Genomic DNA, 72,089 nt, shown 5'->3' with positions numbered 1-72,089 from the left:
AATGATAAGTATATGATATGATAAGTGTATGATATGATAAGTGGTGAATGATAAGTGGTGAATGATATGTGGTGAATGATAAGTGGTGAATGTGATAGGAGCATATTTAGGCGACTTACTTAGCTTGTTTTCGTGCATTTATATTGTTAATTCATAGTTGTTTTAGTAGTTTAAGCCATTTTCGTGTGTTTTTAGGTTCATATGGCTAAGGAAGCAAACAGATGCATTTTGGAGCATTTTGGAGCAAATTAGAGATTGAAATGGATATCATATGCTTGGAGCCAAGAGGATGGACGAAATTGAAGGATTCCTAATCCATTGCAGCCACATGCACATTCAATCATTCACACCAAAACCTTGCACATGCTTTCCCATTTCATTATTCATTCACTTTGCAGCCACCATTCACTCTTTAATCCACATGCATTCATCATCATTCACCACACCTTGCAGCCACATGCATTCCCCTTTTATATTTCCAACCCACATGCACTTCCCCCTTTATCATTTCAGCACATGCACTTCCCACTTCATCATTTCAGCCACCAAACATTCACATGCATTTCATTCATCATTTCCACCCCCACATGTCCCTTTAATCATTCAAACATGCACTCCCTTTAATCACATGCATAAATCAGCCACATGCATCTCCCATCACCATTTCAGAATTCTAGCATTTGCACATGCAACCTAGCTGTCATGTTCCCTCTCCCATCCATCCATCTCCCTATAAAAACCATACACACTTCATTCATTCTCATTCATTCTTCCACATTTCAGAAAATCACCCATTCCCACATCAAAACTGCCATTTGGCCGTGAGTTCCCTACTAATCCAAACACCACCAGAAATTCAGCCATTCCACCACTCCCCAAACCATTCACACCATCAAACTATCCTTAGACCTTGTGCTACAACGAAGAGGAAGATAAGAGGGCCTAAACGTTCATACAATTCAAGTTTGAGTTGTTGGAATGTTTAGGTGTTTCTTTGATTTCAATGTTTAATTTCAATACTCTTTGTTTTGTACGAATGAGGAATGGAAGAGAAGAGGGCCTAAACGTTCATACAATTCAAGTTTGAGTTGTTGGAATGTTTAGGTGTTTCTTTGATTCTCTTTGTTTTGTACGTATGAGGAACTAAACCCCCCCCCCCCTTTGGCTAGGGGGGGATTCGAAATATATGTTTATGCTTGCATTTTGATTTGATTACTTCTAATTGCGTTTCATAAGTTGTGGATTCAATTTGTTTAACCGTTTGATTGATAACTTATTTATGTATGTTTATTGAGAATGCGCGCTTAATTTTCATGCATGAATATGACGCTAGAATATAAGTGAGTTTCACCTAATAGTTACGAACTTATATTCGCAAGTAGTGGAGGTTGCTTATAAACAATCGCGTTAAACGAATTCTTGGCATAAGTTTCATGCGTATTCCATAGTAACGAATGCCTCGTCAACACTTATAATTTTCATAGAGCGTAATGATTCTTGCTTGTATCTCTATTATGCAATCATGTAGGGGACTTGTGGGGAATGTTTTGGGTTGTCGTATGCAATCATCCAATCCAATAACGTTAGGAAGATTTGAAAGTTAATTTAAGCGGACCTAATTAACTTGGAGCGTTGAGAATTCATGGTTTATTGAAATGCAATTGGAAATCGTTTTATTATGCAAGTGTAACATATATGGAGATGAACCCCTTAGCTATTCTATCATCCATTCATTCCATTTCATCAATTTCATATTTACAATCTGTTTTAATTAGAATCTGTGCATTTAGTTTAAATTCGTCCAAAACTCAATCCCCCTTTACTTTATTGTCCAATTTAGTTAGAAAGTGTCTTAGTTTATGTTTCTAAGTGTTTTCATTCAATTTATTACACAAATTCGTCCAAATTCACCAAAGTGCTCAAAACTGCCCAGAAAGTGTTTTTAAGGCAGTTTTGAGTGTTTTGGGTGATGTTTGAGTCTTTTGGTTTGTTTTAGTGTTTTAAAGTTTAGTTTTGCATTCTTTGAGTCTAGTTTAGTGTTTTATATTGTGTTTTTACGTTTTTGAGTCAAATCCAAGTGATTAACAATCCGTCCTAATCCCCGGTCCAGAACAATCCCTACTTATACATATACTACAATTTGACAAAAAGAGGGTTTAATTTGTGCGCGTATAAATCTCGCATCAAATTTTGGCGCCGTTGCCGGGGATTAGCAATTTTGCTAATCTCTTGGATTGTTTGTTTCTGTTATGTATTTTAGTTTTAGTTTTTGATTTTTGTTTTGTTTGTTGAATTCAAATACTAGAGAAGAACAACATGGCACTTGATAATGCTTCTCTTTTGTCACAGCTCATGGAAAGGTCTCAAATGCAAAGTGTTGATATATTTGATCTTCAATCAAGGAATAACGTGTTTTCCAATACTTACAGTTCAGATTGGAGTGATCATTCAAACTCTATGTGGTGGGAACCTCAACATGTTCAAGAAGAAGGATATTGGCAGCCATATGAGGAGTTCTATTCAAGACCTATACACCCACCACAACCTCATATTCAATATGCCCAACCAAATTTAAGTTCGTCAATAGATTATAATCAAAAGCTTAACGAATTAATTTGTTTGGTGCAGGGCTCACAAAATCAAGACAATGAGGATCGACAAGAAGACAAAAGGTTGGACCACTTGGAAAAGCAAATTGGGCAGATAGCGGAGTTCGTAGGACAATTTTGCGACCAAGGCAAACTCCCTAGTTCAACCATTGTAAATCCGAAGGGAGGATTTGAAGCACCTTTGTCAGAAGCACTTATTGCTCCTACGCCATCTAATTCAAGTAAGGTTGTTCCAATTAGTTCTAACCCCATTCCAACAAATATCCCTATTCCTTGCAGGTTCATGAATTCCAAGGAAGAAGAAAGTGAAAAAGACATCTTGGAAGCCCTTCCAAAGGTGCAAAGTAGGGAATGTCATGAATTCATCAAAGAGGACGTTCTTGAAACCACAAAATCCAAAGAAGTTAAATTTGATGACATTGGACAAGTCATAACCATCACTTGCAATCTGGCCAAGTCCAATATCCCTGAAACTTTGAAAGGAGTGGTGTTTGTCATTGAGTTCTTATCGGACAAAACAAGTAAGTTTTTTTTTCCAAATTCCATTACATTTTATACTAACTTGCTGTTTTTTATGAATCAGGCACCTACACTAGAATTCAAACCAATGCCGGTTCACTTCAAGTATCACCTTCCATTCAAGGACCAATTCCATGCCGTTTGATTTTATTTATGTTAAAAAAAAAAAAAAAAAAAACAAAATTTATTTATTAAACATGGAGAAAGATGGAGCTTCACAAAGGTTGTTTACGTGAAGCCCTACTACGAGGCGTCGAAGCGGAAGGCATAGAAGCGGAAGGCATAGAAGCGGGAGGCATAGTAGCAGAAGGCATCGAAGCGGAAGGCTTTGGAGCGGAAGGCATCGGAGCGGAAGGCATCGGAGCGAGAGGCATCGGAGCTAGAGCATTCCAGGCCTCAATACTTGGCCAAGCGCTGGATGAGCCAGGAAAAAGGTGCCTCTGGAGGAAAGACGAAAACCTTTGACGGTCACTGTGAATCCGACCTTCAGACTCTTGCAGCTCATCAAGCTTCCTCTTCATGCCCGTCGAATAGTTGTTGGCAAGCACGTGCAAACTTCTATTCTCGTACTTAAGCTGCTGGATCTCTTGCTTAAGACTTTCCACCTCTGCCATCAATGATTCCACCTGACGGGAGCGGGCAAGCAGGCGTTGGCCCATGTTAGACACAGAACTCGCACACTGAACACTAAGTGCGAGGGACTCTTGAACGGCCAACTCATCGGACCGTCCTGACAGCAGCCTACTATCTTTTGGAGTAAGGAGGTTCCTAGCTACTATTGTAGCTGTTGTGGCGTCCTGCATCACAGAGTCTTCACCTGTAAGAAGACCGTTAGAAGATAAAAAAGAAGGGCGCCATACATTACCTTGACGGGGTGCAACCGGATCGCTGCTGAGACTCAAATCTAAGCTAAGGTTCGATGAGTTAGTCATTTTTCAAAGGTGTTCAAGAATAAGGGTTGATGGAGTAAATTTTCAAAGGGCCGGAGTTGATTTTCAAGAATGGGCAATTCTTCAGAGTGTGTATGTTGGCGGTGATCGATAGCTCTATAAAAAGCCAAGGCGACGCGTCCACCGATTCAAAGAGCCGGATTTTCCGGCGTAAGTTAAGCGACGCTCCCTCGGCTTTTCAGAAAACGCGTTCAACTTTGTCAAAAGATTTCTGACAAAGCTGAAAACACGTGGAGTCCATCATCGCAACTACACGTCTTTAGCCGACAAGCGCAAAGTTCGGCGACGCTTTCTCTGCTTTTCAGAAAACGCGTGCAGCTTTGTCAAAAGGAGCCGCATCTGCACTACCACGTGTCGTTCAGAAAGCGAAGGGGCGTCGTTCAGAAATCGAAGGGGCGCCTGCTCAGAAATCGAAGAGGCGTCGTTCTGATATCGAAGAGACATTTGTCGACAAGGGTAAAAGAACAGTACCACCACTTGATATTATCTCTATATATGTCGACTTTCGTCTTTTATGGCAAGGCAAACCTGAATAAAATGCCCAACTCTCCCTCACCTCTGAGGGCGCACTCCCAGCAAAGCCTTTCGAAATACTCAATTCTTTCGTCTTCCCCAAAGATGATACCAGATGCCTGGAGTACAGATGACCCAGGAGGAAACGGCGGATTGAAGTGTGCTGATTCATTCACCGCTTCTTCAAAAAGCAAAGGTATCTCATATCATCAAGGTCAAAAGCAAAAGTATCTCATATCATGCTCTTTCCCTGTCTTTTTCTTTGTCCTTGTTCTTACTCGCATGGCAAAGTAAAAGAAGCAATCAGCCGGCACTTGGAGTCAGTCTTCCGATCTGGAGCCAACTGCCTGGAATCTATTCCTGATTGCTTACCTAGCGTTGCTCTCGAGTAGTCATCTTCAACGGAGCAAGTAAGGCAAGTGAAAATGATACATTGAAGCATGTGGAGACAAGCAACAACTGCATATGCTGAGCTATCCTCTAACCCTCTTCAATACGAATTGGAAAGATTGAACAAAGAAACAGATAAAAGGAGGAAGCTCAGACCTAGCTCAGACCTTCGGGGGAGACCCAAAAGAATCCTGCTGCCCAGTTCAAGAAGTAGCACAAAGGAAAATCAATGATGGGCGGAAACCAGTTCAAGAGAAAGCCTGTGGAATCACCAAGATCAATGCCTCAATACAATCACCAAGGAGAAGATGGAATTTACACTCCATAACCAGATTTGCGTCCCTAAACTCTTCTCTTTGTTAATTACATTCTACCATGTTTAGTATGTTTAGTTGTTTTTTTGTGTGTTTACTTATGTTTTGTGTGAATCTATGCTTAAAACATTGAGGACAATGTTTGATTTAAGTGTGGGGGGGGGTAACTAAGTATATTTAATGCAAATTCGTGGGATTTTATCACCCATAACTTCAAATGTTGTTCCTTGCTGTTTTAAGGTGTTTTTAAGTTGTTTTAGAGTGTTTTACTAGGTTTTGTTTTTATAACTCCGAAAATCACATAAAATTTTGAAAAATGTGTTTTGAAAAGCTTAAAAAGAGTGTTTTGAGTCGTTTTTGTGTGTTTGTGTCTTAGGGTACCTTCCAACAAAATGACATGGATTTGGTTTGTAATTGCATGACGGTTAAAAAGAGTTATAAACATAGATGAAAGTTTGATTTACTCTTGGTATATGCTTGGTTATGGTTATAATGTATGACTTCACATGCAATCATAAAAGAAAAATTCGTTTTTGTAACATGCTTGAAGGAAGGAACTCAAACAAACGCTACGACCCTGTGAGACTCGAGCCATTACCTTCTTTGGAGAGTTATTTTCTGTGATTCTTTGTTTTCTAAAGTTGTTGCATGATCTCATTATTCCTTGCTTGGTTGCTACTTAGAATGCAATTGTATCATGATAGAACTAAATGCTAGAACTTATATCCGTTTCATTCAAAGCATGATATTGATTGCATAACATACAATAAGATGAAGTTGTTAGTCAAGCCAAAGCCAAAGAGCCTATCCCTTTTCACATGTATTGTAGGATTACCCCTTTTGAGCCTTTTCAAGCTTATTTTCTTTGTTAACCCCTTGTTCTTAAAGGATAGTGAAGCATGACTTAGAATGAACTCCTTTTGATCAATATACTGCAGAAAATAAGTGTGGGGGAAGATAATAGGGCACGGCCAAAGAATGAAATAAAGAAAAAAAAAAAAAAAAAAAAAAGAGTTGAAAAAAATAAGTGAGAATGATCTCACAAGCATTGGTTATTGAAGGAAGGGTCCAAAAGAGTGAATTTGACCCTAGTTGTTGCATGAATCTTCCCTTGTGTTTGAAAGTTGATTTCTGCCATTAAAAGTGAGTTTAAGTTTCAATTTCATTACTTCGCTTCCTATTACTTTAAGAACCTTTGTTTTACTTTACCTTTCTTTGTTAAACCATTACCCTTAGCCCCGTTACAACCCTCAACTTCTATCTTGATGTTATGTATTCAATATGTGGAGTTTGGAATTGATATGAGCTTATGGAATCACTGGTTCTCGTTCTAAGTAGTAGCATTCCATTCATGAGATCATATTCATGTCATTGTCGTAAATCCAGAAAATGCTTTCTTTGATATAACATATGTGAGTGTTAGAATTCATATTTACATCAATCTTCTCACATATAACTAGTGTAGGGTGTGTAGTCAGAAAATCTGTGTGAAAAACGAGTGCATATCTTGTAAGGATTTGAGCAAATTCTCTAAGGCATGTTACTACATTCGAAATGTGTTTTAAATGCTTAATTGTGAACTAGTACGTGGTGACTATGATTAAGAATGTACTTAAGTGTAAAGATGGCTAAAATATGTGGGAATAATGATTTTTAACTTGTCATGAGCATTGGAAATCCTTGAGACAATTGTTGGAAGGTGTAGGTTGTGTTTTGTTCGTTTTGTTTTGTTTTTGGTTTCTTTTGTTTTGTTTTGCTCGAGGACTAGCAAAAGCTAAGTGTGGGGGAATTTGATAGGAGCATATTTAGGCGACTTACTTAGCTTGTTTTCGTGCATTTATATTGTTAATTCATAGTTGTTTTAGTAGTTTAAGCCATTTTCGTGTGTTTTTAGGTTCATATGGCTAAGGAAGCAAACAGATGCATTTTGGAGCATTTTGGAGCAAATTAGAGATTGAAATGGATATCATATGCTTGGAGCCAAGAGGATGGACGAAATTGAAGGATTCCTAATCCATTGCAGCCACATGCACATTCAATCATTCACACCAAAACCTTGCACATGCTTTCCCATTTCATTATTCATTCACTTTGCAGCCACCATTCACTCTTTAATCCACATGCATTCATCATCATTCACCACACCTTGCAGCCACATGCATTCCCCTTTTATATTTCCAACCCACATGCACTTCCCCCTTTATCATTTCAGCACATGCACTTCCCACTTCATCATTTCAGCCACCAAACATTCACATGCATTTCATTCATCATTTCCACCCCCACATGTCCCTTTAATCATTCAAACATGCACTCCCTTTAATCACATGCATAAATCAGCCACATGCATCTCCCATCACCATTTCAGAATTCTAGCATTTGCACATGCAACCTAGCTGTCATGTTCCCTCTCCCATCCATCCATCTCCCTATAAAAACCATACACACTTCATTCATTCTCATTCATTCTTCCACATTTCAGAAAATCACCCATTCCCACATCAAAACTGCCCTTTGGCCGTGAGTTCCCTACTAATCCAAACACCACCAGAAATTCAGCCATTCCACCACTCCCCAAACCATTCACACCATCAAACTATCCTTAGACCTTGTGCTACAACGAAGAGGAAGATAAGAGGGCCTAAACGTTCATACAATTCAAGTTTGAGTTGTTGGAATGTTTAGGTGTTTCTTTGATTTCAATGTTTAATTTCAATACTCTTTGTTTTGTACGAATGAGGAATGGAAGAGAAGAGGGCCTAAACGTTCATACAATTCAAGTTTGAGTTGTTGGAATGTTTAGGTGTTTCTTTGATTCTCTTTGTTTTGTACGTATGAGGAACTAAACCCCCCCCCCCTTTGGCTAGGGGGGGATTCGAAATATATGTTTATGCTTGCATTTTGATTTGATTACTTCTAATTGCGTTTCATAAGTTGTGGATTCAATTTGTTTAACCGTTTGATTGATAACTTATTTATGTATGTTTATTGAGAATGCGCGCTTAATTTTCATGCATGAATATGACGCTAGAATATAAGTGAGTTTCACCTAATAGTTACGAACTTATATTCGCAAGTAGTGGAGGTTGCTTATAAACAATCGCGTTAAACGAATTCTTGGCATAAGTTTCATGCGTATTCCATAGTAACGAATGCCTCGTCAACACTTATAATTTTCATAGAGCGTAATGATTCTTGCTTGTATCTCTATTATGCAATCATGTAGGGGACTTGTGGGGAATGTTTTGGGTTGTCGTATGCAATCATCCAATCCAATAACGTTAGGAAGATTTGAAAGTTAATTTAAGCGGACCTAATTAACTTGGAGCGTTGAGAATTCATGGTTTATTGAAATGCAATTGGAAATCGTTTTATTATGCAAGTGTAACATATATGGAGATGAACCCCTTAGCTATTCTATCATCCATTCATTCCATTTCATCAATTTCATATTTACAATCTGTTTTAATTAGAATCTGTGCATTTAGTTTAAATTCGTCCAAAACTCAATCCCCCTTTACTTTATTGTCCAATTTAGTTAGAAAGTGTCTTAGTTTATGTTTCTAAGTGTTTTCATTCAATTTATTACACAAATTCGTCCAAATTCACCAAAGTGCTCAAAACTGCCCAGAAAGTGTTTTTAAGGCAGTTTTGAGTGTTTTGGGTGATGTTTGAGTCTTTTGGTTTGTTTTAGTGTTTTAAAGTTTAGTTTTGCATTCTTTGAGTCTAGTTTAGTGTGTTTATATTGTGTTTTTACGTTTTTGAGTCAAATCCAAGTGATTAACAATCCCTCCTAATCCCCGGTCCAGAACGATCCCTACTTATACATATACTACAATTTGACAAAAAGAGGGTTTAATTTGTGCGCGTATAAATCTCGCATCAGAATGATATGTAGAAGTGGTGATGATAAGTGTATGATATGTGATTATGATAAGTGATAAGTGGTGATGATAAGTAATGATATGTGGGAGTGTGGCTGAAATGAAGGAGTGGAATGTTGGAATGTTATGCACGGCTAAGGATATAGGAAAGGTTTAAATGTCCTAAAACTAAAGGGAACAAGGTTCCAACACTTTGGTCTTCAATTAGGTCTTCAATTTCGTCCAACACTTTGGCTCCAAGCATAATCTATCCATCCTTAGCCCAAAAGTGCTCCAAAAGTCTCCAAAATGCATCTTTTTGCTCCTTTAGCCCTTTGGACCTACAAACACACGAAAATAGCTTAAAGTACTAAAATTACTAAGTACTAGCAACATAAATGCAAGAAAACAAGCAAACTAGGGCGCATAAATATGCTCCTATCATATTCTAGGTCACAAAACAATGTCCCTTGCAACCTAAAGTCATTGCCATGTGTCCCCTTTGTGTTTCCCTTCCTTGCACGGCAAGGAAGGGCCTTGATGCAAAAATAGTTAAGTACACAAATTAACCCTCTTGTTGTCAAATTGCAGTACGGATGCAAGTAGGGATCGTTCTAGACCGGGGATTAGGAGGGCTTGCTAAAACCTCTAAACTGACTTAAAAACATAAAAACAAAGTTAAAAACGTTTAGGAGGGGATGAATTTCTGGCGTGAATGGTGAATGAATGAATGAGTTTGTGGCTGCAATAAGGAGGTTTTATTATAAGATTTCAAGAATTAAAACCCTAGGTTATTTTGGTAATCAGAAATTAAGTCAAAAGCTCTTTGAAATAGGAAATCAAATAAAAAATCTAAGGGAAAGTAGTGAATAGGTGCGGCAAGGCAATAAAACACAAAAGGAATGTGTTTTAATGCAAGGAAATAGGAAAGAAACATCTCCCTTGCACGGCAAGGAAGAGGGAATGTCAAGGGAGGTGCACGGCAAGGCTTTTAAGAAATAGGTAAGTGTTTTAATTCCCTAAATCAATTCTAAGAATCAGGAATTAAGTTAAATCCCTTTAGAATAGGTAATTGAAATCAGGAATTAGGGGAAAAAAAACTAAGTCTTGCGGCACAAGGGAGGAAAGGAAGGGAAAGTGCAAAACTTGCAGATTTTGAGAGATAAAGGGAAGGTAAGGTGCAGCAAGAAAAGAGAAAGGATTTAAAGCCATGAATTTGGAGAGAAAAAGGAAGGTAACTCACGGCACAATTTAGGACATGTGTAGGCTTCTAGAACATGTGATTTAGGCAACCAACATTATTTGGAAACTTGCACAATTGGAAACCTTTCAAGAATAGAAACTCCTCATAATGGAAACTCGTTTCCAAATCTTGATTCCTCCTTCTTCCTTCGATTCTAGGCTCACTTGGTCTTCAATTTCGTCCAACACTTTGGCTCCAAGCACAAGCTATCCATCCTTAGCCCAAAAATGCTCCAAAAGGCTCCAAAATGCACTTCTTTGCTCCTTTAGCCCTTAGAACCTGAAAACATACGAAAATGGCTTAAAAGACTTAAAGAACTAAGAAATAACAACGTAAATGCACAAGAACAAGCCAACTAAGTCGCCTAAATATGCTCCTATCAAATTCCCCCACACTTAGCTTTTGCTAGTCCTCGAGCAAAACAAAACAACAAAAGAACACGAAACTAGACAAAACGAACAAAACACAACCTAAACCTTCCAACATTTGCCTCAGGGATTTCCAATGCACATGACATGTTAAAATTCATTATCTCCAAAGATTTTAGTCATCTTTACTCTTGAATTAAGCATTTAAAACCTTGTTTTGAATGTAGTAACATGCCTTAGAGAATTTGCTCAATTCCTCACAATTTTCACTCAGATATGCACTCAATTTTCACTCAGATTTTCTAACTACACACCCTAATCTAGTTATATGTGAGAAGATTGATGTAAACATGAGAACGAACACTCACATATATGTATCACAAAGAAAGCAATTTCTGGAGTTAATAAGCATGTTTAGATATGATCTCATGAATGGAATGCTACTACTTAGATGCGAGAACCAGTGACACCATATGCTCATACCAAGTTCAAACTCCACCAATTGAAACACATAACACTCAAGATTGAAGTCAAGGGTTGTAATGGGGCTTGGGGTGTTTGGCTAACAAAGAAGGGATATGGAAAACAAAGGTTCTTGAAGAAATAGTGAGCAAAGCATTTGAATCAACTTAGAATTCACTTTTGAATGAAAACTCAACGTTTGAACAAAAAGGGAGAATTTAAACAATTTAGGGCCAGATTTGGTGTTTTGGACCCTTTCTTCAACATTCAACACTTAATCACTCATTCTTACATCTTTTCAAGCTCCTTTTCCTTTCTTTCTTTCTTTTCTTTTCTGTTTTTCTTTTTCATACGTTTTTCACAACTTTTTCTTTTCTTTTGAATCTCAAAACATACATATAACTTTAAGAACAAACATTCCCTCCACCACACTCATTTTCTTGCATAATGTAACTCAAAAGGAATTCATTTAAGTCATGCTCACTATCTTTTAAGAACAAAGGTGTGGACTGTCCTAAACTAGGCTAGGTGAGGATAATGTGGGTTAACAAAGAACAAAGGCTAAACAAGGCTCAACGGGGTTAACTTAAACATAAAATGAGGTAGGATACACGGCAATTTGGCTTTGGTGGTGGTCACTACACAACTTCTTCTTGAATATGTGTTATGTAAATCAATAACATGCTTCGAATGAAATGGGCATGAGTTCTAGCATTTGGAACTATATGATGAGACGCCTTCTAAGTAATAACCAAGCAAAGAATAATGAGGTCATGCAACGACTTTAGAAAACAATAATGCACAGATTTTTAACTCTCCAAATAACGTTTAGGCTCAAGTCTCACAAGGTTGTAGCGTTTGTTTGAGTTCTTTCCTTCAAGCATGTTACAAAAATGAATTTTTCTTTTATGATTGCATGTGACGTCATACATTATAACCATAACCAAGCATATAGCAAGAGTAAATCAAACTTTTCTCCATGTTTATAACTCTTTTTAACAGTCATGCAATTACAAACCAAATCCTCATCATTGTGTTGGAAGGTACCCTAACACACAAACACACAAAAACGACTAAAAACACTCTTTTTAGGTTTTTCAAAACATGTTTTTCAAATTTTTATGTGATTTTCGGAGTTATAAAACAAAACACACTAAAACACTCCAAAACAGCTTAAAAACACTTTAAAACAGCAAGGAACAACACTTGAAGTTATGGGTGATAAAATCCCACGAATTTGCATCAAATATACTTAGTTACCCCCCCCACACTTAAATCAAACATTGTCCTCAATGTTTTAAACATAAATGCACACAAAACACAAGTAAACACACAAACAGCAACTAAACAACATAACATGGCAGATTAGGAACAATCAACAAAGAGAAGGGTTTGAGGAACGCAAATCTGGAATTTGGGGGATTCCTAGGCCTTCCTTTGTTGAATGGATGGGTTGCCTCCCATAGAGCGCTTGCTTTAACGTCGTACAGCCGGACGAAGAACACTTTCACTCCAAGTGGGAACCCACGGCATGCAAGGGAATCTCTTCCACAACATGCCCTTCAACACTTTCATAATATGGCTCAATGAATGGGAGGGGGTAGTGATCCTCCCTAATGGTGGTGTTTTGGTTCCGAAAGTCCATGTAAATGTTCCCACCACCTTGAAATCGGTTGGGCACCTGCACCAAAGAAGGTAACAACCTATTAATTGAAATGGGAATTGAAATTGGGATTGAAGACTTACAAACATATTGTGGTGAAGGCTCAAAATCGGCAGCCCTCTCAACAATGTCACCATGGCTACTTTCGGCCATATTGGGTGGTTGTAGGGCAATCACTCCAAGTTCTTCTCCTGTGGTGGTTCTTGATACATCCTTCGTGATAAGTGTGGATCCTTTCGGCCCTATGTCCTTATGCACATCTATGACAAAACAAGAATGACTATCGTTAGGATTCTTAATAGAGCCATAAACATTGAATTTAATTATATCACCACCAAACTCCATTGTTAGTGCTCCCTTGGCCACATCAATCTTTGTTTGGGCTGTTTTCATGAACGGACGGCCTAGCAAGATTGGCAATGATGGAGCATGGCCCGAATCCTCCATGTCTAAGACATAAAAATCTGCAGGGAAGATGAGATGATTGACCTGCACTAAAACATCCTCAAGGACTCCCTTGGGATAAACATTAGATCTATCGGCCAATTGTATAATAACACCATCGTTTTTTAATGCTCCTAGATTCATAGATGCATAAATTGAATATGGCATGACGTTTATTGATGCACCTAAATCTAACATGGCAGATTCAAAACGAGTGTTACCAATGACACATGGAATTGTAAAACTACCCGGATCCTTGCATTTAGGGGGCAGTTTCCTTTGCAAGATGGCTGAGACGTTTTCACCTACTTTTACAACCTCCTTGGTTGAAATCTTCCTCTTATTAGTGCAAAGTTCGTTCAAGAACTTGGCGTACCTCGGGACTTGCTTGATTGCATCCAAAAGAGGGATATTGACTTGAACTTTCCGAAACGTCTCGAGAATGTCCTTTTCTGCTTCCTCTTTCTTTGTTTGCATGAACCTGCTAGGAAAAGGCACATTTGGAGGAAAAACATTAGTGGGAACTGAACTTGACACGTTTTTACCTTTAATGGACCGATTTGAGGTCCTAAAATCATTCAAGGCCTGCGGCAAAGGTGTTTCCACCTTTGCCGTGGGTAGGCTTTGTTCCTCTTCTTCGATTCTCAACTCTTCCTCCTCATTGGAACGTGGTTTGGATGGTCCGTGGTCAGATCCAACTTGCTTCCCACTTCGCAAACTTATGGCTTTTACAGATTCGAATCCACCTTTCGGATTCACCTGCGTTGAACTTGGTAACTTACCTTGTTCTCTACTAAATTGCCCCATGAATTCAGCCATTTCTCCCACTTGTCTCTTCAACTCCGTCACATCTCGAGCTTGATTTTGTACCTCATTGGCGTAGTTTTGCATGTCCTTGGTTTGTTTTTCTTGCCCCTGCGCCGATGTAGTTAGTAATTGAATAACTTGAGAATTATCAAAAGACGAACCTGAGTTGTTTTGGGACGATGGTGGTTGGTTGGATTGATATGGTTGTGGGAACCCAGTGGGGTTTTGTTGAAATCCCCTTTGTGGTGCAGATTGTTGGGGCTCTCTCCACTTGAAATTAGGGTGATCTTGTTGATGTATTATTCCTTCCTAATGCTAGAATATATTTAGTATAATGGCACAAGCAAGGGTGTCGAATCCTCAGGGACTAATCGGACCTATGTAATTACTTGTTTTGCAAGAACTCTATGAAATGAATCAAACTAAACAGAATAGGCAGATTTGTTGTTGTAACTTGAAAGTATAAGAAAGTGAAGTAAACACAAATAAATGACTCAACAACTAATAAAATGAGATAGTACCAATGGAGATGAAGCTAGGGATTCGGTTTCACCATTGCTAAACCAAGTCCATGTTTGTTAAGTTAGTTTATACTCATTCATCTACCTATTACTTGAGTTTGTTTCACTTGGACATGATCAACCATATGATGTGTGGATTTGATCAAATGTCTCTAATCATGAACCTAGTTGTGATGTACAACTTTGGTTCATAATCAAGAGTATGTAATGCACAAGAAACTTTCATAAAACCAAAGGGAATAACTCGGCAGGATGTTTGCTAAACATTCCCTTCATTCATTCACATATCTACCAAGATTATGCATGATGTGTGTTTTAATCTTGGCTACACAACTTAGTGATTAATTCAAATGATGATCAAACATTAAAATCAACACACTAAGTCACCATTAAATCAGAGAATGAAACAAGAAATAGATGGACAAACTGAGCATTCTAACTTAATTACATGGCAAACTTTGCAAGGTTACATCGAATCCCTAGAGGAGGATTAGTTACAATTCATGTTTACAAAAGATTTAACATAAAAATATAAAACATGAATGAACATTGAATTAATAAGAAGAAACCCTTGAAGCAAAACTGATGTTGAATTCCTTGAAGAGTGCCTTCGGTGTTGGTTTTCCAAATGTGGTGCGGATGAAGGTAGATTGGTTATGGTTGAATGGTTTCTGCCCTTGGGACAGAAATGGACAGAAAATGAAGTGAAATGGGAGAAGTTATGCGTGTGTAATGGACTGAGTGAAGAAGAGAAAATGCGGCACCCTTGTTGTGTGAAGCGAGACTTGTTTTATAGAAAGGAATGTGGCTCCAACACTCAGATTGGATCTCCATCAGCACAAGTGAGATGGAATAGCATAAAATGAGCTGGAATTGATGGGTTTCTGAGGTAGTGGACGCATGGCATGGACAAGATCTGCAAGTATGTGTTAATGTATTCAAAGAAGCATGTGCCCTTGGTTCAACAAGTGAGTGGAACCTGCAAAGGTGAATTGGCCATTTGAAATTGTTTGTCCAAATCTGGAAAGGGGAAGAAAGCACACGGCATGGACAAAGGGGGCTGGAATCACATGGAATGATGGGATGAAATGGATTTCTGAAATGATGGCTGAAAGGAGTGGACATGATCTGCAGGTATGTGGTTTGTTTAATCAAAATGCATGTGGATTTCTGCAAAGATGAAGTGGAGAAGGGAAATGGAATGCACGGTCAGCTTGTGAATCATCCATGTGAATGTGGCTGAGTGGATTAAGTGAGGGAAGTGGATGTTTTTGGCGCAAAAGGGAGATGGACAAGTAGTGGAATGCACGGCACAAGGTGTGAGAAATCTGATTTGGTGCTAGAAGTGCATAAAATGATGGGATGACATGAGAATGCACGGCCAAGGTTGTGAACATTCATGTGAATGCATGTTTTGGTGTTGGAACCACATAGCTGACTTCAATGTTTTTGCCTTGTTTAGAATCACCCAATATGGCCGAATTGCATCTCTTAACACTTCACATCTTTTCTGGAATGTTTTTACTTCATTTGCCTTCCCATTGATCCAAATTCCCACTTGGCTGCACACTAACACCAAATAATGTAAAATGCAACTAGTTTAATCCAAAACAATCACAAAGACGCCAAATAAGGAAGATATAAATGCATGCAAAATGTGACTTATCAAATACCCCCAAACCTGGTTTTTGCTAGTCCTCGAGCAAACTTAAAACTAAAACACACCAATACAAACATCTAACTAAACCACTTTCGCTGGCTAAACGATTGCACTGAGCATGTGCAACAAGCCTTTGAACCCCTAGGTGTCCCTAGTTGGAGGAGTTGTGTCTCCTGAGGGCTTACTGTGATGACACCCACAAACATCTACCAAATCTGCAAACAACTTGGTTACTACAAGCTTTAAACAAACTAATAAGAACCAATGAAGATTTTGTTATACATTCAAACTCAAAAGTTTTCCACTCCAAAGAATCGTATCAATTGTAACGTATAAAGATATTTCTCCATGTCTTACAACTTCAAGGTCACCATACCCAAATGCTTCAGATAGAATTCGCCTCAACTCTACTCCTCACAGCTTCCACTCAAGTTCTCACTCAGATCTTAAGGTTTAGTCTCTCCACAACATATATGAGTGAAATTATGTAAATGGAATCAAAATTCTCACATATGAAATCTGAAATGGCAGCACAGTTTCTGAGTAGATCTCATGAAATGAATCAAATGCTAAGAATATAGATAACACACACACTTACCATCACCCATGAATACATCCTCAATGATCAGCTAGGTCTTTCTCAAGATTGTAATGCAAGGCTTAGGGTATAGGTTACGAAAGACGTGATATGAAATACTAGAGCTTGGGGCATACCAAGGTGTCTTTGAGGCTCTTCACTGGTATTTGTCTTCTTTTGTTTTTGGCGTCCAGGCCCTATGCTTTATAATGAGGCGATTTGGAATTTGTACCCACTTTGATCCTCTCTTTTTTTTTTTTTTTTTTTTTTTTTTTTTTTTTTTTTTTTAGAAACATTTTCAACATAGATGCCCTCGGTACACGCCACAATCTTGTTCTACAACTCAATCTGCCCTTAGTCTTCATCACATTGGTATTCCCCAAACTATAAGGGATGGCTTGTAATGGGCTAGAATGGGTAGATTATGGTGTGGGAGATGAAAGAATTAGGCTAAAGTGTTTGGCTGCAACAAGGGTGAATGGAGCACACAATTGGGTAGGATTTAAGCCTTTTAGTAGTTAAAACATGCATAGCCTAACATCGTCTCATTGAGTTCATTCATGAATGATACTAAACACATGGTATCTGCAAAGAGAGAGTAATTCTTAGTATCCAATCAAAATAGAAGTAATGAGATCATTTAAAGTGAAATTGAAAGAAAAAGATAGGAGTAGAAACACTTTAAACCCTCTCAAAGAAGTAATTAGGCTCAAAATAACTCACTAGGGTAGTCTTCACTATTCTTCTTCCAGAATTTGAGTATGGTACCTCCATGATCATAATTTCAAGAGTTAAAGCTTTATGCATGACAACAAGATGCAACACTTTTTCATAGCAATCCAATCGTTTGTTTTCAAACATAGCCCTCATATACATTCATATTAGTAAGCAAAACACCCTTAACCAAAACTAACATATAAAACAAACACAAAACACAAACTTTCAACACTCTTAACCAAGCTAACTGATGCGAGATTTATACGCACACAAATTAAACCCTCTTTTCGTCAAATTGTAGTATATGTATAAGTAGGGATCGTTCTGGACCGGGGATTAGGAGGGATTGTTAATCACTTGGATTTGACTCAAAAACGTAAAATAACAATATGAAACACTATACTAGACTCAAGGAATGCAAAACTAAACTTTAAAACACTAAAACAAACCAAAAGACTCAAAACAGCACCAAAACACTCAAAACTGCCTTAAAATCACTTTCTGGGCAGTTTTGAGCACCTTGAGTACTTTGAACGAATTTGGGAAACAAAATGAATCAAAACACTTACAAACACAAACTAAATGTATTTCTAACTAATCTAACACTTTAAAAGAAATGGGGGATTGGTTTTGACGAATTTAAAATTAAAAACAGAAACTTGGAAACAAACAGATTGTAAAAACGAAATTAATGAAATAAAATGATGAAAAACTAGTTAGAGGGTTCCTTATCCACACATGAACATAAGCATATAAATTGACTCCCAGTTATGACTTCAACAAACGATGAATGACAATGCTCCAAGTTAATTAGGTCCGCTTAAATTAACTTTCAGATTTCCCTAGATTCATTGGATTGGATGGGTTAGCGCATACAACAATCCAAAGCATTCCTAATCAAAGTCCCTAACCATGGAATACGCATGATAGAGACATTCAACAAAGATCATTAAGTTCAACGGAAATCATAAACATCGACTAGGCATTCATAACTATGGAATACGCATGTTAATCCAGCCTAGGGTTTACTAAACACAATCGTGACTAGCGATCTTTACTACTCATGAATATAAGTTCATAACAATTAGGTGAAATTCCCTTATATCCTAGCATCAAGTTTAGGCATGCAAATTAAGTGTCGACCCTCAACACACATACATAAACAAGTTCTTAATCAAAACAGAAAAGTAACCCACATCTAAAGTTCATGAGTTCATAACTGGAGTAAATCAAATCATAACCAACATATGTCCATGGCTTCAAATTCGCCTCTAACTAAAAAGAAATTAGTTCCACATGTTTAACATAATTGAACGACAAGTTAAATTAAACATGAAAACAGAAACAAGAAAAGAAAGAACAAATGGATGGAATTGAATGAATGGAAAGTTAGCTACGGGGTTCATCTCCACATATGTTATACTTGCATAATAAAATGATTTCCAATTGCGTTTCAATAAATCATTAATTCTCAACACCCCAAGTTAACCGTGATGCACTAATTAACCTTCAAATCTTCCTAACGTTATTGAATTGGATGGGTTAGCGCATACAACAATTCAAAACATTCCCCACAAGTCCCCTACATGATTGCATAATAGAGATACAAGCAAGAATCATTACGCTCTATGAAAATTATAAGTATTGACGAGGCAATTGTAACTATGAATGCATGATACTCTTGCCAAAAATTCATTTAACGCGATTGTTTATAAGCAACCTCCACTACTTGTGAATATAAGTTCGTAACTATTAGGTGAAACTCACTTATATTCTAGCGTCATATTCATGCATGAAAATTAAGTGCGCATTCTTAATAAACATACATAAATAAGTTATCAATCAAATAGTTAAACAAATTGAATCCACAAATTATGAAACGCAATTAGAAGTAATCAAATCAAAACGCAAGCATAAACATATATTTCGAATCACCCCCTAGCCAAGGGGGGTTTAGTTCCTTATGATACAAAACAAAGAGAATCAAAGAAACACCTAAACATTCCAACAACTCAAACTTGAATTGTATGAACGTTTAGGCACTCTTTTCTTCCATGCCTCATTCGTACAAAACAAAGAGTATTGAAATTAAACATAGAAATCAAAGAAACACCTAAACATTCCAACAACTCAAACTTGAATTGTATGAACGTTTAGGCACTCTTATCTTCCTCTTCGTTGTAGCACAAGGTCTAAGGATAGTTTGATGGTGTGAATGGTTTGGGTAGTGGTGGAGGAATGGAAGGATGGTGTTTGGATTTGTAGGGGAGACTCACGGCACAAAGGTGGTTTATGGTCTACATTTCTGCAATGGATGAAGTGTATGAATGGAATGGATGGACTTTGTGAAGGGCACGGCCCCAAGGGACCAATTTCTGTTGTGAAATGAATTGTGAATGAATGAGAATGAATGAGAATGAATGAATGAGTATTTATAGGTGAAATGGGGGGAACATGACAGCTAGGTTGCATGTGCTAATGCTGGAATGGTATGGTGAGTGAATGTGCACGGCAATGAGTGTTGTTGGTGCTGAAAATGCATGTGTGTGCATGTGGGTTGCTGGAACAAAGATGGAATGCATGTGATTAAAGGGTGGAATGAATGGAATGCAATCTGAAATGCATATGAATTACAACTAGAGTGATGATGATGAATGCATGTGCAAAGGAAGTGGATTTTCTGCAAATGCAAGGTGAATGTGCATGGCTGAAAATGCATGTGAAAGCATGTGAATTAAATGGATGTGAGTGGAAATGTGGCTGCAATGATGAAGTGAATGCATGTGGAATGGATGCAAAGGGAATTAGGCTCGGCAATGATGGTGTTTTTCTATGGTGAATGGTAATGCAATGTGTTTGCATGTGAATTAAAGCTATGTGAATGATTAGGGTGAGTGTACATGTGCTTTGACAGCTAGGATGAATTAATTAAAGGAAGTGCATGTGATTGCAAAATGTGAATGATTATGAGTGTGTGTGAGTGAATTAAAGGATGGAATGCATGTGAAATGAATGAAATGCAATCTGAAATGGGATAGGAGTGCACGGCAAGGTTGTAGAAATGATTATGGATGCATGTGTTGATTAAAGGGGGAATGCAATCTGAAATGAAATAGCATGTGGGTGGAAATGCATGTGGGTGAATGTGTGGCTGCATGGATTAAAGAATGGGAGTGCATGTGAATGCATGGTGATAGCATGTGCACGGTTTTGGTTGGAATGATGGCAGATTGTGTGGGTGAGTGATTAGGTTGGAAATGCATGTGAATGCAAGGTGTGAATGATTATGTGTGAGGTGTGGCTGAGATGAAGGAGTGAAGTCACGGCACAAAGGTGAATGGGTGATGTGTGAATGTGTTGATGGTTTATGGAGATGCATGTGCAATGGATAAAGGAAAGGTTTAAATGTCCTAGAACTAAAGGGAACAAGGTTCCAACACTTTGGTCTTCAATTAGGTTCATGATTAGGTTCATGATTAGAGACATTTGATCAAATCCACACATCATATGGTTGATCATATCCAAGTGAAACAAACTCAAGAAATAGGTAGATGAATGAGTATAAACTAACTTGACAAACATGGACTTAGTTGAGCAATGGTGAAACTGAATCCCTAGCTTCATTTCCATTGATACTATCCTATTACATTAGTTGTTGATTCATTTATTTGTGTTTACTTCATTTTCTCATGCTTTCAAGTTACAACAACAAATCTGTTTATTTAGACTAGTTTGATTCATTTCCAAATCTGCCTAGTTTGTTTAGTTTGATTCATTTCTTAGAGTTCTTGCAAAACAAGTAGTTACATAGGTCCAATTAGTCCCTGCGGATTCGACACCCTTGCTTGTGCCATTATACTAAATATATTCTAGCATTAGGAAGGAATTATACATCAACAAAAATGGCGCCGTTGCCGGGGACTGATTTCAGTCCCTTGTAATTGCTTGTTTGCTATTTTGATTAGTGTCAAGGTTCATAACTTGTCAAATTGATAACTGGAAGTTGATTTAAGTTGCATACATTTCATGTGTGGAAAAGAATCCCTTAGCCATTCCATTATCCATTGGTTTACATCAATTTGCTTTATAATCTGTCCATTTAATTGCATTTCGTCCAAATACAATTTCTCCCCATATTTTGTTAAGTTTTAGGCTTAGAATCTGTCTTATCTTGTGTTTTGAAGCATTTTGAGTCAAGCTCAAACCTAATTTTCGTCCAAAATTGAGTTTAGTGTCAAAACTGCCCAGTTTGTGTTTTTAGGCAGTTTTGAGAGTTTTTAGCTTGCTTTGAGTCTTGTGAATCTGTTTTGAGTCCCTTGAGTCCTTTCAAACGTTTTTAAGTTTATTTTTGTTCATTTCATTGTTGTTTTCTAGTTGATTTTCATTCAAACTTGTGTTACTTTGTTTCAGGTAGTATATGTCAAATAGACTTGTTGAGCTAGGCCAAAGAATTGAACGGCTGAAGGGCCACACTTTGGACAATTTTGTGCCATCAAGTTCATCCTTTAGCCGTGAGGAAGAGGAAGGGACTTCACCTAGTTCAACAAGTAAAGGATCTGAGCAATTTGATTGGGAAAGAGAGGAAGAGATGGCGGGCAACGAAGATGAACTTCGAGCTTTGGAGGACTTTGCTCAACCAATCATACCAAATTCACCTTCATGCATCTTGCTGCCCACAGAAGCTAGAAACTATGATCTCAAATCTTCACATTTCCATATGTTTCCTTCATTTTATGGCTTACCTAATGAAGACCCTTTAGCTCATATTAAAGAGTTTTACAATGTTGTGAGTGGTTTACCTTTGCAGGGAGTAAGTGAAGCAAATTTGAGGATGAGAGTGTTTCCTTCCACATTGAAAGATAGGGCCAAGAGTTGGTTGATGACTCTAACACCAGGTTCCCTCACTACATGGGATGCCGTGGCTAAGAAGTTCTTGGAGAAGTTCTTTTCCACTCAAAAGACAGCCACATTAAGGGGACAAATCTTCAACTTCAAACAAGATGATGGAGAACCTTTCAACGAGTGTTGGGAGCGTTTTAAAGGCCTCTTGATCCAATGTCCACACCATGGGTTACCTTTTCACTTACAAATGCAAATTTTCTATGATGGACTAACCCAAACTTGTCAATCAACTGTTGATAATGCAGCAGGTGGAGCATTGAAGAAAAAGAATGCTCAAGAGTCATATAACATTTATGAGATGTTGGGGTCTAATGCTCAACACAAAGATTTAAGGGGTAAGAAAGTTGGAGTCTATGAAACAAGTTCTAATCATGAGCTTTTGTTGCAGGTAGCTAACCTAGAAAGGAAGCTTGAATCCGTGCTCAACATGGTGCCAAAAGCAAATGAAGTGTGTGCCATTTGCAACTTACCAAACCACCCTACTCATCAATGTCCATCTAGGGAGGCTTATCCCGAGTATGTTCAAGAGCAAGTGAACCTCATGAATTCTTACAATCAAAGACCAAGGAATGATATGTATTCCAATACATATAACCCGAGTTGGAGAGATCATCCCAACTTTTCATAGAAGAACAACAATCCAATCCAAAATTTCCAATCAAAACCTGCCACTACCCTTGAGGATACGGTTAAATTGTTAGCCCAAAACACCTTGCAATTCCAACATTCCACAAATAGCACTCTCCAACAACATTCAGCAGCCCTAACCAAAATGGAGACACAATTGGGGCAGATTGCAGATGCCTTGAACCAAAGAGAGGTTGGGAAGTTTCCAAGCCAACCCGTGATACTCCAAAGGAACCAAGAGCAAGCCAAAGCAATCACTACACTTAGAAGTGGTAAGGCTATTGATAATAGAGTTGGCAATGAAGTTACTAATGAATATGATCATGTGAATGCAGGTGTTACTCAAGGAGACAATGAGAAACCAAATGAGGAACCAAGCCATGCTACTTCCTCAGTTGAAGCACCAAATCTTCACAAGGCCGAGAAACCATACACTCCACCAATACCATTCCCTGGAAGACTTGCCAAGAGCAAGCAGGATAAGTCATTTAAAGAGATTTTTGATATACTAAGCAAAGTGAATGTTAACTTACCTTTGCTTGATGTCATTAGGAACATGCCGGCATATGGGAAGTTCTTTAAGGAGTTAAACAGCTACAAAAGGAAGTATGGACCACATGAGAAGGTAGTGGTGTCTGAGAATGTGAGTGCAGTTTTGCAAAGAAAACTTCCACCAAAGCTCAAGGATCCAGGCAGTTTCTCTATCAACATCACCATAGGGGACAAGAAAGTAGAGAAGGCAATGCTTGATTTGGGTGCTAGCATCAACTTAATGCCTTATTCAGTGTACCTTCAACTAGGTTTGGGAGATTTGAAAGCCACCACCATTTCATTACAACTTGCAGACAGATCCGTGAAATATCCAAGAGGCACAATCGAATGAACCATTACAAACTGTTTTGAGTCAATCTCAAGATGAGTTTGATGAAGAAGATGCACTCATGGAAGAAGTAGCTGCCTTGGAAGCATTGGCATTGTATCCTTTGAATGTTTCACCTATTGTAGAGCCTTTAGAATCACCAATGTCACATTTAACTCCTTCCACTGTTAAGGCACCAAAACTTGAACTTAAGCCACTCCCACCACATCTAAAATATGCATATCTAGCTGAATTTGAAACTCTTCCAATTATCATAGCTTCTGATCTCACCCCAATTGAAGAAGATAAACTAATTAGGGTGTTAAAAGAGTTCAAATCAGTTTTTGGTTGGTCTATTGCAGATATCAAGGGAATAAGCCCTACCATGTGCATGCATAGGATTCTCTTGGAGGAAGGGGCAAAGTCAACCCGTGAGCCACAAAGAAGACTTAACCCACACATGAAGGAAGTTGTTAGGAATGAGGTGTTGAAATTGTTAGATGTGGGGATCATATATCCCATCTCTGATAGCAAATGGGTGATAGGAGCATATTTAGGCGACATACTTAGCTTGTTTTCATGCATTTATGTTATTAATTCATAGTTGTTTTAGTCTTTTAAAGTATTTTCGTGTGTTTTTAGGTTCTAATGGCAAAGGGAGCAATAAAGTGCATTTTGAGGCTATTTGGAGCATTTTTGGGCATGGATTGGATAGCTTAACATAGGAGCAAAGAGGATGGACGAAATTGAAGACAAGAAGAGCTAGGAAAGGCTACAAATCTGGTGGAAGAAGTTCTACTCCAATGAAGATAAGGAAGAAGCAAGAAACAAGGAACCTTATCCAACCTTATCCAACCTTATCCAACCTTATCCAACCTTATCCAACCCTATCCTATCCTATCTCTAACATTATCCTGTTCTATCCTATCCAAATCAGATTGGGACCTAAACCTAGCTACTTAGGGAGAATCAATTACACATTTAAACACCCATTTCAGTTTCTAGAAGACTCATCCATACCATTGCCGCAAATCACCATTCCTTGTAGGTTTAGGAATCACAATCCTTTTCCTACTCCTATATCACATGTCCTAGGCCCTTTAGGATTAGGAAATCTGCCTTAAACACAGTTTCTAGAACACCTAATCCTATCCCTACATGTGTGCCGCACCTAGCCTTCTAGAACTCCCTAATTCCTAGCCGAAATTCCTATTCCCATTCCCACTTGATTTCTGCCTTGAGTTAACCTTTTTACAATGGGATTAGGCAATCCTTTTCCTACACTAAGTGTTCCAAAAATAGCCTATATAAACAGCCTTGCCGCACCCTTTAGTTCACCACCATCCCTTCACACAACATTCATACATCCCTTCAGAAACCAACCCTTGCCGTGACCTTGCAACCACCCATCCATCATTCCCCTACTTCCATACATCCATCCTAACCTCCATACACCACCATAACCCCTTGCCGCACCACCATATATACCTAAAACCATCCAAAAACCAGAAAATCGTCCACAAACTCACCATAGACCCTTGTGCCGTGACCTAGCAAGGAGGAGGAGAAGGAAGACCAAGCCTTGGGCGTTTGTGCATTCAAGTTGGAGTGTTGGACGTTTCTAGGTGTAATCTATCCTTTATTGTTAATGTTTAAATCTATATTGCTTTGTTTTGTCATGAACATGAGAGGCTAAACTCGTTTTAGCCTAGGGATGCTTTGAAACCATGATTACATTTATAATATGAGTTGATTAATTCCAGTTGTGATTTCATAAATTGTGAATGCAATTTACTTAACCGTTTGATGGATAACTTATTCTTGTATGTTTATTAGGGAGGCCTACTTAATTTGCATGCTTGAATTTGGGGCTAGAATATAAGGGTGTTTCACATAATCGTCACAAACTTATATTCATAAGTAGTTAAGGTTGTTTTCACAATCATGTTAAGTAAATTCCTAGCATGCGTATCATGATGTCATAGTTACAAGTGCTTTGTCAATACTTATGGTTTCCATTGAACGTAATGATCTTTAACCGTATCTCTATTATGATGTCATGTAGGGGACTTTTTGAAGAATGCTTTGGGTTGTCGTATGATGTCATCCAATCCACTAACTTAAGGGAAATCTGAGGGTTAATTAGTGATGTCACGGTTAATCTGGGGTGTTGAGGTTCATGGTTTATTGGAAAAGCAACTGGAAATCAATTTATGTTAGAAAGTATCATGTGTGGAGAAGTATCCCTTGGCTATCCCATCATCCATTAGTTTTTCTTATTTTCGTCCAAAATCTGTTTTAAAGTTTTAAGTCACTTGTTTTCTTTTAAATTCGTCCAAAATCAAAACCCCCTTTCTTATTTGTTCCAAATCTGTCCAAAAGAGTCTTTTTGAGTCTTTAGAGTCAAAACCAAGTGTATTTTCGTCCAAATTAAGTCATAGAGTCTAAATTGAGTCTTTGTGGTTGTTTTTGGTTGTTTTGAGTCTTTAAAGTTTGTTTTGAGTTATATAAGTTAGTAAGAGTCTTGTGAGTCTATTTAAAGTGTTTTAAAACATATTTTCACATCTTTGAGTCAATTTTCATTAGATTAGCAATCCCTCCTAATCCCCGGCCTAGAACGATCCCTACTTATATCTATACTACAATTGTCGAAAAGAGGGTTTAATTTGTGTGCTTATATATTTCGCATCAATGGGTGAGTGCCATTCAAGTGGTGCCTAAGAAGGTGGGAATCACTGTGATGAGGAATGAAAACAATGAACTTGTGCCCACAAAGCCCACGGCCAGTTGGCGTGTTTGCACCGATTACAGGAAGTTGAATTCTAGCACTAGAAAAGATTACTTTCCTATGCCTTTCATAGATCAAATGCTTGAGAGATTGGCAGGTTACTCACATTATTGTTTTCTGGATGGATACTCAGGTTACAATCAAATTGCAATCGCTCTGGAGGATCAAGAGAAAACAACCTTTACTTGCCCCTTTGGCACATTTGCATACAGGAGAATGCCTTTTGGACTTTGCAATGCTCCAGCAACATTCCAAAGATGCATGTTGGCCATCTTTTCTGACATGGTAGAAAGATTCATTGAGTTTTAGGGCAAAGGGTGAACAAGCTTCCACATGTGATCTACTATGCAAGTCGGACTCTGCATGATGCTCAACTTAACTATTCCACAACTGAAAAGGAGTTGCTTGCTGTTGTTTTTGCCTTAGAAAAGTTTAGGTCATATCTTGTGGGATCTAAAGTTATTGTGTTTTCTGATCATGCAGCCATTAGGTATTTGATGACAAAGAAGGATGCTAAACCACGCTTGATTAGATGGATACTCTTACTGCAAGAGTTTGACTTGGAAATTCGAGATAAGAAGGGCAGTGATAATGTTGTGGCTGACCATTTGTCCAGGCTTAATGAAAACCATGGAGTGGGACAACCTTTGCCCCTAAATGAATCATTTCCAGATGAACAACTCTTTGTTGTTCAAGAAAAAGAACCATGGTATGCGGACTTTGTGAATTATCTTGCCTGTGGTATAATGAGAAATGACCTTTCTTTTCAGGAAAGAAAGAAGTTCCTTGCCATGGCGAAGCACTACGTTTGGGACGAACCATATTTGTTTAAATATTTCCCTGATCAAATCATTAGGAGATGTGTCCCAGAGAGTGAGCAACAAAGCATCCTAACATTTAGCCACACATTGGCATGTGGAGGCCATTTTGGTGCCAAAAAGACATCTCTAAAGGTTTTACAATCTGGTTTCTTTTGGCCTACTTTATTCAAAGATGCTTTTGATTTTTGCTCTAAGTGTGATAGGTGCCAGAAAATGGGGAACATTAGCCGAAGAAATGAGATGCCATTGAACAACATTTTGGTGGTGGAACTCTTTGATGTTTGGGGAATTGATTTCATGGGACCATTTCCATCCTCTTTTGGCTACTTATACATATTAGTGGCAGTGGATTACGTATCCAAATGGGTTGAAGCCATTGCTACAAGAACTAATGATCATAAGGTTGTGTTGAATTTTCTTAAAGATGTGATTTTTTGTAGGTTTGGAACCCCAAGAGCTATTATTAGTGATGGTGGCAGCCATTTCTGCAACAAACCTTTTGAATCCTTGATGAAGAAGTACAACATCAACCACAAAGTGGCAACCCCGTACCATCCTCAAACCTCAGGACAAGTGGAGATTAGCAATAGGGAGATCAAGAACATTTTGATGAAGACTGTGAGCCCTACAAGGAAGGATTGGTCATTGAGGTTAAATGATGCACTATGGGCATATAGAACAGCATACAAGACCCCCATTGGCATGAGTCCTTATCGCCTTGTGTTTGGGAAAGCTTGCCACTTGCCAATGGAGCTTGAACACCGTGCATATTGGGCCATCAAGAAGTTCAACTTTGATTACAAAGATGCTGGAATAGCAAGGAAGCTCCAACTTAATGAGTTGGAAGAACTTAGAAATGAGGCATATGAGAATGCCAAAATCTACAAGGAACGGACTAAGCTCTATCATGACAAGGCCATCCTAAGGAAGGAGTTTCACCAAGGTATGAAAGTACTTTTGTTTGACTCACGTTTGAGACTTTTTCCAGGAAAATTGAAGTCTAGGTGGGTGGGACCATTCAAAGTGCTGCAAACATTTCCCCATGGAGCTGTGGAGATAGAGAACATGAAGAATGGCACCTCTTTTAAAGTCAACGGGCAGCGATTGAAGCCATACTTGGATAAAGTGGAGGAAGAGCAAGTGTATCAAGTCGTAGATGTTCTTGAATTTACAACACCATGAACAAGCTACCATGTCTTGCCTAGCCATTAAATAAAGCGCTTGCTAGGAGGCTGTTGATGTATAATTCCTTCCTAATGCTAGAATATATTTAGTATAATGGCACAAGCAAGGGTGTCGAATCCGTAGGGACTAATTGGACCTATGTAACTACTTGTTTTGCAAGAACTCTAAGAGATGAATCAAACTAAACAACTAGGCAGATTTGGAAATGAATCAAACTAAACAAACTAGGCAGATTTGGAAATGAATCAAACTAGTCTAAATAGACAGATTTGTTGTTGTAACTTGAAAGCATGAGAAAAATGAAGTAAACACAAATAAATGAATCAACAACTAATGTAATGGGATAGTATCACTGGAAATGAAGCTAGGGATTCGGTTTCACCATTGCTCAACTAAGTCCATGTTTGTCAAGTTAGTTTATACTCATTCATCTACCTATTTCTTGAGTTTGTTTCACTTGGATATGATCAACCATATGATGTGTGGATTTGATCAAATGTCTCTAATCATGAACCTAATTGTGATGTGCAACTTTGGTTCATAATCAAGATTATGTAATGTACAAGAAACTTTCGTAAAACCAAAGGGAATAACTCGGCAGGATGTGTGCTAAACACTCCCTTCATTCATTCACATATCTACCAAGATTATGCATGATGTGTGTCTTAATCTTGGCTACACAACTTAGTGATTAATTCAAATGATGATCAAACATTAAAATCAACATACTAAGTCACCATTAAATCAGAGAATGAAACAAGAAATAGATGGACAAACTGAGCATTCTAACTTAATTACATGGCAAACTTTGCAAGGTTACATCGAATCCCTAGAGGAGGATTAGTTACACTTCATGTTTACAAAGATTTAACATAAAAATAAATAACATGAGTGAACATAAGATTAAGAAGGAGAAACCCTTGAAGCAAAACTGATGTTGAAGTCCTTGAAGAGTTCCTTGGTGTTGCTTCTCCAAATGTGGTGCGGATGAAGGTAGAATGGCTTGGTTGAATGGTTTCTGCCCTTGGGACAGAAAATGGACAGAGAATGGAGTGAAATGGGAGAGGTTATGGGTGTGTGGAAGAGAATGGATAGTTTCTGTGAGATGGAGAGAGGTTCGAATGCAATGGGATGGAGAGGGAGAATGAGAGTGAAATGAAGGACAGAAAATGGAGCAAATAGAGTGTGTGTAATGGAATGGTTGAAGAAGAAAACTTGCGGACCTTTCTTATGTCCAATGAGACTTGTTTTATCAAAAAGAATGTGTCTCCAACAATCAGATTGGATCTTGCCTTTGTTTAACTCAGATGGCTGAGCATAAATCAGATGGAATGATGGGTTTCTGAGGTAGTGGACGCATGGCATGGACAAGGTCTGCAAGCATGTGGTTTATTTAATCAAAATGCATGTGCCCTTGCTGCAACAAGTGAGTGGAACCTGCAAAGGTGAATTGGAGCACCAGAAAATGTTTATACAAATCTGGAAATGGGAAGAACACACGGCATGGACAAAGGGATGAGTTGGATTTCTGAAATGATGGCTGCAAGGAGTTACTTGTTTAATCACAATGCATGTGAATTTCTGTAAAGATGAAGTGTAGAAATGTAATGGAGTGCACGGAATGGATGTTTGTGTTTGTTGGTGTCAAAATGGCTGAAATGAATTAAGTGATGGAAATGGGATTGTGAGGAATCTGATTTGGTGCTAGAATTGCATCAAATGATGGGATGATATGGGAACACACGGCCAAGGTTGTGACATGCATGTGAATGCATGTTTTGATGTTGGAACCACATAGGTGACTTTCATGCTTTTGCTTTGTTTAGAATCACCCAATATGGCCGAATTGCATCTCTTAACACTTCACATCTTTTCTGGAATGTTTTTACTTCATTTGCCTTCCCATTGATCCAAGTTCACCCTTGGCTGCACACTAACACCAAATAGTGTAAAATGCAACTAGTTTAATCCAAAACAATCACAAAGACACCAAATAAGGAAGATATAAATGCATGCAAAATGTGACTTATCAAATACCCCTAAACCTGGTTTTTGCTAGTCCTCGAGCAAACTTAAAACTAAAACACACAAAACACAAACATCTAACTAAACCACTTTCGCTGGCCAAACGATTGCACTGAGCATGTGCAACAAGCCTTTGAACCTCTAGGTGTCCCTAGTTGGAGGAGTTGTGTCTCCTGAGGGCTTACAGTGATGACACCCACAAACATTTACAAAATCTGCAAACAACTTGGTTAAAACATGCTTTAAACAAACTAATAAGAACCAATGAAGATTTTGTCATTCCTTCAACTCAAAAGATTGCCACTTCAAAGAATCGTATCAATTGTAACGTATAAAGATATTTCTCCATGTCTTACAACTTCAAGGTCACCATACCCAAATGCTTCAGATAGAATTCGCCTCAACTCTACTCCTCACAGATTTCACTCAAAATTTTCACTCAGATCTTAAGGTTTAATCCGTCCACAACCATATATGAGTGAAATTATGTAAAGGGAATCAAAATTCTCACATATGAAATCTGGAATGGAAGCACAATTTCTGAGTAGATCTCATGAAATGAATCAAATGCTAAGACTTTAGATAACACACACACTTACCATCACCTCATGAATACATCCTCAATGATCAGCTAGGTCTTTTCTCAAGATTGTAATGTAAGGCTTAGGTTATAGGTTACGAAAGAAGTGATATGAAATACTAGAGCTTGGGGCATACCAAAGTGTTCTTGAGGATCATGCTCTTCACTTGCATTTGTTTTCTTTCTTCTTTGTTTTTGGCATCCAGGCCCTAAGTCTTATAATGAGGGGATTTGGAACTTGTATCCACTTTAATTCTCTTCTCTTCTTTTTTTTTTTTTATAACTTTCTTTTTTTTTTTTAGAAACATCTTCAACATAGGTGCCCTCGGTACATGCCACAATCTTGTTCTAAGCTCAATTTACCTTTAGTCTTCATCACCTTGGTATTCCCCAAACTATAAGGTATGGCTTGTAATGGGCTAGAATGGGTAGAGTATAGTGTGGGTGATGAAAGAATTAGGCTAAAGTGTTTGGCTGCAACAAGGGTGAATGGAGCACACAAATGGGTAGGATTTAAGCCTTTTAGTAGTTAAACATGCATAGCCTAACATCATCTCATTGAGTTCATTCATGAATGATACTAAATACATGGTATCTGCAAAGGAGAATGATTCTTAGCATCCAAACGAAATAGAATTAATGAGATCATTTAAAGTGAAAATGAAAGAAAAAGATAGGAGTAGAAACACTTTAAACCCTCTCAAAGAAGCAATTAGGCTCAAAATAACTCACTAGGGTAGTCTCCACTATTCTTCTTCCAGAATTTGAGTATGGTACCTCCATGATCATAATTTCAAGAGTTATAACTTTATAAATGACAATAAGATGCAACTCTTTTCCATAGCAACCCAATCGTTTGTTTTCAAACATAGTCCTCATATACATTCATATTAGCATGCAAAAACACTCTTAACCAAAACTAACACCTCAAACAAACACAAACACAAAACAAACCTTCCAAACCACCCCCAAACCTAATCTAAACATTGTCCTCGATGTTTAAAATTGTATGCAATGCAAGTAGGCACAGAATATGGAATGGTATCAAAATAAACACAACATAAAGAAAGAACACAAACCACACTAGGTTGCCTCCTAGCAAGCGCTTTATTTAATGTCTAGGCAAGACATGGTAGCTTGTTCATGGTGTTGTAAACTCAAGAAAATCGACAACTTGATACACTGGCTCCTCTTCTACTTTCTCCAAATATGGTTTCAATCGCTGCCCATTGACTTTAAAAGAAGTGCCATTCTTCATGTTCTCTATCTCCACAGCTCCATGGGGAAATGTTTGCAGCACTTTGAATGGTCCCACCCACCTAGACTTCAGTTTTCCTGGAAAAAGTCTCAAACGTGAGTCATACAAAAGTACTTTCATACCTTGGTGAAACTCCCTCCTTAGGATGGCCTTGTCATGATAGAGCTTAGTCCGTTCCTTGTAGATTTTGGCATTCTCATATGCCTCATTTCTAAGCTCTTCCAACTCATTAAGTTGGAGCTTCCTTGCTACTCCAGCATCCTTGTAATCAAAGTTGAACTTCTTGATGGCCCAATATGCACGGTGTTCAAGCTCCATTGGCAAATGACAAGCTTTCCCAAACACAAGGCGATAAGGACTCATGCCAATGGGGGTCTTGTATGCTGTTCTATATGCCCATAGTGCATCATTTAACCTCAATGACCAATCCTTCCTTGTAGGGCTCACAGTCTTCATCAAAATGTTCTTGATCTCCCTATTGCTAATCTCCACTTGTCCTGAGGTTTGAGGATGGTACGGGGTTGCCACTTTGTGGTTGATGTTGTACTTCTTCAGCAAGGATTCAAAGGGTTTGTTGTAGAAATGGCTGCCACCATCACTAATAATAGCTCTTGGGGTTCCAAACCTACAAAAAATCACATCTTTAAGAAAATTCAACACAACCTTATGATCATTAGTTCTTGTAGCAATGGCTTCAACCCATTTGGATACGTAATCCACTGCCACTAATATGTATAAGTAGCCAAAAGAGGATGGAAATGGTCCCATGAAATCGATTCCCCAAACATCAAAGAGTTCCACCACCAAAATGTTGTTCAATGGCATCTCATTTCTTCAGCTAATGTTCCCCATTTTCTGGCACCTATCACACTTAGAGCAAAAATCAAAAGCATCTTTGAATAAAGTAGGCCAAAAGAAACCATATTGTAAAACCTTTAGAGATGTCTTTTTGGCACCAAAATGGCCTCCACATGCCAATGTGTGGCTAAATGTTAGGATGCTTTGTTGCTCACTCTCTGGGACACACCCCCTAATGATTTGATCAGGGCAATATTTAAACAAATATGGTTCGTCCCAAACGTAGTGCTTCGCCATGGCAAGGAACTTCTTTCTTTCCTGAAAAGAAAGGTCATTTCTCATTATACCACAGGCAAGATAATTCACAAAGTCCGCATACCATGGTTCTTTTTCTTGAACAACAAAGAGTTGTTCATCTAGAAATGATTCATTTAGGGGCAAAGGTTATCCCACTCCATGGTTTTCATTAAGCCTGGACAAATGGTCAGCCACAACATTATCACTGCCCTTCTTATCTCGAATTTCCAAGTCAAACTCTTGTAGTAAGAGTATCCATCTAATCAAGCGTGGTTTAGCATCCTTCTTTGTCATCAAATACCTAATGGCTGCATGATCAGAAAACACAATAACTTTAGATCCCACAAGATATGACCTAAACTTTTCTAAGGCAAAAACAACAGCAAGCAACTCCTTTTCAGTTGTGGAATAGTTAAGTTGGGCATCATGCAGAGTCCTGCTTGCATAGTAGATCTCATGTGGAAGCTTGTTCACCCTTTGCCCTAAAACTGCACCAACAGCATAGTCAGAGGCATCACACATTAATTCAAAAGGTAACGACCAATCTGGTGCCATAATAATAGGGGCCGAGGTTAGTTCATTTTTCAAAGTATTGAATGCATCCATACAAGCCTTATCAAAATGAAATACAACATCTTTAGCTAACAGATTGCATAATGGACGAGTGATCATTGAAAAGTTCTTAATGAAATGACGATAAAAACCCGCATAGCCCAAAAAACTTCTTACTCCCTTCACAGTGGTGGGGGCTACCATATTGGTGATGACATCAATTTTGGCTTTGTCCACCTCCATTCTTTTGCTAGAGATTACATGTCCCAAAACAATTCCTTGTTTCACCATAAATTGGCACTTTTCCCAATTGAGAACCAAATTTGTTTCCTGACATCTTTGAAGTACTAAAGAGAGATGGTTAAGACATTCATCAAAAGAGGAACCAAACACTGAGAAATCATCCATAAATACCTCAATGAACCTTTCTACCATGTCAGAAAAGATGGCCAACATGCATCTTTGGAATGTTGCTGGAGCATTGCAAAGTCCAAAAGGCATTCTCCTGTATGCAAATGTGCCAAAGGGGCAAGTAAAGGTTGTTTTCTCTTGATCCTCCGGAGCGATTGCAATTTGATTGTAACCTGAGTATCCATCCAGAAAACAATAATGTGAGTAACCTGCCAATCTCTCAAGCATTTGATCTATGAAAGGCATAGGAAAGTAATCTTTTCTAGTGCTAGAATTCAACTTCCTGTAATCGGTGCAAACACGCCAACTGGCCGTGGGCTTTGTGGGCACAAGCTCATTGTTTTCATTCCTCATCACAGTGATTCCCACCTTCTTAGGAACCACCTGAATAGCACTCACCCATTTGCTATCAGAAATGGGATATATGATCCCCACATCTAACAATTTCAACACCTCATTCCTAACAACCTCCTTCATGTGTGGGTTAAGTCTTCTTTGTGGCTCACGGGTTGACTTTGCCCCTTCCTCCAAAAGAATCCTATGCATGCACATTGTAGGGCTTATTCCCTTGATATCTGCAATAGACCAACCAAAAACCAATTTGAACTCTTCTAACACCCTAATTAGTTTATCTTCTTCATTTGGGGTGAGTTCAGAAGCTATGATAACTGGAAGAGTTTCAAATTCAGCTAGATATGCATATTTTAGATGTGGTGGAAGTGGTTTAAGTTCAAGTTTTGGTGCCTTAACAGTGGAAGGAGTTAGATGTGACATTGATGATTCTAAAGGCTCTAAAAGAGGTGAAACATTCAAAGGATACAATGCTAATGCTTCCAAGGCAGCTACTTCTTCCATGAGTGCATCTTCTTCATCAAACTCATCCTGAGATTGACTCAAAACAGTTTGTAATGGGTCATTCGATTGTGCCTGCAAGAACTTAGAGAATACAAGTGAATCAAGCACATCAATGGCATAACAAACAAGAGATGAAGAAGGATGAGCAAGAGATTCAAACACTTTGAATTGAACTGTCTCTCCTAACACTGTCATAGTGAGGAGTCCATTTTGCACATCAATGATGGTCTTGGCCGTGGCCATGAAGGGTCTCCCAAGCAATATAGGCAACTCACGATCATGTATAAGAGCTTCTTCCATGTCCAACACTACAAAATCTGCAGGCAATATTAGTTTATCAACTTGAACTAGGATATCTTCTACTATACCTCTTGGATATTTAACTGATCTGTCTGCAAGTTGTAATGAAATGGTGGTGGCTTTCAAATCTCCCAAACCTAGTTGAAGGTACACTGAATAAGGCATTAAGTTGATGCTAGCACCCAAATCAAGCATTGCCTTTTCTACTTTCTTATCCCCTATGGTGATGTTGATAGAGAAACTGCCTGGATCCTTGAGCTTTGGTGGAAGTTTTCTTTGCAAAACTGCACTCACATTCTCAGACACCACTACCTTCTCATGTGGTCCATACTTCCTTTTGTAGCTGTTTAACTCCTTGAAGAACTTCCCATATGCCGGCATGTTCCTAATGACATCAAGCAAAGGTAAGTTAACATTCACTTTGCTTAGTATATCAAAAATCTCTTTAAATGACTTATCCTGCTTGCTCTTGGCAAGTCTTCCAGGGAATGGTATTGGTGGAGTGTATGGTTTCTCGGCCTTGTGAAGATTTGGTGCTTCAACTGAGGAAGTAGCATGGCTTGGTTCCTCATTTGGTTTCTCATTGTCTCCTTGAGTAACACCTGCATTCACCTGATCATATTCATTAGTAACTTCATTGCCAACTCTATTATCAATAACCTTACCACTTCTAAGTGTAGTGATTGCTTTGGCTTGCTCTTGGTTCCTTTGGAGTATCACGGGTTGGCTTGGAAACTTCCCAACCTCTCTTTGGTTCAAGGCATCTGCAATCTGCCCCAATTGTGTCTCCATTTTGGTTAGGGCTGCTGAATGTTGTTGGAGAGTGCTATTTGTGGAATGTTGGAATTGCAAAGTGTTTTGGGCTAACAACTTAACCGTATCCTCAAGGGTAGTGGCAGGTTTTGATTGGAAATTTTGGATTGGATTGTTGTTCTTCCATGAAAAATTGGGATGATCTCTCCAACTCGGGTTATATGTATTGGAATACATATCATTCCTTGGTCTTTGATTGTAAGAATTTATGAGGTTCACTTGCTCTTGAACATACTCGGGATAAGCCTCCCTAGATGGACATTGATGAGTAGGGTGGTTTGGTAAGTTGCAAATGGCACACACTTCATTTGCTTTTGGCACCATGTTGAGCACGGATTCAAGCTTCCTTTCTAGGTTAGCTACCTGCAACAAAAGCTCATGATTAGAACTTGTTTCATAGACTCCAACTTTCTTACCCCTTAAATCTTTGTGTTAAGCATTAGACCCCAACATCTCATAAATGTTATATGACTCTTGAGCATTCTTTTTCTTCAATGCTCCACCTGCTGCATTATCAACAGTTGATTGACAAGTTTGGGTTAGTCCATCATAGAAAATTTGCATTTGTAAGTGAAAAGGTAACCCATGGTGTGGACATTGTATCAAGAGGCCTTTAAAACGCTCCCAACACTCATTGAAAGGTTCTCCATCATCTTGTTTGAAGTTGAAGATTTGTCCCCTGAATGTGGCTGTCTTTTGAGTGGAAAAGAACTTCTCCAAGAACTTCTTAGCCACGGCATCCCATGTAGTGAGGGAACCTGGTGTTAGAGTCATCAACCAACTCTTGGCCTTATCTTTCAAGGTGTAAGGAAACACTCTCATCCTCAAATTTGCTTCACTCACTCCCTGCAAAGGTAAACCACTCACAACATTGTAAAATTCTTTAATATGAGCTAAAGGGTCTTCATTAGGTAAGCCATAAAATGAGGGAAACATATGAAAATGTGAAGATTTGAGATCATAGTTTCTAGCTTCTGTGGGCAGCAAGATGCATGAAGGTGAATTTGGTATGATTGGTTGAGCAAAGTCCTCCAAAGCTCGAAGTTCATCTTCGTTGCCCGCCATCTCTTCTTCTCTTTCCCAATTAAATTGCTCAGATTCTTTACTTGTTGAACTAGGTGAATTCCCTTCCTCTTCCTCACGGCTAAAGGATGAACTTGATGGCACAAAATTGTCCAAAGTGTGGCCCTTCAACCGTTCAATTCTTTGGCCTAACTCAACAAGTTTATTTGACATATACTACCTGAAATAAAATAACACAACTGTGAATGAAAATCTACTAGCAAACAACAATGAAATGAACAAAAATAAACTTAAAAACGTTTGAAAGGACTCAAAGGACTCAAAACAAGCTAAAAACTCTCAAAACTGCCCAAAAACACAAACTGGGCAGTTTTGACACTAAACTCAACTTTGGACGAAAATTAGGTTTAGGCTTGACTCAAAATGCTTCAAAACACAAGATAAGACAGATTCTAAGCCTAAAACTTAACAAAATATGGGGAGAAATTGTATTTGGCAAAATGCAATTAAATGGACAGATTATAACGAAAACAGATTGTAAAGCAAATTGATGTAAACCAATGGATAATGGAATGGCTAAGGGATTCTTTTCCACACATGAAATGTATGCAACTTAAATCAACTTCCAGTTATCAATTTGACAAGTTATGAACCTTGACACTAATCAAAATAGCAAGCAAGCAAACAAGCAATTACAAGGGACTGAAATCAGTCCCCGGCAACGGCGCCATTTTTGTTGATGTATAATTCCTTCCTAATGCTAGAATATATTTAGTATAATGGCACAAGCAAGGGTGTCGAATCCGCAGGGACTAATTGGACCTATGTAACTACTTGTTTTGCAAGAACTCTAAGAGATGAATCAAACTAAACAACTAGGCAGATTTGGAAATGAATCAAACTAAACAAACTAGGCAGATTTGGAAATGAATCAAACTAGTCTAAATAGACAGATTTGTTGTTGTAACTTGAAAGCATGAGAAAAATGAAGTAAACACAAATAAATGAATCAACAACTAATGTAATGGGATAGTATCACTGGAAATGAAGCTAGGGATTCGGTTTCACCATTGCTCAACTAAGTCCATGTTTGTCAAGTTAGTTTATACTCATTCATCTACCTATTTCTTGAGTTTGTTTCACTTGGATATGATCAACCATATGATGTGTGGATTTGATCAAATGTCTCTAATCATGAACCTAATTGTGATGTGCAACTTTGGTTCATAATCAAGATTATGTAATGTACAAGAAACTTTCGTAAAACCAAAGGGAATAACTCGGCAGGATGTGTGCTAAACACTCCCTTCATTCATTCACATATCTACCAAGATTATGCATGATGTGTGTCTTAATCTTGGCTACACAACTTAGTGATTAATTCAAATGATGATCAAACATTAAAATCAACATACTAAGTCACCATTAAATCAGAGAATGAAACAAGAAATAGATGGACAAACTGAGCATTCTAACTTAATTACATGGCAAACTTTGCAAGGTTACATCGAATCCCTAGAGGAGGATTAGTTACACTTCATGTTTACAAAGATTTAACATAAAAATAAATAACATGAGTGAACATAAGATTAAGAAGGAGAAACCCTTGAAGCAAAACTGATGTTGAAGTCCTTGAAGAGTTCCTTGGTGTTGCTTCTCCAAATGTGGTGCGGATGAAGGTAGAATGGCTTGGTTGAATGGTTTCTGCCCTTGGGACAGAAAATGGACAGAGAATGGAGTGAAATGGGAGAGGTTATGGGTGTGTGGAAGAGAATGGATAGTTTCTGTGAGATTGAGAGAGGTTCGAATGCAATGGGATGGAGAGGGAGAATGAGAGTGAAATGATGGACAGAAAATGGAGCAAATAGAGTGTGTGTAATGGAATGGTTGAAGAAGAAAACTTGCGGACCTTTCTTATGTCCAATGAGACTTGTTTTATCAAAAAGAATGTGTCTCCAACAATCAGATTGGATCTTGCCTTTGTTTAACTTAGATGGCTGAGCATAAATCAGATGGAATGATGGGTTTCTGAGGTAGTGGACGCATGGCATGGACAAGGTCTGCAAGCATGTGGTTTATTTAATCAAAATGCATGTGCCCTTGCTGCAACAAGTGAGTGGAACCTGCAAAGGTGAATTGGAGCACCAGAAAATGTTTATACAAATCTGGAAATGGGAAGAACACACGGCATGGACAAAGGGATGAGTTGGATTTCTGAAATGATGGCTGCAAGGAGTTACTTGTTTAATCACAATGCATGTGAATTTCTGTAAAGATGAAGTGTAGAAATGTAATGGAGTGCACGGAATGGATGTTTGTGTTTGTTGGTGTCAAAATGGCTGAAATGAATTAAGTGATGGAAATGGGATTGTGAGGAATCTGATTTGGTGCTAGAATTGCATCAAATGATGGGATGATATGGGAACACACGGCCAAGGTTGTGACATGCATGTGAATGCATGTTTTGATGTTGGAACCACATAGGTGACTTTCATGCTTTTGCTTTGTTTAGAATCACCCCATATGGCCGAATTGCATCTCTTAACACTTCACATCTTTTCTGGAATGTTTTTACTTCATTTGCCTTCCCATTGATCCAAGTTCACCCTTGGCTGCACACTAACACCAAATAGTGTAAAATGCAACTAGTTTAATCCAAAACAATCACAAAGACACCAAATAAGGAAGATATAAATGCATGCAAAATGTGACTTATCAGAGGCAACCTAGTGTGGTTTGTGTTGTTTCTTTATGTTGTGTTTATTTTGATACCATTCCATATTCTGTGCCTACTTGCATTGCATACAATTTTAAACATCGAGGACAATGTTTAGATTAGGTTTGGGGGTGGTTTGGAAGGTTTGTTTTGTGTTTGTGTTTGTTTGAGGTGTTAGTTTTGGTTAAGAGTGTTTTTGCATGCTAATATGAATGTATATGAGGACTATGTTTGAAAACAAACGATTGGGTTGCTATGGAAAAGAGTTGCATCTTATTGTCATTTATAAAGTTATAACTCTTGAAATTATGATCATGGAGGTACCATACTCAAATTCTGGAAGAAGAATAGTGGAGACTACCCTAGTGAGTTATTTTGAGCCTAATTGCTTCTTTGAGAGGGTTTAAAGTGTTTCTACTCCTATCTTTTTCTTTCATTTTCACTTTAAATGATCTCATTACTTCTATTTCGTTTGGATGCTAAGAATCATTCTCCTTTGCAGATACCATGTATTTAGTATCATTCATGAATGAACTCAATGAGATGATGTTAGGCTATGCATGTTTAACTACTAAAAGGCTTAAATCCTACCCATTTGTGTGCTCCATCCACCCTCGTTGCAGCCAAACACTGTAGCCTAACTCTTTCATCACCCACACCATAATCTAACCATTCTAGCCCATTACAAGCCATACCTTATAGTTTGGGGTATACCAATGTGATGAAGACTAAGGGTAAATTGAGTTTAGAACAAGATTGTGGCGTGTACCAAGGACACCTATGTTGAAGAAGTTTCTAAAAAAAAAAAAAAAAAAAGAGTCAAAGTGGATACAAGTTCCAAATCCCCTCATTTTAATGCTTAGGTCCTGGACGCCAAAAACAAAGAAAAAGAAGACAAATGCAAGTGAAGAGCATGATCCTCAAGAACACTTTGGTATGCCCCAAGCTCTAGTATTTCATATCACTTCTTTCGTAACCTATAACCTAAGCCTTACATTACAATCTTGAGAAAGACCTAGCTGATCATTGAGGATGTATTCATGATGTGATGGTAACTGTGTGTGTTATCTATATTCTTAGCATTTGATTCATTTCATGAGATCTACTCAGAAATTGTGCTTCCATTCCAGATTTCATATGTGAGAATTTTGAGTCCCTTTACATAATTTCACTCATATATGGTTGTGGAGAGATTAAACCTTAGGATCTGAGTGAAAAATTTGAGTGAAATCTGTGAGGAGTAGAGTTGAGGCGAATTCTATCTGAAGCATTTGGGTATGGTGACCTTGAAGTTGTAAGACATGGAGAAATATCTTTATACGTTACAATTGATACGATTCTTTGAAGTGGCAATCTTTTGAGTTGAATGAATGACAAAATCTTCATTGGTTCTTATTAGTTTGTTTAAAGCATGTTTTAACCAAGTTGTTTGCAGATTTTGTAAATGTTTGTGGGTGTCATCATTGTAAACCCTCAGGAGACACAACTCCTCCAACTAGGGACACCTAGGGGTTCAAAGGCTTGTTGCACATGCTCAGTGCAATCGTTTGGCCAGCGAAAGTGGTTTAGTTAGATGTTTGTGTTTTGTGTGTTTTAGTTTTAAGTTTGCTCGAGGACTAGCAAAAACCAGGTTTGGGGGTATTTGATAAGTCATCATTTTGCATGCATTTATATCTTCCTTAATTGGCGTTTTTGTGATTATTTTGGATTAAACTAGTTGCATTTTACATTATTTGGTGTTAGTGTGCAGCCAATGTGAATTTGGATCAAAGGGAAAGCAAATGAAGTAAAAACATTCCAGAAAAGATGTGAAGTGTTAAGAGATGCAATTCGGCCATATTGGGTGATTTTAAACATGGCAAAAACATTGAAGTCATCTATGTGGTTCCAACACCAAAACAAGCATTCACATGCATGTTCACAACCTTGGCCGTGCATTCCACTACTTGTCCATCTCTCTTGTGCGCCAAAACCATCCACTTCCATTACTTAATCTACTCAGCCACATTTTCACCATGATCACAACCTGGCCGTGCACTCCCATATGATTGCAAGTCAGATTATACACTTCTAAACACCAAGCATGCAGTCACATGCATGCTAACATTCATTCCGTGCATTCCATTACCTTCCTCATACTTCATCTTTGCAGAAATCCACATGCTTGCACATTTCCCTTTTGTTATTCACCCATTATTCCAGAAAATCACTCATTCCTTGTTCATGCCGTGTGCTTTATTCCCATTTCCAGATTTGTACAAACAATTTCTGGTGCTCCAATCCACCTTTGCAGGTTCCACTCACTTGTTGCAGCAAGGGCACATGCTTCTTTGAATACATTAACACTTGTTGCAGATCTTGTCCATGCCATGCGTCCACTACCTCAGAAACCCATCATTCCAGCTGACTTATGCACTGCCATCTGAATTAAACATATTCCAGATCCAATCTGAATGTTGGAGACACATTCTTTTCTATAAAACAAGTCTCACTTCATGCAAGGGGGGTTCCGCAAGTTTTCTTCTTCAACCAGTCCATTACACACCCATAACCTCTCCCATTTCACTCCATTTCTCTGTCCATTTTCTGTCCCAAGGGCAGAAACCATTCAACCAAGCCATTCTACCTTCATCCGCACCACATTTGGAGAAGCAACACCAAGGAACTCTTCAAGGACTTCAACATCAGTTTTGCTTCAAGGGTTTCTCCTTCTTAATCTTATGTTCACTCATGTTATTTATTGTTATGTTAAACCTTTGTAAACATGAAGTGTAACTAATCTTCCTCTAGGGATTCGATGTAACCTTGCAAAGTTTGCCATGTAATTAAGTTAGAATGCTCAGTTTGTCCATCTACTTCTTGTTTCATTTTCTGTTTTAATGGTGACTTTGTGTGTTGATTTTAATGTTTGATCATCATTTGAATTAATCACAAAGTTGTGTAGCCAAGATTAGAACACACATCATGCTTAATCTTGGTAGATATGTGAATGAATGAAGGGAGTGTTTAGCACACATCCTGCCGAGTTATTCCCTTTGGTTTTATGAAAGTTTCTTGTACATTACATAATCTTGATTATGAACCAAAGTTGCACATCACAATTAGGTTCATGATTAGAGACATTTGATCAAATCCACACATCATATGGTTGATCATATCCAAGTGAAACAAACTCAAGAAATAGGTAGATGAATGAGTATAAACTAACTTGACAAACATGGACTTAGTTGAGCAATGGTGAAACCGAATCCCTAGCTTCATTTCCATTGATACTATCCTATTACATTAGTTGTTGATTCATTTATTTGTGTTTACTTCATTTTCTCATGCTTTCAAGTTACAACAACAAATCTGTTTATTTAGACTAGTTTGATTCATTTCCAAATCTGCCTAGTTTGTTTAGTTTGATTCATTTCTTAGAGTTCTTGCAAAACAAGTAGTTACATAGGTCCAATTAGTCCCTGCGGATTCGACACCCTTGCTTGTGCCATTATACTAAATATATTCTAGCATTAGGAAGGAATTATACATCAACAAAAACATTGCACATGCACTCCACATGCATTCATCCTAGCTGTCATGTTTCCCCTTTCATCATTCCCTCACATTCTTTAAATCAGCCAACACATGCATCCACCTTTCTCCCATCAGATTTCCAACATTGCACATGCATTCCCCTTACAATTTCAGCCATCCTAGCTGTTTTGCACATGCATTCACTTAACCTAGCTGTCATGTTCCCTCTCCCATCCATTCATCTCCCTATAAAAACCATACACACTTCACACAACAGGATTCATTCTCATTCACTCTTCCATATTCCAGAAATTCGTCAAAACCTCTCCACACCCTTGCAGCGGCCACCAAAACACTTTTCTCCTCCATTGCAGCCACTCCAACCACTCCCCAAACCATTCACACCATCAAACTATCCTTAGACCTTGTGCTACAACGAAGAGGAAGATAAGAGGGCCTAAACGTTCATACAATTCAAGTTTGAGTTGTTGGAATGTTTAGGTGTTTCTTTGATTCCAATGTTTAAATTCAACTAAACCCCCCTTGGCTAGGGGGGAATTCGAAATATATGTTTATGCTTGCATTTTGATTTGATTACTTCTAATTGCGTCTCATAAGTTGTGGATTCAATTCGTTTAACTGTTTGATTGATAACTTATTTATGTATGTTTATTGAGAGTGCACACTTAATTTTCATGCATGAATATGACGCTAGAATATAAGTGAGTTTCACCTAATAGTTACGAACTTATATTCACAAGTAGTGGAGGTTGCTTATAAACAATCGCGTTAAACGAATTCTTGGCATAAGTTTCATGCGTATTCCATAGTAACGAATGCCTCGTCAACACTTATAATTTTCATAGAGCGTAATGATTCTTGCTTGTATCTCTATTATGCAATCATGTAGGGGACTTGTGGGGAATGTTTTGGGTTGTCGTATGCAATCATCCAATTCAATAACGTTAGGAAGATTTGAAAGTTAATTTAAGCGGACCTAATTAACTTGGAGCATTGAGAATTAATGATTTATTGAAATGCAATTGGAAATCGTTTTATTATGCAAGTATAACATGTATGGAGATGAACCCCTTAGCTAGCCTTCATTCCATTAAATTCTATCACACATTCACATTTACATTTTGCTTTTACTTACAATCTGTTCTTTTAGTTTAAATTCGTCAAAACCTAAATCCCCCTTTACTTTAATGTCCAATTTAGTTAGAAATCAATTTAGTTTATGTTTATAAGTGTTGTGATTCAATTTGTTACATAAATTCGTCCAAAGTACTCAAAGTGCTAAAAACTGCCCAGAAAGTGTTTTTAAGGCAGTTTTGAGTGTTTTGGGTAATGTTTGAGTCTTTTGGTTTGTTTTAGTGTTTTAAAGTTTAGTTTTGCATTCTTTGAGTCTAGTTTAGTGTTTTATATTGTGTTTTTACGTTTTTGAGTCAAATCCAAGTGATTAACAATCACTCCTAATCCCCGGTCCAGAATGATCCCTACTTACATACTTACTACAATTGACAAAAAGAGGGTTTAATTTGTGTGCATATAAATCTCGCATCAACGGTGTTCAAGCTCCATTGGCAAATGACAAGCTTTCCCAAACACAAGGCGATAAGGACTCATGCCAATGGGTGTCTTGTATGCTGTTCTATATGCCCATAGTGCATCATTCAACCTTAATGACCAATCCTTCTTTGTAGGGCTCACAGTCTTCATCAAAATGTTCTTGATCTCCCTATTGCTAATTTCCACTTGTCCTGAGGTTTGAGGATGGTACGGGGTTGCCACTTTGTGGTTGATGTTGTACTTCTTCATCAAGGATTCAAAGGGTTTGTTGCAAAAATGGCTGCCACCATCACTAATAATAGCTCTTGGGGTTCCAAACCTACAAAAAATCATATCCTTAAGAAAATTCAACACAACCTTATGATCATTAGTTCTTGTAGCAATGGCTTCAACCCATTTGGATACGTAATCCACTGCCACTAATATGTATAAGTAGCCAAAAGAGGATGGAAATGGTCCCATGAAATCGATTCCCCAAACATCAAAGAGCTCCACCACCAAAATGTTGTTCAATGGCATCTCATTTCTTCGGCTAATGTTCCCCATTTTCTGGCACCTATCACACTTAGAACAAAAATCAAAAGCATCTTTGAATAAAGTAGGCCAAAAGAAACCAGATTGTAAAACCTTTAGAGATGTCTTTTTGGCACCAAAATGTCCTCCACATGCCAATGTGTGGTTAAATGTTAGGATGCTTTGTTGCTCACTCTCTGGGACACATCTCCTAATGATTTGATCAGGGCAATATTTAAACAAATATGGTTCGTCCCAAACGTAGTGCTTTACCATGGCAAGGAACTTCTTTCTTTCCTGAAAAGAAAGGTCATTTCTCATTATACCACAAGCAAGATAATTAACAAAATCTGCATACCATGGTTCTTTTTCTTGAACAACAAGGAGTTGTTCATCTGGAAATGATTCATTTAGGGGCAAAGGTTGTCCAACTCCATGGTTCTCATTAAGCCTTGACAAATGGTCAGCCACAACGTTATCACTTCCCTTCTTATCTCGAATTTCCAAGTCAAACTCTTGTAGTAAGAGTATCCATCTAATTAAGCGTGGTTTAGCATCCTTCTTTGTCATCAAGTACCTAAAGGCTGCATGATCAGAAAACACAATAACTTTAGATCCTACAAGATATGACCTAAACTTTTCTAAGGCAAAACCAACAGCAAGCAACTCCTTTTCAGTAGTGGAGTAGTTAAGTTGAGCATCATGTAGAGTCCGGCTTGCATAATATATCACATGTGGAAACTTGTTCACCCTTTTGCCCTAAAACTGCACCAATAGCATAGTCAGAGGCATCACACATCAATTCAAAAGGTAAAGACCAATCTGGTGCCATAATAATAGGGGCTGAGGTTAGTTCATATTTCAAAGTATTGAATGCATCCATACAAGCCTTATCAAAATGAAATGCAACATCTTTAGCTAACAGATTGCATAATGGACGAGTGATCATTGAAAAGTTCTTAATGAAACGACGATAAAAACCCGCATGTCCCAAAAAACTTCTTACTCCCTTCATAGTGGTGGGGGCTACCATATTGGTGATGACGTCAATTTTGGCTTTGTCCACCTCCATTCCTTTGCTAGAGATTACATGTCCTAACACAATTCCTTGTTTCACCATAAATTGGCACTTTTCCCAATTGAGAACCAAATTTGTTTCCTGACATCTTTGAAGTACTAAGGAGAGATGGTTAAGACATTCATCAAAAGAGGAACCAAACACTGAGAAGTCATCCATAAATACCTCAATGAATCTTTCTACCATGTCAGAAAAGATGGCCAACATGCATCTTTGGAATGTTGCTGGAGCATTGCAAAGTCCAAAAGGCATTCTCCTATATGCAAATGTACCAAAGGGGCAAGTAAAGGTTGTTTTCTCTTGATCCTCCGGAGCAATTGCAATTTGATTGTAACCTGAGTAACCATCAAGAAAACAATAGTGTGAGTAACCTGCCAATCTCTCTAGCATTTGATCTATGAAAGGCATAGGAAAGTAATCTTTTCTAGTGCTAGAATTCAACTTCCTGTAATCAGTGCAAACACGCCAACTAGCCGTGGGCTTTGTGGTCACAAGCTCATTGTTTTCATTCCTCATTACTGTGATTCCCACCTTCTTAGGTACCACTTGAATAGCACTCACCCATTTGCTATCAGAAATGGGATATATGATCCCTACATCTAACAATTTCAACACCTCATTCCTAACAACTTCCTTCATGTGTGGGTTGAGCCTTCTTTGTGGTTCACGGGTTGACTTTGCTCCTTCCTCCAAAAGGATCCTATGCATGCACATGGTAGGGCTTATTCCCTTGATATCTGCAATAGACCAACCAAAAGCTGATTTGAACTCTTTTAACACTCTAATTAGTTTATCTTCTTCATTTGGGGTGAGGTCAGAAGCTATGATAACTGGAAGAGTTTCAAATTCAGCTAGATATGCATATTTTAGATGTGGTGGAAGTGGTTTAAGTTCAAGCTTTGGTGCTTTAACAGTAGAAGGAGTTAGATGTGACATTGATGATTCTAAAGGCTCAAAAAGAGGTGAAACATTCAAAGGATATGGTGCCAATGCTTCCAAGGCAGCTACTTCTTCCATGAGTGCATCTTCTTCATCAAACTCATCTTAAGGTTGACTCAAAACAGTTTGTAATGGTTCATTAGATTGTGCCTGCAAGAACTTAGAGAAAACAAGTGAATCAAGCACATCAATGGCATAACAATCAAGAGAGGAAGAAGGATGAGAAAGAGACTCAAACACTTTGAATTGAACTGTCTCTCCTAACACTGTCATAGTGAGGAGTCCATTTTGCACATCAATAATGGTCTTGGACGTGGCCATGAAAGGTCTCCCAAGCAATATAGGCAACTCTCGGTCATGTATAGGAGCTTCTTCCATGTCCAACACTACAAAATCTGCAGGCAAGATTAGTTTATCAACTTGAACTAGAATATCTTCTACTATACCTCTTGGATATTTCACGGATCTGTCTGCAAGTTGTAATGAAATGGTGGTGGCTTTCAAATCTCCTAAACCTAGTTGAAGGTACACAGAATAGGGCATTAAGTTGATGCTAGCACCCAAATCAAGCATCGCCTTCTCTACTTTCTTATCCCCTATGGTGATGTTGATAGAGAAACTTCCTGGATCCTTGAGCTTTGGTGGAAGTTTTCTTTGCAAAACTGCACTCACATTCTCAGACACCACTACCTTCTCATGTGGTCCATACTTCCTTTTGTAGCTGTTTAACTCCTTGAAGAACTTCCCATATGCTGGCATGTTCCTAATGACATCAAGCAAAGGTAAGTTAACATTCACTTTGCTTAGTATATCAAAAATTTCCTTAAATGACTTATCCTGCTTGCTCTTGGCAAGTCTTCCAGGGAATGGTATTGGTGGAGTGTATGGTTTCTCGGCCTTGTGAAGATTTGGTGCTTCAAATGAGGAGGTAGCATAGCTTGGTCCTCATTTGGTTTCTCATTTTCTCCTTGAGTAACCCCTGCATTCACATGATCAGATTCATTAGTAACTTCATTGCCAACTCTATTATCAATAATCTTACCAATTCTAAGTGTAGTGATTGCTTTGGCTTGCTCTTGGTTCCTTTGGAGTATCACGGATTGGCTTGGAAACTTTCCAACCTCTCTTTGGTTCAAGGCATCTGCAATCTGCCCCAATTGTGTCTCCATTTTGGTTAGGGCTGCCGAATGTTGTTGGAGAGTGCTATTTGTGGAATGTTGGAATTGCAAGGTGTTTTGGGCTAACAACTTAACCGTATCCTCAAGGGTAGTGGCAGGTTTTGGTTGGAAATTTTGGAATTGATTGTTGTTCTTCCATGAAAGGTTGGGATGATCTCTCCAACTCGGGTTATATGTATTGGAATACATATCATTCCTTGGTCTTTGATTGTAAGAATTCATGAGGTTCACTTGCTCTTGAACATACTCGGGATAAGCCTCCCTAGATGGACATTGATGAGTAGGGTGGTTTGGTATGCTGCAAATGGCACACACTTCATTTGCTTTTGGCACCATGTTGAGCACGGATTCAATCTTCCTTTCTAGGTTAGCTACCTGCAACAAAAGATCATGATTAGAGCTTGTTTCATAGACTCCAACTTTCTTACCCCTTAAATCTTTGTGTTGAGCATTAGACCCCAACATCTCATAAATGTTATATGACTCTTGAGCATTCTTTTTCTTCAATGCTCCACCTGCTGCATTATCAACAGTTGATTGACAAGTTTGGGTTAGTCCATCATAGAAAATTTGCATTTGTAAGTGAAAAGGTAACCCATGGTGTGGACATTGTATCAAGAGGCCTTTAAAACGCTCCCAACACTCATTGAAAGGTTCTCTCCATCATCTTGTTTGAAGTTGAAAATTTGTCCCCTTAATGTGGCTGTCTTTTGAGTGGAAAAGAACTTCTCCAAGAACTTCTTAGCCACGGCATCCCATGTAGTGAGGGAACCTGGTGTTAGAGTCATCAACCAACTCTTGGCCTTATCTTTCAAGGTGTAAGGAAACACTCTCATCCTCAAATTTGCTTCACTTACTCCCTGCAAAGGTAAACCACTCACAACATTGTAAAACTCTTTAATATGAGCTAAAGGGTCTTCCGCCATAAAAAGAGGGAAACATATGGAAATGTGAAGATTTAAGATCATAGTTTCTAGCTTCTGTGGGCAGCAAGATGCATGAAGGTGAATTTGGTATGATTGGTTGAGCAAAGTCCTCCAAACCTCGAAGCTCATCTTCGTTGCCCGCCATCTCTTCTTCTCTTTCCCAATTAAATTGCTCAGATCCTTTACTTGTTGAACTAGGTGAATTCCCTTCCTCTTCTTCACGGATAATGGAGGAACTTGATGGCACAAAGTTGTCCAAAGTGTGGCCCTTTAACCGTTCAATTCTTTGGCCTAACTCAACAAGTCTATTTGACATATACAACCTGAAACAAAATAACACAAGTTTGAATGAAAATCAAGAATCTACCTACAATGAAAAGAACAAACTTTAAATAGCAAACAAGCAATTACAAGGGACTGAAATCAGTCCCCGGCAACGGCGCCATTTTTTGTTGATGTATTATTCCTTCCTAATGCTAGAATATATTTAGTATAATGGCACAAGTAAGGGTGTCGAATCCTCAGGGACTAATTGGACCTATGTAATTACTTGTTTTGCAAGAACTCTATGAAATGAATCAAACTAAACAGAATAGGCAGATTTGTTGTTGTAACTTGAAAGTATAAGAAAGTGAAGTAAACACAAATAAATGACTCAACAACTAATAAAATGAGATAGTACCAATGGAGATGAAGCTAGGGATTCGGTTTCACCATTGCTAAACCAAGTCCATGTTTGTTAAGTTAGTTTATACTCATTCATCTACCTATTTCTTGAGTTTGTTTCACTTGGACATGATCAACCATATGATGTGTGGATTTGATCAAATGTCTCTAATCATGAACCTAGTTGTGATGTGCAACTTTGGTTCATAATCAAGAGTATGTAATGCACAAGAAACTTTCATAAAACCAAAGGGAATAACTCGGCAGGATGTTTGCTAAACATTCCCTTCATTCATTCACATATCTACCAAGATTATGCATGATGTGTGTTTTAATCTTGGCTACACAACTTAGTGATTAATTCAAATGATGATCAAACATTAAAATCAACACACTAAGGGCCTGTTTGGGATTGAGGTGCTTAAAAAAAAAGCTACTATGAAAAAAAGCTATGAAAATTTTTGGTGTTTGGTAAACTTTGAAAAGCAGCTTTGTTTCAAAGTTGAGGGTGAAAAAAAGCCCAAAACCAAGAGATGACAAGAAGCTGCAATTTGCAGCTTCCAAAAGCAGCTTATTTTCACCCACACACGGGTGAACAGTGTCCAGTTTAATGAAATATACCATAACCCAAAACTGCCCTCGGCTTTCCCTTCACCGACGCTCTCGCCTTTCTCCAGAACTCTCTCGCACGCTCTTCACCTCAGAGCTCTCTCGCATAACCCGAACCTCAGGCTCTCTCTCGTTCTCTCGTTCCGTCGTTCCAAAAGCGAACTCGTTCTCTCGTTCTCCAAGTTTCTCCAGGTAAGCTTCTCATTTATTTGTTTGGATTTTTCAAATTAGGGATGGGGAGATTAGGGAAAGGGGTGGGAAGAGCAAAGGGATGAGGGTATGGGTGTCGGGAAAAACAATTGGGGATGGAGGGTGGGGAAAAATTAATTGGGGAAGGGCGATATGGTTTGTGGAAAAAATTAATTGGGAAAAAATTAATTGGGGAAAAAATTAGGGTTTGTGGCAGTGAGGAAGAAGCAAAGAAGAAGATATACAATGTGTCATGCGAGAGGTATTTCGGTTTTGGTTGTGAGATTGATGAGGAGACCTCAAATAAGCTTGAAGGTTTGTGCTGTTAAATTGCAGCTATGTTATAATTTCTAAGTATAATTAGTAGATTATGCATACTGTTTATGCATGTTTATGATTCTTTTCTTGTTATCAGGCTTGCCCGGTGTTCTTTTTATTCTTCCAAATTCTTATGTTGATCCTGAATACAAAGACTATGGTGGTAAGTGTTTAAGGATCTAAAGTTTAAGCACTGTGATTTCAGATCTCGTGTGTTCTAATTTTAATCCGCATGCACCCACATTTCAACATAGAAGTTGCTTGAAGAGACATGGTGTCGGTTTTGAGCTCAAAGCTGTAGTTTTACTTTTTCAACTATCCAATTGAATGATGGAAGACTATCTGTTTTCCTTTTTTATTTGTATAGGTTACTATAGGTTACAGTTCGCCTGCATTCTTTTCAAGATTCGTCATCCATCTTGGAGAAGTTAAATAGGCCATATAGGCATTATTTAACTTTGAATCCTAATGGACTTATATCAAATGTCTCTCTCGACTCTCCTGTACTTCTTATACTATGTGGAAATGCAGATCAGTGGAGATGAAACATTCTATAAGATTTTTTTAGTGTCGTGCAATTTTGATGCCATTCATCTTTCTTTGGGTTTGTGTTTATGAAGTTGCAGCCTCCAATATGTTGGTTATTGACTAACATTAATTTTTCAAAAATTGGAAAGACATCGTTTTTAGAAGTTTGTTTAGTTAACATTTATATTTCTTTTTGTTTAACTCCCAGTCCATCTTGGCAAAGCTAGTAGCCCTCAGTTGGCGATGCCTAGCTTTGAATGCTAATGGACTTATAATGATTCACTTCATCCTGTTCTGTTGCTTCTTGAGTGTTGTGGAGTTTCGGAATCATTGGAGTTGATACATTTCATGACCTTTATCCTTGAAAAGACAACCTTGCTGATACTGTAACTTGCAGTCCATCTTGGCAAAGCTAATAGCCGTCAGTTGGCAATGCCTAGCTTTGAATGCTAATGGACTTATAATGATTCACTTCATCCTGTTCTGTTGCTTCTTGAACGTTGTGGTGTTTCGGAATCATTGGAGTAGATACATTTTATTAGAATTTGTCACGTGAAAGTTCATTCACCTCAGACTTGTAACTCCTGTGCGGTTCCATTTTCTCTCATTCATTCGTGTTATTTCGGAGCTGTTAACTTTGATTTCTTTTAGATTATACAAAATTCCTTGTTAAAAAAAGGTATAACTTTTTATTTAGAAACAAGTATGTACATATCTGCATTGTATACTGTTCTCCTGCTAAATGGTTTGCCACTATTGCATGTTCACCGCTGTTTTAAATGGATGCTTGTTCTGCAATTTGTTCATTCTCTCTCAATTATTTTCAAACTTCTAAATGCAACCTATTCTTGTAACTCATGATTGTAACTTTCTTTAATGCAGCTGAGTTGTTTGTGAATGGAGAAATTGTTCAAAGGTCGCCTGAAAGGCAGAGGAGGGTGGAGCTACAGCCGTCAAGAGCTCAGGACAGACCAAGGTACAATGATAGAACCCGTTACGTGCGCCGGAGGGAAAATGCCCGGTGAAATAAATGGAAGGCTAGCTATGTAAATATCTTGGTGAAAATGGGAGCTAGCTTTCTGAAAGCTTGTGGAGCCTAAAATCCTATGCTCATCTGGGTCACGATTAGTCCAAAGTTTGCTTAGTAGTTGAACGATTGAAGTTGTAACTGCGGATTTGTTGATCGTTGTCCGCTCTTGTTAAACCCTTGAGTTCACGGTGAACTTGCACCGAACCTTCAAAGCCATGAGCTATTCTATAAGTTGAACAACATTAGTAGTTTTGTGCGATTTGAGACTTTGTTAGTGGCCTCAGGCCATTTTCTTAACTGCGTTTTGGATTATTCAATTTGAGGCTCAAGGCCCTCTCCTAGGGCAACCGTCCTCTTGAGCCCGGCGTACGAGCCGGGTTCTCTTTCATGTCTTTATATTGCCGTGTTTTGGAGAAGAGAAGGAGATTAAGGTGATTCCACTAAAAAATTGAGCTAGAATGCTGCTGCCTTGGGCTTTGTCCAGCAAGGGAGCAATTGAATCTCATCATATCTAGGGTAAGAGTTCAATTCTTAGCCCTAAAGGAGAAAGGACAATCGTGTTTTGCACCCATGTGGTTTCGTAGGGGTGCCGAACCAACGGGTCACAAAGAGGTATTCAACCACAGACATTCTTCTCTTAGGAGCATCATTGAACGAACTTTTGGGGTATGGAAGAAAAGATGGGCAATTTTAAGGGATATGCCTAATTACCCGTTCAATAAGCAAGTGAAGATTGTCATCGCTACAATGGCTCTTCATAACTACATACGGAGGTATTCTGAACGTGATCGTCATTTTGATGACCCCAGGGACTTTTGTGAAGAAAGCGATAGTAGTGATGATGATGATGATGAATATCAAAATTATCAAGTTGAAGGATCACATGAGATAGAGGCATTAAGAAATAGAATAGCAACAAGTTTGATGAATGCATCTAATTAGACTACTTTCAAGTACATTAACAATATTGTACTAATGAATCCTAGCTATTCACTCTAAAATATTTCTATTAAAGTAGTTTGTCATACTAATTAATATTTAAGATAAAGTTTATAAATATTTTTCTTCTAAAAATAAAATATATTTAGTAATTCACTTTTATTTGTTAAGAAAATTAAATTAATAGCACATCTAGTAATATACCCTTTTTGGTCATTTCACACAGTCACAGCTGTTTTACAAAAAAGTTTACCAAACACTATGATACTGCTTTTTGTTTCCAAAATCACTTTTACAAAAACGTTTACCAAACACTTTGCTGGCTTTATTTCACAGCCGCTTATTCTCACAGCAGCTTTTTTTCAAAGCACATCAATACCAAACCAGCCCTAAGTCACCATTAAATCAGAGAATGAAACAAGAAATAGATGGACAAACTGAGCATTCTAACTTAATTACATGGCAAACTTTGCAAGGTTACATCGAATCCCTAGAGGAGGATTAGTTACAATTCATGTTTACAAAAGATTTAACATAAAAATATAAAACATGAATGAACATAGAATTAATAAGAAGAAACCCTTGAAGCAAAACTGATGTTGAATTCCTTGAAGAGTGCCTTCGGTGTTGGTTTTCCAAATGTGGTGCGGATGAAGGTAGATTGGTTATGGTTGAATGGTTTCTGCCCTTGGGACAGAAATGGACAGAAAATGAAGTGAAATGGGAGAAGTTATGCGTGTGTAATGGACTGAGTGAAGAAGAGAAAATGCGGCACCCTTGTTGTGTGAAGCGAGACTTGTTTTATAGAAAGGAATGTGGCTCCAACACTCAGATTGGATCTCCATCAGCACAAGTGAGATGGAATAGCATAAAATGAGCTGGAATTGATGGGTTTCTGAGGTAGTGGACGCATGGCATGGACAAGATCTGCAAGTATGTGTTAATGTATTCAAAGAAGCATGTGCCCTTGGTTCAACAAGTGAGTGGAACCTGCAAAGGTGAATTGGCCATTTGAAATTGTTTGTACAAATCTGGAAAGGGGAAGAAAGCACACGGCTGGACAAAGGGGGCTGGAATCACATGGAATGATGGGATGAAATGGATTTCTGAAATGATGGCTGAAAGGAGTGGACATGATCTGCAGGTATGTGGTTTGTTTAATCAAAATGCATGTGGATTTCTGCAAAGATGAAGTGGAGAAGGGAAATGGAATGCACGGTCAGCTTGTGAATCATCCATGTGAATGTGGCTGAGTGGATTAAGTGAGGGAAGTGGATGTTTTTGGCGCAAAAGGGAGATGGACAAGTAGTGGAATGCACGGCACAAAGTGTGAGAAATCTGATTTGGTGCTAGAAGTGCATAAAATGATGGGATGACATGAGAATGCACGGCCAAGGTTGTGAACATGCATGTGAATGCATGTTTTGGTGTTGGAACCACATAGCTGACTTCAATGTTTTTGCCTTGTTTAGAATCACCCAATATGGCCGAATTGCATCTCTTAACACTTCACATCTTTTCTGGAATGTTTTTACTTCATTTGCCTTCCCATTGATCCAAATTCCCACTTGGCTGCACACTAACACCAAATAATGTAAAATGCAACTAGTTTAATCCAAAACAATCACAAAGACGCCAAATAAGGAAGATATAAATGCATGCAAAATGTGACTTATCAGATCTCTCCATCCGGGGTTGTAGGTGTTGGAGTATGGATCATGTTTGGGTTGGTTTTGGCCTTGGAAACCAATGGCATTGGCAGATTCCCATCCTCCATTCTCTATCAACTGAGGGCATGTCTCGGATGGATGCCCTTGCATTGAACACACGCCACACACTTGGTTTTCTTGTGGTTTTGACCCCTTGACAACCTGAGACACAAGAGAAGTAAGATTAGCCAATTGTGATTGAATATCAGAAATTGCACTTACCTCATTCACACTTTGTTGCCGTGGCCCCTCTCTTTGTCCAACACCTTCATATTGTTGAGCGTTGTGTGCTCGGTTGGCAATTAGAGCTTTGACATCCAACAGAGTCTTGTCCACTAATGCACCACCCGCCGAAGCATCTAGCATTTGACGTTCCATGGGAAGGAGTCCCTCGTAGAAATATTGAATGAGCAGCTCCTCCTTCATTTGGTGTTGTGGACATGAAGCAACAAGTGATTTAAAACGTTCATAATAAGATGGAAACGACTCACCTTGATTTTGTTGGATGCCACTAATTCGTTTCCTCAAGAGAATGATCTTGGCAGTGGGAAAGAATTTCTCTAAGAATGCACGTTTCATACTTTCCCAAGAATTGACAGTTCCAGGGGACAATTCAAACAACCAATCTTTGGCCTTGTCCATAAGTGAGAATGGAAAGGCCTTCATCTTCAAAATACTCTCATCCACGTTGATGGCTGTCATACTTGAGCAAACTACTTCAAATTCCTTAAGATGTTTGTTAGGATCTTCCATGGACAACCCATGGAATTTAGGAATATGATGTAATAAACTAGACTTAAGTTCAAATTCTTCCGTCTTACCTTCAACTGCCGTAGGGTATTGTATGCATAAAGGAACGGCATTGCCCATACCTGAGGCAGAGAGCTCTTTGATGGTTCGATTGTCCACGGCCATGGTTTGTACTTCCTCCACAACCTGTGCCGTGACTTCTCCTTCCTCACCTCCTTCGTCAAACTCGGATGTAGAGCTAGAAGATGGTGGGTTAGGGTTTTGTTGATGCTTTTGCTTCCTCAAGGTCCGCTCAAAATCGTCGTCAAAGTCAAGGATGTGCTTACTAACAGGTTTTGAACTCCTAGTCATAAACTAGGACCTAGAAACAAGAACAAAAAATAGGGTAAGTAACTAAAACGAAAATACATGAAAAAGAAATAAAAGAATTAACGAGGGATTAGCAAAGTTGCTAATCCCCGGCAACGGCGCCAAAATTTGATGCAAAAATAGTTAAGCACACAAATTAACCCTCTTGTTGTCAAATTGCAGTAAGGATGCAAGTAGGGATCGTTCTAGACCGGGGATTAGGAGGGCTTGCTAAAACCTCTAAACTGACTTAAAAACATAAAAACAAAGTTAAAAACGTTCACAAAGACTCAAAGGACTCAAAACAGGTTCAAAAGACTCAAAACTGCCTAAAAACACTAAATAGGCAGTTTCTGACCTTAAACACAATTTTGGACGAATTTAAGGTTATGGTTTGATTCAAAACACTTTAAAACACAAATTAAACAGATTCTAAACAATATAGAACAAGAAAGTAAAGGGGGGTTTTGATTTGACGAAAATTGAAATAACAAAACAAAGTATAGAACTAGGCAGATTGTAAAACGAATTTTGAAAACAAGATGATGGATGGATTAGTTAGAGGTCCATTCTCCACACATGACACATTTATATATGAATCGATTTTCCAATTGCTTTTCATTAACTATGATGCTCAACACCCCAAGTTAGCCGTGGACAGCACTTTTCTAACTTTCAAGTTTTCCTTAAGTTATTGAATTGGATGGGAATGCGCATACAACAACTCAAAACATTCTCTAAAAGTCCCTTACGTGAAAAGCACAATAAAGGTACAATCAAAGATATTTAAGTTTAATGAAAACTATAAGTATTGACGAGGCAATTGTTACTATGAAAAGCATGAAACTCTTGCCAAGAATTCAATTAACGCGGTTGTGACTAGCAACCTTCACTACTCATGTTTATAAACTTGTGACGATTAGGTGAAACTCGTTTATAAACTAGCATCGAGTTTATGCATGAAGACTAAGTATGCATCCCTAATCAGCATACAAAAACAAGATTTTAATAAACAGATAATTGAATTGCAATCACAACTTAACAAATCACAATTGGAAGAAATCAATTCATATTTCAAACATGTTCATGGCTTCAAACTTTCCCCTAACTAATTAGGGGTTTAGCCACTCATGATTACAGCAAACTTAGAAAGTAATAGCAAAGTAAACATTGAAAACAAGAACGAAGTACACCTAAAACACTCAAATCTGCAAGCATGAAACGTTTTAGGCCTCATTCCTCTCCTAGTTGCTGCGGCACAAGGGGTTATGGTGAGTTTTGGGGATTATGGATGATGTAGAATGATGTGTTTAGGATAGGGATGGATGTAGGGCACGACAAGGGTTGTTTTTGGGCAGAAAGTATGAAGAATGGTGAAGTATGGATGTGCTAGAGGGAGGGGATGAATTTCTGGCGTGAATGGTGAATGAATGAATGAGTTTGTGGCTGCAATAAGGAGGTTTTATTATAAGATTTCAGGAATTAAAACCCTAGGTTATTTTGGTAATCAGAAATTAAGTCAAAAGCTCTTTGAAATAGGAAATCAAATCAGAAATCTAAGGGAAAGTAGTGAATAGGTGCGGCAAGGCAATAAAACACAAAAGGAATGTGTTTTAATGCAAGGAAACAGGAAAGAAACATCTCCTTTGCACGGCAAGGAAGAGGGAATGTCAAGGGAGGTTCACGGCAAGGCTTTTAAGAAATAAGTAAGTGTTTTAATTCCCTAAATCAATTCTAAGAATCAGGAATTAAGTTAAATCCCTTTAGAATAGGTAATTGAAATCAGGAATTAGGGGAAAAAAAACTAAGTCTTGCAGCACAAGGGAGGAAAGGAAGGGAAAGTGCAAAACTTGCAGATTTTGAGAGATAAAGGGAAGGTAAGGTGCAGCAAGAAAAGAGAAAGGATTTAAAGCCATGAATTTGAAGAGAAAAAGGAAGGTAACTCACGGCACAATTTAGGACATGTGTAGGCTTCTAGAACATGTGATTTAGGCAACCAACATTATTTGGAAACTTGCACAATTGGAAACCTTTCAAGAATAGAAACTCCTCATAATGGAAACTGGTTTCCAAATCTTGATTCCTCCTTCTTCCTTCGATTCTAGGCTCACTTGGTCTTCAATTTCGTCCAACACTTTGGCTCCAAGCACAAGCTATCCATCCTTAGCCCAAAAATGCTCCAAAAGGCTCCAAAATGCACTTCTTTGCTCCTTTAGCCCTTAGAACCTGAAAACATACGAAAATGGCTTAAAAGACTTAAAGAACTAAGAAATAAAAACGTAAATGCACAAGAACAAGCCAACTAAGTCGCCTAAATATGCTCCTATCAGGCCTTGTTTCTTGTTTTAAACCATTTAAACGCATTCCTTTTTCATACCAAGCTCAGCCATAACTCACATACCCTTTTGTATTCCAAAATTCTTGCCTAATTTCAGAAATAAAGAGCATTCCTTTTCTTACAAACCTTTGTTGCAAATCACTTCCCCTTTCCTTCAATTTCTGAGTTTGTATTCCCTATTCTTGAAGGATTTAGAGTTAATTTCTTTCCTAAACTAAGTAATAAAGACTTAGGACTTTTTCTCCCTTATATAAACCCCTATGCCGCACCTTTAGAAGGCTAATCTCCCATCCACACAACCTGCCTCCATTCACAGAAAATCCCATCCTTGGCCGTAGCCTTCAACTTTCTACCATTCCCAGAATTAAAAACCTTTAGCCAAACCTCCCTACACCACCACTAAGCCTTGCCGCACCACCATACTTCCATAAACCCATCTAAAACCCAGAAAATCATCCATAAAACCACCCTAGACCTTGTGCCGTGACTTAGCAAAGAAGAGAAGAAAGAAGGCGAAGCCTTGGACGTTTATGCATTCGAGTTGGATTGTTGGAACGCTTCTAGGTGTAATCTATCTTTTGTTTTCAATGTTTAATTCTAATTTCTTTTGTTTTGTTATGAACATGAGAGGCTAAACTCTTTTTAGCCTAGGGATGCTTTAAAGCCATGATTACGTTTATAATATGAGTTGATCAATTCCAGTTGTGATTTCATAAATTGTGAATGCAATTTACTTAACCGTTTGATGGATAACTTATTCTTGTATGTTGATTAGGGAGGCCAACTTAATTTGCATGCTTGAATTTGGTGCTAGAATATAAGGGAGTTTCACATAATCGTTTCAACCTTATATTCATGAGTAGTTAAGGTTGTTTTCACAATCATGTTAAGTAAATTCCTAGCATGCGTATCATGATGTCATAGTTACAAGTGCTTTGTCAATACTTATGATTTCCATTGAACGTTGATAGGAGCATCTTTAAGTGATTTAGTTAGCTTGTTTTCTTACATTTATGTTGTTAGTTCTTAGTTATTTTAGTATTTTAAGCTATTTTCGTATGGTTGTAGGTCCAAATGGTTAAAGTGGCAAGAAAGTGCATTTTGGTGCATTTTGGAGCAGTTTTGGGCATTAAATGGATTGCACATGCTTGGAGCAATGTGGATGGACGAAATTGAAGTCCAAAGGAGTCTAGGAATCTGCTAAGAAGATGGAAGAAACCAATTCAAGACTTGCAAGAAAAGGAATCAGCTACAAAGAAGGAAACATGAGTCAAACTTCCTTATTTTGACTTAACTTTCCTAATCTCTTCCTACCTAAGTTCCAGCAACTTTGAAGGGTTCCTAATTAATTTAGGACACTTAAATATATGTCTAGAAAACTTAGTCATACTTCCTAATCCATGCCGCACCTATATTTTCTAGATTTCCCTTTTTATTGCAGCAAATCACATTCCCATTCTCTAAAACATCATTGCCGCAGCTTTCCCTTTCCCTTTTCCCAATTCCTTGCTGCATATTTTGTTTCCCTTTTTCCTTGAGGTTATTGCCTTAACCTTTCTCCCTCTATATATACATAATCTGCTGCACTTATGGGAGATTCTAGGCAGCCATACACATCCATACGAATTTTCTCACATTCTCCCCATTCATTCAGCCATCATCCACCCTCTACCACCATCCAACCTATCCATCCATCACCATAATTCATACCCAAACACCCTTGTGCCGCAACAAAGGAGAAAGAAGAGAGGAGAAGCCTTGGACGTTTTGGCCATTCAAGCTTGGATTGTTGGAGCGTTTCTAGGTGTATTCAATCTTTGTTTTCAATGTTTAATTTATATTCTCTTTGTTTTGTTGTAAACATGAGGAACTAATTTTGTTTTGGCTAGGGGAAACTTTGAAACCATGATTATATTTGCAATATGAATTGATTAATTCCAGTTGTGATTTCATAAATTGTGAATGCAATTTACTTAACCGTTTGATGGATAACTTATTCTTGTTTGTTGATTAATGATGCGAAAATTACTTAACACACAAATTAAACCCTCTTGTTGACAATTGTAGTAGATATGTAAGTAGGGATCGTTCTTAAACCGGGGATTAGGAGGGATTGCTAAACACTCTAAACTGACTCAAAATCGTAAAAACAAAGTTTAAACACTAAACTAGACTCAAAGAATGCAAAACTAAACTATAAAACACCAAAACAAACCAAAAGACTCAAAACTGCCTTAAAGCAGATTCTTTAGACTAAATTAGGTGAATTGATGAATGATGGGCTAACTAGAGGGTTCTTCTCCACACATGACACACTTGCATTCAAATTGATTTCCAATTGCTTCTTTCAATAAATCATGAAACTCAATACCCCAAGTTAGCCGTGAACAGCACTTTTCTAACTTTCAAGTTTTCCTTAAGTTATTGAATTGGATGGGAATGCGCATACAACAACTCAAAACATTCTCTTAAAGTCCCTTACGTGAAAAGCACAATAAAGGTACAATCAAAGATCATTAAGTTTCATGAAAACTATAAGTATTGACGAGGCAATTGTTACTATGAAAAGCATGAAACTTTTGCCAAGAATTCACTTAACGCAATCGTCGATAAACGACCTCCACTACTAGCAAATATAAGGTTATAACTATTAGGTGAAATTCTCTTATATTTTAGCTTCAAATCCCTGCATGAAAAACTAAGTGGCCACCTTAATCAACACACAAGAATGAGTTATCAATCAAACAGTTAAGCAAATTAACTTCACAACTTATGAAATAACAATTGGATGTAATCAATTCATCTTGCAAGCATAATCATGGTATTAAATAGCCCCCTAGCCAAAAGGCTTAGTTCCTCATGTTCACAAAACAAAGGAAAACAGAATTATACAGTGTAAATATAAGAAAGAGAACACCTAAATACTCCAACGATCCAATGTTGAATAGCTAGAATCTTTAAGCAATCTTCTTCCTCTCCTTTGCTACGGCACAAGAGGTTCTGGTGAGTTTAGGGGGTTTATGGATGATGTAGAATGATGGATTTAGGTTTGGGATGGATGTAGGGGACGGCAAGGGTTGGTTTTGGGCATAAAATATGGAGAATGGTGAAGTATGGATGTGTTAGAGGGATGGGATGATTTTCTGGCGTGAATGGTGAATGAATGCCACTTTGTGGCTGCTACAAGGATGTTTATTTATAGGATTTCAGGAATTAAAACCCTAGGTTATTTAGGTAAACAGAAATTAAGTCAAAAGCTTCTAGAAATAGGAAATCAAATCAGAAATTTAAAGGAAACTAATTAAAAGTTGCAGCAATGGCATAAAACACAAAAGGAATGTGTTTTAATGCAAGGAAATAGGAAAGAATCATCTCCCTTGCACGGCAAGGAAGAGGAAAGGTCAATGGAGGTGCGGCTGTGATGTAGGAAAGGTTTAAATGTCCTAAAACTAAAGGAAACAAGGTTCCCTTGCACGGCAAGGGTTTGTAAGAAAAGGAATGCTTTTTATTTCTGAAATTAGGCAAGAATTTTGGAATAGAAAAGGGTATGTGAGTTATGGCTGAGCTTGGTATGAAAAAGGAATGTGTTTAAATGGTTTAAAACAGGAAACAAGGCCTTTCTTTGCACGGCAAGGAAGGGAGACACAAAGGGACACACGACATGGCTTAAGGTTGCAAGTTTTGTGACCTAGAATAGGTAGGATCCTTTGATATTGCTGAAATATGGAGTCATTAAGGCTTAGGAAAGATTAAACCAAAATAGGAACCTTGGCTTAACTTTCCTACTTCAAGTAGGAAACCTTCTTTGACTAGGATTCCTCTTGTGATTAGGAATCCTCTTGTAATTAGGAATCCTCTTGTAATTAGGAATCCTAACTTCATTAGGTCTTCAATTTCGTCCATTCCTTCTGCTCCAAACATAAGCTATCCATTCCAAGTCCAATTTTGCTCCAAAATGCTCCAAAATGCACCATTTTGCTTCCTTAGCCATATGAACCTAAAAACACACAAAAGAAGCATAAAGGACTAAAATAACTAAGGAAACACAACGTAAATGCACGAGAACAAGCCAATTAAGTTGCATAAATATGCTCCTATCAATTAAGGGTGCACACTTAATTTGCATGCTTGAATTTGGGGCTAGAATATAAGGGAGTTTCACATAATCGTTACAAACTTATATTCACAAGTAGTTAAGGTTGTTTTCACAATCATGTTAAGTGATAGGAGCATATTTAGGCGACTTAGTTGGCTTGTTCTTGTGCATTTACGTTGTTATTTCTTAGTTCTTTAAGTCTTTTAAGCCATTTTCGTATGTTTTCAGGTTCTAAGGGCTAAAGGAGTAAAGAAGTGCATTTTGGAGCCTTTTGGAGCATTTTTGGGCTAAGGATGGGTAGCTTGTGCTTGGAGCCAATGTGTTGGACGAAATTGAAGACCAAGTGAGCCTAGAATCAAAGGACGAAGGTGGAATCAAGATTTGGAAACCAGTTTCCATTATGGGGAGTTTCTATTCTTGAAAGGTTTCCAATTGTGCAAGTTTCCAAATAATATTGGTTGCCTAAATCACATGTTCTAGAAGCCCTAGACATGTCCTAAATTGTGCCGTGAGTTACCTTCCTTTTTCTCTCCAAATTCATGGCTTTAAATCCTTTCTCTTTTCTTGCTGCACCTTACCTTCCCTTTATCTCTCAAAATCTGCAAGTTTTGCACTTTCCCTTTCTTTTCCTCCCTTGTGCCGCAAGACTTAGCCTTTTTCCCCTAATTCCTGATTTCAATTACCTATTCTAAAGGGAATTAAATTAATTCCTGATTCTTAGAATTGATTTAGGGAATTAAAACACTTACCTATTTCTTAAAAGCCTTGCCGTGCACCTCCCTGGACATTCCCTCTTCCTTGCTGATAGGAGCATATTTAGGCGACTTACTTAGCTTGTTTTCATGCATTTATGTTATTAATTCATAGTTGTTTTAGTCTTTTAAAGTATTTTCGTGTGTTTTTAGGTTCTAATGGCAAAGGGAGCAATAAAGTGCATTTTGAGGCTATTTGGAGCATTTTTGGGCATGGATTGGATAGCTTAACCATGAAGCAAAGAGGATGGACGAAATTGAAGACTAGAAGAGTTAGGAAAGGCTACAAATCTGGTGGAAGAAGTCCTAATACAATGAAGATAAGGAAGAAGCAAGAAACAAGGAACCTTATCCAACCTTATCTTATCCTATCCTAGAAATCTTATCCTATCCTATCTCTAACATTATCCTATTCTATCCTATCCAAATCAGGTGGGGGCTTAAACCTAGCTAATTAGGGGGAATCAATTACACATTTAAACACCTAATTCAGTTCTAGAACACTTATCCATACCAATGCCGCAAGACACCCCTCCTAGTAGGTTTAGGAATTGAAAACCTTTTCCTACTCTTATATCACATGTCCTAGGCCCTTTAGGTTTAGGAATCTGCCCTAAACCTTCTATTCTAGAAACCTTATCTCATCCCTACATGTGTGCCGCACCTTCCCTTCTAGAATCCCTAAATCCTAGCCGAAACTCCTATTCCCAATCCCACTTGATTTCTGCCTTGAGTTAACCTTTTTCCAATGGGATTAGGCAATCCTTTTCCTTCACTAAGTGTGTCAAACTAGCCTATATAAACAGCCTTGCCGTGCCATTTAATCACCACCACCCTTCACACAACAATCATTCATTCATAAACACAACCATCCTTTGCCGTGACCTTGCAACCACCCATCCATCATTCCCCTACTTCCATACCTCCATCCCAACCTCCATACACCACCATCTACCCTTGCCGCACCACCATACATACATAAATCCATCCAAAAACCCAGAAAATCATCCACAAACCCACCATAGACCCTTTGCCGTGACTTAGCAAGGAGGAGGAGAAGGAAGACCAAGCCTTGGGCGTTTGTGCATTCGAGTTAGAGTGTTGGACGTTTCTAGGTGTAATCTATCCTTTATTGTTAATGTTTAAATCTATGTTGCTTTGTTTTGTCATGAACATGAGAGGCTAAACTCGTTTTAGCCTAGGGATGCTTTGAAACCATGATTACATTTATAATATGAGTTGATTAAGTCCAGTTGTGATTTCATAAATTGTGAACGCAATTTACTTAACCGTTTGACGGATAACTTATTCTTGTATGTTTATTAGGGAGGCCTACTTAATTTGCATGCTTGAATTTGGGGCTAGAATATTAGGGTGTTTCACATAATCGTCACAAACTAATATTCACAAGTAGTTAAGGTTGTTTTCACAATCATGTTAAGTAAATTCTTGGCATAAGTTTCATGCAATTCATAGTAACGAGTGCTTCGTCAATGCTTATGGTTTTCAAAGAACTTAATGATTCTTGCTTGTATCTCTATTATGCAATTCATGTAGGGAACTTGTGGGGAATGCTTTGAGTTGTCGTATGCAATCATCCAATTCAATAACGTGAGGAAAATCTGAGGGTTAATTAGTGCAATTCACGGTTAATCTGGGGTGTTGAGGTTCATGGTTTATCGGAAAAGCAACTGGAAATCAATTTATGTTAGAAAGTATCATGTGTGGAGAAGTATCCCTTGGCTATCCCATCATCCATTAGTTTTTCTTATTTTCTTCCAAAATCTGTTTTAAAGTTTTAAGTCACTTGTTTTCTTTTGAATTCGTTCAAAATCAAAACCCCCTTTCTTATTTGTTCCAAATCTGTCCAAAAGAGTCTTTTTGAGTCTTTAGAGTCAAAACCAAGTGTATTTTCGTCCAAATTAAGTCCTAGAGTCTAAATTGAGTCTTTTTGGTTGTTTTGAGTCTTTTAAGTTTGTTTTTGGTCATATAAGTTAGTAAGAGTCTTGTGAGGTCATTTAAAGTGTTTTAAAGCATATTTTCACATCCTTGAGTCAATTTTCATTAGATTAGCAATCCCTCCTAATCCCCGGCCTAGAACGATCTCTACTTATATCTATACTACAATTGTCAAAAAGAGGGTTTAATTTGAGTGCTATCTTTTATCACATCACTTGCCGTGCAAGGGAGATGTTTCTTTCCTGTTTCCTTGCATTAAAACACATTCCTTTTGTGTTTTATTGCCTTGCCGCACCTATTCACTACTTTCCCTTAGATTTCTGATTTGATTTCCTATTTCAAAGAGCTTTTGACTTAATTTCTGATTACCTAAATAACCTAGTGTTTTATTTCCTAAAATCCTATTAATAAACCTCCTTGTTGCAGCCACAAAACATTCATTCATTCACCATTCACGCCAAAAATTCATCCTTTCCCTCTAACACATCCATACTTCACCATTCTTCATACTTTCTGCCCAAAAACAACCCTTGCCATCCCCTACATCCATTCCTATCCTAAACACATCATTCTATATCATCCATAATCCCCAAAACTCACCATAACCCCTTGTGCCGCAGCAACTAGGAGAGGAAGGAGGCCTAAAACGTTTCATGCTTGCAGATTGGAGTGTTTTAGGTGTACTTCGTTCTTGTTTTCAATGTTTACTTTGCTATTACTTTCTAAGTTTGCTGTAATCATGAGTGGCTAAACCCCTAATTAGTTAGGGGAAAGTTTGAAGCCCTGAATATTTGAAATATGAATTGATTTCTTCCAATTGTGATTTGTTAAGTTGTGATTGCAATTCAATTATTGATAGAAGCATATTTAGGCGACTTACTTAGCTTGTTTTCGTGCATTTATATTGTTAATTCATAGTTGTTTTAGTCGTTTAAGCCATTTTCGTGTGTTTTTAGGTTCATATGGCTAAGGAAGCAAAAAGATGCATTTTGGAGCATTTTGGAGCAAAATTGGACTTGGAATGGATAGCTTATGTTTGGAGCAAAAGGAATGGACGAAATTGAAGGATTCCTAATCCATTGCAGCCACATGCATTCACATGCATAAATCAGCCACATGCATCTCCCATCACCATATCAGATTTCCATCATATTCACATGCATTCCATCCTTTAAAACATTGCACATGCACTCCCTTTAATTAATTAAGCCACATGCACTCCCATCCATTTCATCATTGCAGCCAACACATGCTTTCACATGCATTTTCAGATTGTCCCCTTGCACATGCAATTCCAACCCACATGCATGCTTTAATCATTCAAACATGCAGCCACATTCCCTCCTAGCTGTCATGTTCCCCCCATTTCACCTATAAATAAGCATTCATTCTCATTCATTCTCATTCACTCTTCCATATTCCAGAAATTCGTCAAAACCTCTCCACACCCTTGCAGCAGCCACCAAAACACTTTTCTCCTCCATTGCAGCCACTCCAACCACTCCCCAAACCATTCACACCATCAAACTATCCTTAGACCTTGTGCTACAACGAAGAGGAAGATAAGAGGGCCTAAACGTTCATACAATTCAAGTTTGAGTTGTTGGAATGTTTAGGTGTTTCTTTGATTTCAATGTTTAATTTCAAATGTCTTTGTTTTGTACGAATGAGGAATCGAAGAGAAGAGGGCCTAAACGTTCATACAATTCAAGTTTGAGTTGTTGGAATGTTTAGGTGTTTCTTTGATTCCAATGTTTAAATTCAACTAAACCCCCCTTGGCTAGGGGGGGGATTCGAAATATATGTTTATGCTTGCATTTTGATTTGATTACTTCTAATTGCGTTTCATAAGTTGTGGATTCAATTTGGTTAACCGTTTGATTGATAACTTATTTATGTATGTTTATTGAGAATGCGCGCTTAATTTTCATGCATGAATATGACGCTAGAATATAAGTGAGTTTCACCTAATAGTTACGAACTTATATTCGCAAGTAGTGGAGGTTGCTTATAAACAATCGCGTTAAACAAATTCTTGGCATAAGTTTCATGCAATCATAGTAACGAATGCCTCGTCAACACTTATAATTTTCATAGAGCGTAATGATTCTTGCTTGTACCTCTTCTATGCATTCATGTTGAGGACTTGTGGGGAATGTTTTGAATTGTCGCATGCATCATCCAATTCAATAACGTTAGGAAGATTTGAAGGTTAATTAGTGCATCACGGTTAACTTGGGGTGTTGAGTATCATAGTTTATTGAAATGCAATTGGAAATCATTTTATTATGCAAGTATAACATGTATGGAGATGAACCCCTTAGCTAGGTTCCCATCCATTCAATTCCATCAAATTCATCTTTACATTCTGTCTAGTTTATTAACTTCTTTCGTTATTTCAATTCTCGTCAATTTAAAACCCCCCTTTACTTTCTTGTTCTTTAGTGTTTAGACTTTGTTTAGTTTATGTTTTAAAGTGTTTTGATTCAATTTATTTCCCAAAATTCGTCCAAATTCACCAAAGTGCTCAAAACTGCCCAGAAAGTGATTTTAAGGCTGTTTTGAGTGTTTTGGGTGATGTTTGAGTCTTTTGGTTTGTTTTAGTGTTTTAAAGTTTAGTTTTGCATTCTTTGAGTCTAGTATAGTGTTTTATATTGTGTTTTTACGTTTGAATCAAACCATAATCTTAAATTCGTCCAACATTGGGTTTAAGGTCAGAAACTGCCTAGTTAGTGTTTTTAGGCAGTTTTGAGTCTTTTGAACTTGTTTTGAGTCCTTTGAGTCTTTGTGAACGTTTTTAACTTTATTTTACGTTTTTGAGTCAGTTTCCAAGTGATTTGCAATCCCTCCTAATCCCCGGTTAAGAACGATCCCTACTTCTACTTATACTACAATTGACAAAAAGAGGGTTTAATTTGTGTGCGTATAAATCACGCATCAATTATCTGTTTATTAAAAACTTGTTTTTGTATGTTGATTAGGGATGCATACTTAGTCTTCATGCATAAAATCGATGCTAGTTTATAAACGAGTTTCACCTAATCGTCACAAGTTTATAAACATGAGTAGTGAAGGTTGCTAGTCACAACCGCGTTAATTGAATTCTTGGCAAGAGTATCATGCATTCATAGTTACAATTGCCTCGTCAACACTTACGATTTTCATAGAGCATAATGATCTCTCACTGTATCTCTTCTATGCATTCATGTTGAGGACCGTTGGAGAATGATTTGAATTGTCGCATGCATCATCCAATTCAATAACATAAGGAAATCTGATGGTTAATTAGTGCATCACGATTAACATGGGGTGTTGAGCATCATAGTTAGTGAAAAGCAATTGGAAAGTCGATTCATATACAAATATGTCATGTGTGGAGAATGGACCTCTAACTAATCCATCCATCATCTTGTTTTCAAAATTCGTTTTACAATCTGCCTAGTTCTATACTTTGTTTTGTTATTTCAATTTTCGTCAAATCAAAACCCCCCTTTACTTTCTTGTTCTATATTGTTTAGAATCTGTTTAATTTGTGTTTTAAAGTGTTTTGAATCAAACCATAACCTTAAATTCGTCCAAAATTGTGTTTAAGGTCAGAAACTGCCTATTTAGTGTTTTTAGGCAGTTTTGAGTCTTTTGAACCTGTTTTGAGTCCTTTGAGTCTTTGTAAACGTTTTTAACTTTGTTTTTATGTTTTTAAGTTAGTTTAGAGGTTTTAGCAAGCCCTCCTAATCCCCGGTCTAGAACGATCCCTACTTGCATCCTTACTACAATTTGACAACAAGAGGGTTAATTTGTGTGCTTAACTATTTTCGCATCATTAAGTAAATTCGTAGCATGAGTATCATGATGTCATAGTTACAAGTGCTTTGTCAATACTTACGATTTTCATAGAACGTAATGATCTTTGATTGTATCTCTATTATGATGTCATGTAGGGGACTTTTGAAGAATGCTTTGGGTTGTCGTATGATGTCATCCAATCTAATAACTTAAGGAAAATCTGAGGGTTAATTAGTGATGTCACGGTTAATCTGGGGTGTTGAGGTTCATGGTTTATCGGAAAAGCAAATGGAAATCAATTTGTCATGTGTGGAGAAGAATCCTCTAGCTGTCTAATCATCCATCGTTTTTCCCAAATTCGTCCAAATCTTATTTAAGTCTTTTAGTTACTTGTTTTTATCTCAAATTCGTCAAAAACCCAATCCCCTTTATTTAGTTGTGTCAAATCTGTCCTAATTAGTGTTTTTGAGTATTTTGAGTCAAAACCAAACCTATTTTCGTCCAAATTGAGTCCTAGAGTCTAGTTTGAGTCTTTTTTATTGTTTTGTGTTGTTTTGAGTCTTTTAAGTTTCTTTTGAGTCATATAAGTTTAGTTAAGAGTCTTTGAGTTTATTTAAGTGTTTTGAAGCATATTTTTATATCTTTGAGTCAATTTTCATTAGATTAGCAATCCCTCCTAATCCCCAACCTAGAACGATCCCTACTTGTATCTATACTACAATTGTCAAAAAGAGGGTTTAATTTGTGTGCTATTATATATCACATCAAACGTAATGATATTTGATTGTATCTCTATTATGATGTCATGTAGGGGACTTTTGAAGAATGCTTTGGGTTGTCGTATGATGTCATCCAATCCAATAACTTAAGGGAAATCTGAGGGTTAATTAGTGATGTCACGGTTAATCTGGGGTGTTGAGGTTCATGGTTTATCGAAAAAGCAACTGGAAATCAACTTATGTTTGAATGTATCATGTGTGGAGAAGTATCCCTTGGCCAGTCCATCATCCATTGGTTTTACTTAAATTCATCCAAAAATCTGTTTTAAGTCTTAAGTTACTTGTTTTCTTTTAAATTCGTCCAAAAACAAATCCCCTTTTTTTACTTGTTCCAAATCTGTCCAAAAGTGTGTTTTAGAGTCTTTTGAGTCAAAACTAATTGTATTTTCGTCCAAATTGAGTCCTAAGGTCTAAATTGAGTCGTTTTGGTTGTTTTGAGTTGTTTTGAGTCTTTAAAATCTGTTTGAGTCATATAAGTTAGTTAAGAGTCTTTTGAGTTTATTTTAAGTGGTTTAAAAGCTTATTTTCACATCTTTGAATCGATTTTCATTAGGTTAGCAATCCCTCCTAATCCCCGGCCAAGAACGATCCCAACTTATATCTATACTACAATTGTCAAAAAGAGGGTTTAATTTGAGTGCTATCTTTTATCACATCAAATTTTTGGCGCCGTTGCCGGGGATTAGCAACTTTGCTAATCCCCCATTGTTTTGTTTTGTTTCTTTTTCTTATCTTTTTGTTTTAGCTACTGACCTTATTTCTTTTCTTGTTTGTAGGTACTAGTTTATGACTCGTAGTTCTCAACCTATTAGTGCAAACATCTTGGATTTTGACGACGACTTTGAGCGCACTTTGAGAAAGAAGAAGAAGAACCCAGAACTTCACCCAACAAGTTCCAGTTCGGTTTCCAATCTTGTGGAGGAAGAGGAACCCACGGCAAGGGAGGAAGAAGAGGTCCAAACCTTGGCAGCGGACAACCGTACAATCAAGGAGCTTTCCGCTTCGGGAATGGACAATGCCGCACCTTTATGCATCCAATACCCAAGGGCGGCTCAAGACAAGACCGACGAATTTGAATTGAAGTCAAGTTTGTTGCACCACATTCCGAAGTTCCATGGACTATCCATGGAGGATCCCAACAAGC

At 37.9% G+C, this 72,089-nt stretch overlaps 3 non-coding genes and 1 pseudogene across 4 annotated transcripts; 3 read left to right on the top strand and 1 right to left on the bottom strand.

Moving 5' to 3' along the window:
- Nucleotides 1-22,582: 22,582 nt before the first annotated feature.
- Nucleotides 22,583-22,693, bottom strand: LOC148695063 (small nucleolar RNA R71). Its single transcript, XR_015966105.1, has one exon. It is a non-coding gene; the product is annotated as a small nucleolar RNA R71 (small nucleolar RNA).
- Nucleotides 22,694-37,271: 14,578 nt separating this feature from the next.
- On the top strand, nucleotides 37,272-37,378 carry LOC137709593 (small nucleolar RNA R71). Its single transcript, XR_011064885.2, has one exon. It is a non-coding gene; the product is annotated as a small nucleolar RNA R71 (small nucleolar RNA).
- Nucleotides 37,379-49,818: 12,440 nt separating this feature from the next.
- On the top strand, nucleotides 49,819-49,931 carry LOC148695062 (small nucleolar RNA R71). The gene has a single exon (XR_015966109.1). It is a non-coding gene; the product is annotated as a small nucleolar RNA R71 (small nucleolar RNA).
- A 1,801-nt stretch (nucleotides 49,932-51,732) lies between these two features.
- On the top strand, nucleotides 51,733-53,751 carry LOC148695061 (multiple organellar RNA editing factor 6, mitochondrial pseudogene; annotated as a pseudogene). Its single transcript, XR_015965099.1, has 3 exons — nucleotides 51,733-51,931; nucleotides 52,032-52,097; nucleotides 53,345-53,751. The product of XR_015965099.1 is annotated as a multiple organellar RNA editing factor 6, mitochondrial pseudogene (transcript).
- Nucleotides 53,752-72,089: the final 18,338 nt, after the last annotated feature.

The sequence above is a fragment of the Pyrus communis genome, chromosome 8, assembly GCF_041283825.1.
Source record: "Pyrus communis isolate YQ-2024b chromosome 8, ASM4128382v1, whole genome shotgun sequence".
Classification (NCBI taxonomy): domain Eukaryota; kingdom Viridiplantae; phylum Streptophyta; class Magnoliopsida; order Rosales; family Rosaceae; genus Pyrus; species Pyrus communis.
The sequence above is the reverse complement of the archived record's forward strand: the minus strand, read 5'-3'. Positions and strand labels throughout refer to the sequence as shown.